This window comes from Salmo salar, chromosome 22 (genome assembly GCF_965601325.2).
Source record: "Salmo salar chromosome 22, fSalSal1, whole genome shotgun sequence".
Classification (NCBI taxonomy): Eukaryota; Metazoa; Chordata; class Actinopteri; order Salmoniformes; family Salmonidae; genus Salmo; species Salmo salar.
In genome coordinates, this window is record NC_138312.1 from 43,832,360 (window position 1) to 43,893,307 (window position 60,948).

Here is a 60,948-nt window from a genome sequence, read left to right on the forward strand (position 1 = left end):
TTTTTTGTGTCTCAATTTCAAACCATTTGTCATTGTTGTTATTTTCTTAGGTTGTCTGCTTGGCATCTTTAGATTTGATAAGGAAGCTGAGAGGTCAAATATACTGTTTACGCTTTCTACTGCCAAGCTTTTTACTGCCTTTGTTACACCCTGATCTGTTTCACCTGTCTTTGGGATTGTCTCCACCCACCTCCAGGTGTCACCTGTTTTCCCATTGGTCCCCGGTGTATTTATCCCTGTGTTTCTTGTCTCTCTGTGCTAGTTTGTCTTGTTTTGCCAAGTCAAACAGTGGTTTTTCTAGCTCCTATTTTTCCCAGTCGCTGGTTTTCTTTAGCCCCCCTGGTTTTTGACCCTTGCCTGTCCTGACGCCGAATCCGCCTGCCTGACCACTCTGCCTGTTCTGACCTCGAGCCTGCCTGTCCCCTTGTACTGTTTGGACTCGTACCTGTTCACTGAACCCCTGCCTGTCCTGACCTCGAGCCTGCCTATCGCCTGGTACTGTTTGGACTCGTACCTGTTCACTGAACCCCTGCCTGTCCTGACCTCGAGCCTGCCTATCGCCTGGTACTGTTTGGACTCGTACCTGTTCACTGAACCCCTGCCTGTCCTGACCTCGAGCCTGCCTATCGCCTGGTACTGTTTGGACTCTGACCTGGTTTATGAACTCTTGCCTGTCCCCGACCTTCTTTTTGCCTACCCCTTTTGTTATAATAAATATCAGAGCTCAACCATATGCCTCCTGTGTCTGTATTTGGCTCTCACCTTGTGCCCTTATAGCCTTCCCTATTACAGTTAAATGTTTTTTCCAATAAATTGTCTAAAAGAGATTGAATTTGTTGTTGCCTAATAGTTTTTTTGGTAGGTTTCTACACAACTTTCCTTCATCTATAGTATTTCTTAGTATTATGTAGTTCCTTTGGCTTTGATGCCTCATGATTGAGTATTGCTGTGATTTTTCTGTGATCTGATAGAGGTGTCAGTGGTCTGACTGTGAACACTGAGAGACTCTGGGTTGAGGCCAGTGATTTTTAAAGTAGTCTACAGTACTACTGCCAAGGGATTAGCTGTAGGTATACCTACCATAGGAATCCCCTCGAAGCCTACCATTGACTATGTATAGAACCAGCATGTGACAGAGCTGCAGGAGTTGTGACCTGTTTTTTTTTTTCCTTTTATTTCCCTCATAGTTGTGTCTAGTGGGCATATTTGGGAGGGAATGCTGTCACCTCCACGTAGGTGTTTGTGTTACGTGCCTCCTAGTAGGAGGGAGGTGCAGGAATCAGGAGCAGGAGAGCAAGGAAGTCCCAGTGGCACAACAGTTTATTAAAGGAGTCCCAACTCAACATGGGGGGAAACATGCTCAAACGAAGTCACCACACACAAGGGAAGTAATGCAACACACGGAGGAGAAACCTCTACTCCTAAACAAATATCAAAACGGTACAACTACCGAGTGAAAAGAAAACCCCGTGGTGCAGACACGCACCCCTAACAAAGTAACACACAAACAATCCTGCACAAAGACTAGCAGGCAGCGGAGGTAAATAAACCCACCGAAATCAACTAATGGAACACAGGTGTGACAAAATAGACAGACACAAACGAAAAGGAAAAATGGATCGGTGGCAGCTAGTAGGCCGGCGACGACGACCGCCGAGCACCGCCCGAACAGGGAGAGGAGCCACCTTCAGTGGAAGTCGTGACACCCCGGTGTGCTTAGAGTTTCAGGTTCTTGTCCAGTTCTGGCATTTAGGTCGCCACAGGCTAGTACATGTCCCTGGGCCTAGAAATGATTGATCTCCCCATCTAGGATGGAGAAGCTATCATTGTTAAAGTATGGGGATTATTTTGGGGGGGATATAGGTAGCACACATGACATTTTTCGGAGATAATTTTCGTATTAATTTCTAGCCAGATGTAAAATGTTCTTGTGATGCTGTGGTCTGGGTGTAGGTCCTCTTGGCGTGGGTTCCCTCGATGCAGGTCCTACGGGAGGGGGTCTCGCTGGTCTGGGCGAGGTGTCTGTTGCTCTGTTACTCCTGTGTTACTCCTGTGTTACTCCTGTAAGGTGCAGGGGCTGTGGTTGAGGGTAACGTAATTCAGGGTCCTGGCAAAAGTTGGGATTGCTGCCTTGTAGAGGCTGGTCGTAAAGGCTGTTCAAGTCCCAGGTGGAGTGGTGGGCCAGGTAGACTTTAGGTTTTGAGGCACAGTCCCGGGAAAAGCTATCATCCGCTGTATGGTGGCAGGGTGAAAGTCTTTTCATGGTAGCAGGGTGGAGATAACCACTTGTGTGTTAGGGAAAGTGGAAGAAGCTTTTTCAGTCACACCCTCGAGGGCCACCCATTCCTTCTGGGCTTTCAGTTCATTTGTGCATGTGTGAATTATGATGTGGCTGGAGGACCCTAGTCTGTCCTCTGACAACAGCTCCAGGGCGTGTCTAGTGTTTGGGCACCAGAGTTTAGCTACTTTGTGTTTGGGAAAACGTTTATTCTACTGAATGTATTTCCCGTTTGAGTCAATGAGGAGCAATGAGGAGCACAATCTCTAGCTATTGTGGGTCCTCAGTGGATGTGTGGGGGTTGTCAGGAGGGCTATCGAGGGAGCTGACGGGGGCTGCTAGGAGGAGGTGGGGTCTGTTGTGTTGGTGGGTCCTGTGTTGTCTGTCTCATTGTGGTATTGAGGTTGTGGTCCGGGTCTGAGGTGGGCTGTTCTGCTGGCTTCTCTGGGGGAGTGTCCTGCTCTCTGTCACACCTCAGCTTTCTCACCTCATCTACCCAGTGCTGTAGAAGGTGGGGGAGGGGTCAAGGTACGTGAGCGGTCCACTGGGTTGTAAAATCCCAACCAATCACAGCAGGCACAGCATCACTCCAGGAGCTTCTTGCAGTGCCTGCTACTGCCTAGTGCAGTATATTTTATTGTTTATTTTTTCGGAAGCTTCAAGTGCCCACATCACTAAGGATCTATCATGTTCCAAACACACTAACACAGTAGTGAAGAGGGTAGGACACGCCTCTTCCACCCTCAGGAGGCTGAAAAGATTTGGCATGATTCCTCAAATCCTCAAAAAGTTCTACAGCTGCACCATGGAGAGCATCTTGACTGGCTGCATCACCGCTTGGTATTGCAACTGCTTGACATCTGACCGCACGGCGCTAGAGAGGGTAGTGCGTATGGCCCAGTACATCACTGAGACCGAGTTCCCTGCCATCCAGGACCTCTATACCAGGCGGTTTCAGACTCCAGCCACCCAAGTCATAGACTGTTCTTTCTGTTACCACACGACAAGTGGTACTGTACCAGTTCACCAAGTCTGGAACCAACAGGACCCTGAACAGTTTTTCTCCTCAAGCCATAAGACTGATAAATAGTTAGTTAAATAGTTCACCAATAGCTACTCGGACTTTCTGCATTGACCCTTTTTGTGCTAACTTTTTTTTTCTTCTTCCACATACGCTGCTGCTACTGTTTACTATCTGTCACTGTATTCCTAGTTATATGTACGTATCTACCCCAATTACCTCATACCCCTGCACCCCTGCACAGACTCAGTACTGTTACCCCTTGTATATAGCCAAGTTATTGTTACTCATTGTGTATCTACAATAAAACTTCAATTAATAGCCTGGGCGTTTATTCACTTAAATCAACAGGTGCTTATTACAGTATTTGGGCCAGGTGTCTAGCTTTAGCTCATTTGCGTAGTTATTTGTTTAATTCCAGCATTCACTTCCAGCATTTTAATACAGTTCTTCACTGCCTGCACTGTGTTATCATTTGTACACAGAGTATATTTTGTATTAATATGCCTGTATTAAAATATATATATATATATATATATGGCTGAACAAAAATATTAATGCAACATCCAACAATTTCAACGGATATACTGAGTTACAGTTCATATAAGAAAATCAGTCAATTGAAATAAATAAATTAGGCCCTAATCTATGGATTTCACATGACTGGGCACGAGCGCAGCCATGGGTGGATTAGTTTTTCCCCACAAAAGGGCTTTATTACAGACAGAAATACTCCTCAGTTTCATCAGCTGTTCGGGTGGCTGGTCTCAGACAATCATGCAGGTGAAGAAGCCGGATGTGGAGGTCCTGGGCAGGCATGGTTAGAAGTGGTCTGCGGTTGTGAGGCCGGTAGGACATACTGCCAAATTCTCTAAAACAACGTTGGAAGCAGCTTATGGTAAAGAAATTAATATTCAATTCTCTGTCAGCATGCCAATTGCATGCTCCCTCTAAACTTGAGACATCTGTGCCATTGTGTTGTATGACAAAACTGCACATTTTAGAGTGAACCTTTATTGTCAGCACAAGGTGCACCTGTGTAACGATCATGCCGTTTAATCAGCTTCTTGATATGCTACACCCGTCAGGTGGATGGATTATCTTGGCAAATGAGAAATGCTCACTAACAGGGATGTAAACAAATTGGTGCACAAAATTTCAGAGAAATAAGCTTTTTGTGTGTATGAAACATTTCTGGGATCTTTTATTTCAGCTCATGAAACATGGGACGAACAATTTACTTATTGCCTTTATATTTTTGTTCAGTGTATATATATATTTCATCCCATATTTAAATATACTGTCACGCCTGCTCCCGCTCTCCCTCTCTGGCGCTCAAGGGCGCCAGACTGCCTATCTTTACGCTCCCCTGTCCCTTTCGTCATGCGCTCCTGCGCCTCATTGGACCCAGCTGAACGCCATCATTATTTGATTGCCTCCTCTTTATCTGTCTGTTTCCTCTGTGTGTTCCCCATGTCTGCATTAATAGTTGTTTGTCGTTTTGTTACCCGGTTCTGGCACTGTTCCTGTCCTGTCCATGCCTGTGCAAAATTAAATGCTCACTCTCCGTACCTGCTTCTCATCTTCAGCGTCGGTTCTTACATATAGAGTACCAGTCAAAAGTTTGGACACACCCCTCATTCCAGGGTTTTTCTTTACTTTTTATATTTACTAATTTGTAGAATAATAGTGAAGACATCAAAACTATGAAATAACACATATGGAATCATGTAGTAACCAAAAAAGTGTTAAACAAATCAAAATATATTTGAGAATCTTCAAAGTAGCCACTCTTTTTGCCTTGATGACAGCTTTGCACATTCTTGGCCTTCTCTCAACTAGCTTCCCCTGGAATGCTTTTCCAACAGTCTTGAAGGAGTTCCCTCATATGCTGAGCACTTGTTGGCTGCTTTTCCTTCATTGCGGTCCAACTCATCCCAAATCATCTTGATTGGGTTAAGGCCGGGTGATTGTGGAGGCCAGGTCATCTGATGCAGCACTCCATCACTCTCCTTGGTCAAATAGCCCTTACACAGCCTGGAGGTGTGTTGGGTCATTGTCCTGTTGAAAAACAAATGATAGTCCCACTAAGCGCAAAACAGATGGGATGGCGAGTGTGCCCTGAATTCTAAATAAATCACAGACAGTGTCACCAGCAAAGCACCCCCACATCATCACACCTCCTCCTCCATGCTTCACGGTGGGAACCACACATGTGGAGATCATCAGTTTACCTACTCTGCGTCTCACAAAGACATGGCAGTTGCAACCAAAAATCTCAAATTTGGACTCCAGACCAAAGGACAGATTTACACCGGTCTAATGTCCATTGCTCATGTTTCTTGGCCCAAGCAAGTCTCTTCTTCTTATTGGTGTCCTTTAGTAGTGGTTTCTTTGCAGCAATTCGACCATGAAGGCCTGATTCACGCAGTCTCCTCTGAACAGTTGATGTTGACGTGTCTGTTTCTTGAACTCTGTGAAGCATTTATTTTGGCTGCGATCTCTGAGGCTGGAAACTCCAATTAACTTATCCTCTGCAGCAAAGGTAACTCTGGGTCTTCCTTTCCTGTGGCGGTCCTCATGAGAGCCAGTTTCATCATAACGCTTGATGATTTTTGCGACTGCAGTTGAAGAAACTTTCAAAGTTCTTGAAATGTTCCGGATTGACTGACTTTCATGTCTTAAAGTAATGATGGACTGTCGTTTCTCTTTGCTTATTTGAGCGGTTCTTGCCATAATATGGACTTGGTCTTTTACTAAATAGGGCTCTCTTCTGTATACCACCCCTACCTTGTCACAGCACAACTGATTGGCTCAAACGCATTAAGAAGGAAAGAAATCCCACAAATGAACTTTTTACAAGGCTCACCTGTTAATTGAAATGCATTCCAGGTGACTACCTCATGAAGTTGGTTGAGAGACTGCCAAGAGTGTGCAAAGCTGTCATCAAGGCAAAGGGTGGCTACTTTGATGAATGTAAAATATATTTTGATTTGTTTAACACTTTTTTGGTTACTACATGATTCCATATGTGTTATTTCATAGTTTTGATGTCTTCACTATTATTCTACAATGTAGAAAATAGTCAAAATAAAGAAAAACCCTTGAATAAGTAGGTGTGTCCAAACTTTTGACTGGTACTGTATATACAGTGCATTTAGAAAGTATTCAGGCTCCTTGACTTTTTCCACATTTTGTTATGTTACAGCCTAATTCTAAAATGGATTAAATTGTTTTTTTCCTTCATAAATTTAGACACAATAGCCCATAATGACAAAGCAAAAACAGTTTTTTAGAAATGTTTGAAAATGTATTTTAAAAAATAACTGAAATATCACATTTACATAAGTATTCAGACCCTTTACTTAGTACTTTGTTAAAGCACCTTTGACAGCGATTACAGCCTCAAGTCTTCTTGGGTATGACGCTACAAGCTTGGCACACCTGTATTTGGGGAGTTTGTCCCATTCTTCTCTGCAGATCCTCTCAAGCTCTGTCAGGTTGTATGGGGAGCATTGCGGCACAGCTATTTTCAGGTCTCTCTAGAGATGTTAGATCGGGTTCAAGTCCGAGCTCTGGCTGGGCCACTCAAGGACATTCAGAGACTTGTCCCGAAGCCACTCCTGCGTTGTCTTGGCTGTGTGCTTAGAGTTGTTGTCCTATTAGAAGGTGAACTTTCGCTCCAGTCTGAGGTCCTGAGAGCTCTGGAGTAGGATTTCCTCAAGGATCTCTCTGTATATTGTTATGTTCATCTTTCCCTCGATCCTGACTAGTCTCCCAGTCCCTGACACTGAAAAACATCTCCGAGGCATGATGCTGCCACCACCATGCTTCACTGTAGGGATGGTGCCAGGTTTCCTCCAGAAGTGACGATTGGCATTCAGACCAAAGAGTTCAATCCTGGTTTCATCAGATCAGAAAATCTTGTTTCTCATGGTCTGATAGTCTTTTAGGTGTCTTTTGGCAAGCTCCAAGTGAGCTGTCATTTGCCTTTATCTGAGGAGTGGCTTCCGTCTGGCCACTCTACCATAAAGGCCTGATTGGTGGAGTGCTACAGAGATGGTTGTCCTTCTGGAAGTTTCTCCCATCTCCACAGAGGAACTCTGGAGCTCTGTCAGAGTGACCATCGGGTTCTTCGTCACCTCCCTGACCAAGGCCCTTCTCCCCCGATTGCTCAGTTTGGTCAGGCGGCCAGCTCTAGGAAGAATCTTGGTAGTTCAAAACTTCTTCCATTTAAGAATGATGGAGGCCACTGTGTTCTTGGACCTTCAATGCTGCAATTTTCTGTTACCCTTTCCCAGATCTCTGCCTCAACACAATCCTGTCTCAGCGCCCTACGGACAATTCCTTCGACCTCATGGCTTGGTTTTTGCTCTGATATGCACTGTCAACTGTGGGGCCTTATATAGATAGGTGTGTGCCTTTCCAAATCATGTCCAATCAATTGAATTTACCACAGGTGGACTCCAATCAAGTTGTAGAAACAACTCAAGGATGATCAATGGAAACAGGATTCACATTAGCTCAATATTTACAAAACTAAAAGCATTGTACTTGGGACAAATCATTCACAAAACCCTAAACCTCAACTAAATATTGTAATGAATAATATGGAAATTGAGCAAGTTGAGGTGACTAAACTGCTTGGAGTAACCCTGGATTGTAAACTGTCATGGGCAAAACACATTGATACAACAGTAGATAAGATGGGGAGAAGTCTGTCTATAATAAAGTCCTTCTCTGCCTTCTTAAAAACATTATCAACAAGGCATGTCTTACAGGCCCTAGTTTTGTAGCACCTAGACTACTGTCAGATACAAAAAGATGGACTTAGGAAAATTACAATTGGCTCAGAACAGGGCAGCATGGCTTGCCCTTAAAAGTACATGGAGAGCTAAGAATGATTTGCATGTCAATCTCTCATTCCTCAGAGTGGAAGAGATATTGACTTCATCACTACATGTTTTTGTAAGAAGTGTTGAAAAGCTGAATGCACCGAGGTGTCTGTTTAAACTACTAGCACACAGCTTGGACACCCATGCATACCCCACAAGACATGCCACCAGAGGTTTCTTCACAATCCCCAAGTCCAGAACAAACTATGGGAGGTGCGCAGTACTACATAGAGCCATGACTACATGGAACTCTGTTCCACATCAGGTAACTGATGCAAGCAGTAGAGTCTGATTTTTTTTAAACTGGTAAAAATACACCTTATGGAACAGAGACACGCATATGCACACAAGCGCTAGCACACGCACTTTACACACACGTACTTTGTAATATTGTTGTCTTGTGGTATTATACATTTTGTATTGTAGATTTTGTATTGTAGATATGTAGTGGTGTAATAATGTTACATGATGTACTATTTTACCTTTTCATTTTACAGGTAATCAAATCAAATCAAATGTTATTAGTCACATGCGCCGAATACAACGGGTGTAGATTTTACAATGAAATACTTACTTACGAGTCCCTAACCAACAATGCAGTTTCAAAAAATACATATAAGAATAAGAGCTAAAAGTAACAAGTAATTAAAGAGCAGCAATGAAATAACAACAGCGAGACTATATACAGTGGGGTACTAATACAGAGTCAATGTGCGGGGGCACCGGTTAGTTGAGGTAATGTGTACATGTAGGTAGAGTTATTAAGCACTATCAGATCCACAAGGTAAGAAACAGACAGCACTCCCCCATTCTCATCGATGGGGCTGCAGTGGAGCAGGTTGAGAGCTTCAAGTTCCTTGGTGTCCACATCACCAACAAACTAACATGGTCCAAGCACACCAAGACTGTTGTGAAGAGGGCACGACAAAACCTATTCCCCCTCAGGAGACTGAAAATATTTGGCATGGGTCCTCAGATCCATCAAGAGCATCCTGACAGGTTGCATAACTACCTGGTATGGCAACTGCTCGGCCTCCGACCACAAGGCACTACAGAGGGTAGTGCGAACGGCCCAGTACATCACTGGGGCCAAACTCCCTGCCATCCAGGACCTCTATACCAGATGGTGTCAGAGGAAGGCCCTAAAAATTGTCAAAGACTCCAGCCACCCTAGTCATAGACTGTTCTCTCTGCTACCGCATGGCAAGCAGTACCGGAGCGCCAAGTCTAGGTCCAAGAGACTTCTAAACAGCTTCTACCCCCAAGCCATAAGACTCCTGAACATCTAATCAAATAACTACCCAGACTATTTGCAGCGCCCCCCCACCCCCTCTTTACACCACTGCTACTCTCTGTTGTCATCTATGCATAGTCACCTTAAACTCTGTGCTGAATGTTCCTTCATTTCCTACATGTGATGTAAAAACGTGGCTACATTTGATTTTCTCAGCACAGCCAAATTGTTACATTTACATTACATTTAAGTAATTTAGCAGACGCTCTTATCCAGAGCGACTTACAAATTGGTGCATTCACCTTATGATATCTAGTGGAACAACCACTTTACAATAGTGCATCAAATCTTTTAAGGGGGGGGGGGGGGGTTAGAAGGATTACTTTATCCTATCCTAGGTATTCCTTAAAGAGGTGGGGTTTCAGGTGTCTCCGGAAGGTGGTGACTGACTCCGCTGTCCTGGCGTCGTGAGGGAGCTTGTTCCACCATTGGGGTGCCAGAGCAGCGAACAGTTTTGACTGGGCTGAGCGGGAACTGTGCTTCCTCAGAGGTAGGGGGGCCAGCAGGCCAGAGGTGGATGAACGCAGTGCCCTTGTTTGGGTGTAGGGCCTGATCAGAGCCTGAAGGTATGGAGGTGCCGTTCCCTTCACAGCTCCGTAGGCAATCACCATGGTCTTGTAGCGGATGCGAGCTTCAACTGGAAGCCAGTGGAGAAAGCGGAGGAGCGGGGTGACGTGAGAGAACTTGGGAAGGTTGAACACCAGACGGGCTGCGGCGTTCTGGATGAGTTGTAGGGGTTTAATGGCACAGGCAGGGAGCCCAGCCAACAGCGAGTTGCAGTAATCCAGACGGGAGATGACAAGTGCCTGGATTAGGACCTGCGCCGCTTCCTGTGTGAGGCAGGGTCGTACTCTGCGAATGTTGTAGAGCATGAACCTACAGGATCGGGTCACCGCCTTGATGTTAGTGGAGAATGACAGGGTGTTGTCCAGGATCACGCCAAGGTTCTTAGCACTCTGGGAGGAGGACACAAGGGAGTTGTCAACCGTGATGGCGAGATCATGGAACGGGCAGTCCTTCCCCGGGAGGAAGAGCAGCTCCGTCTTGCCGAGGTTTAGCTTGAGCTGGTGATCTGTCATCCACACTGATATGTCTGACAGACATGCAGAGATGCGATTCGCCGCCTGGTTATCAGAAGGGGGAAAGGAGAAGATTAATTGTGTGTCGTCTGCATAGCAATGATAGGAGAGACCATGTGAAGATATGACAGAGCCAAGTGACTTGGTGTATAGCGAGAATAGGAGAGGGCCTAGAACAGAGCCCTGGGGGACACCAGTGGTGAGAGCGCATGGTGCGGAGACAGATTCTCGCCACGCCACCTGGTAGGAGCGACCTGTCAGGTAGGACGCAATCCAAGCGTGGGCCGCGCCGGAGATGCCCAACTCGGAGAGGGTGGAGAGGAGGATCTGATGGTTCACAGTATCAAAGGCAGCAGATAGGTCTAGAAGGATGAGAGCAGAGGAGAGAGAGTAAGCTTTAGCAGTGTGGAGAGCCTCCGTGACACAGAGAAGAGCAGTCTCAGTTGAATGCCCAGTCTTGAAACCTGACTGATTAGGATCAAGAAGGTCATTCTGAGAGAGATAGCAGGAGAGCTGGCCAAGGACGGCACGTTCAAGAGTTTTGGAGAGAAAAGAAAGAAGGGATACTGGTCTGTAGTTGTTGACATCGGAGGGATCGAGTGTAGGTTTTTTCAGAAGGGGTGCAACTCTCGCTCTCTTGAAGATGGAAGGGACGTAGCCAGCGGTCAAGGATGAGTTGATGAGCGAGGTGAGGAAGGGGAGAAGGTCTCCGGAAATGGTCTGGAGAAGAGAGGAGGGGATAGGTTCAAGTGGGCAGGTTGTTGGGCGGCCGGCCGTCACAAGACGCGAGATTTCATCTGGAGAGAGAGGGGAGAAAGAGGTCAAAGCACAGGGTAGGGCAGTGTGAGCAGGACCAGCGGTGTCGTTTGACTTAGCAAACGAGGATCGGATATCGTCAACCTTCTTTTCAAAATGGTTGACGAAGTCATCCGCAGAGAGGGAGGAGGGGGGGGAGGGGGAGGAGGATTCAGGAGGGAGGAGAAGGTAGCAAAGAGCTTCCTAGGGTTAGAGGCAGATGCTTGGAATTTAGAGTGGTAGAAAGTGGCTTTAGCAGCAGAGACAGAAGAGGAGAATGTAGAGAGGAGGGAGTGAAAGGATGCCAGGTCCGCAGGGAGGCGAGTTTTCCTCCATTTCCGCTCGGCTGCCCGGAGTCCTGTTCTGTGAGCTCGTAGTGAGTCGTCGAGCCACGGAGCAGGAGGGGAGGACCGAGCCGGCCTGGAGGATAGGGGACAGAGAAAATCACAGGATGCAGAAAGGGAGGAGAGGAGGGTTGAGGAGGCAGAATCAGGAGATAGGTTGGAGAAGGTTTGAGCAGAGGGAAGAGATGATAGGATGGAAGAGGAGAGAGTAGCGGGAGAGAGAGAGCGAAGGTTGGGACGGCGCAATACCATCCGAGTAGGGGCAGAGTGAGAAGTGTTGGATGAGAGCAAGAGGGAAAAGGATACAAGGTAGTGGTCGGAGATTTGGAGGGGAGTTGCAATGAGATTAGTGGAAGAACAGCATCTAGTAAAGATGAGGTCAAGCGTATTGCCTGCCTTGTGAGTAGGGGGGGAAGGTGAGAGGGTGAGGTCAAAAGAGGAGAGGAGTGGAAAGAAGGAGGCAGAGAGGAATGAGTCAAAGGTAGACGTGGGGAGATTAAAGTCACCCAGAACTGTGAGAGGTGAGCCATCCTCAGGAAAGGAACTTATCAAGGCGTCAAGCTCATTGATGAACTCTCCAAGGGAACCTGGAGGGCGATAAATGATAAGGATGTTAAGCTTGAAAGGGCTGGTAACTGTGACAGCATGGAATTCAAATGAGGAGATAGACAGATGGGTCAGGGGAGAAAGAGAGAATGTCCACTTGGGAGAGATGAGGATTCCAGTGCCACCACCCCGCTGGCTCGATGCTCTAGGGGTATGCGAGAACACGTGGGCAGACGAAGAGAGAGCAGTAGGAGTAGCAGTGTTATCTGTGGTAATCCATGTTTCCGTCAGCGCCAGGAAGTCTAGGGACTGGAGGGTAGCATAGGCTGAGATGAACTCAGCCTTGTTGGCTGCAGACCGGCAGTTCCAGAGGCTGCCGGAGACCTGGAACTCCACGTGGGTCGTGCGCGCTGGGACCACCAGGTTAGAGTGGCAGCGGCCACGCGGTGTGAAGCGTTTGTATGGCCTGTGCAGAGAGGAGAGAACAGGGATAGACAGACACATAGTTGACAAGCTACAGAAGTGTTGTTTCTTGTATTATTGTCTCTTGTGTCTTTAGAGAACTGTTTCACTTTGATATCCTTTTTCTTCTGTCCTGATTTTCTCCTTCTTTTCTTCTGTTAACTAGATATTCTTTGTTGTTCTTCGTTAGCTAGCTAGCTTCTTCCAAAAGAGTCCCTAGCAACTGCTTAGCAACTGGTAAACAATTCAGCTAGCTAAGATAACTACAATTTTATGAAAAATAGTTATTTTTCAAAAGCCTATCTTCTTTGTTTGTTGCTTGTTTTTTCTCCTATTCAGTCTTGCAGTTTTCTTTAGCTTTTTTCCGATGTACTTCACTCTAAAAACCATGTAAATTTCAATATTTGTAGGAGCTCATTTTTTCAGCTGCTGCTGCTCAAATTGGAGTTCCGGAACTCCAATTGTGAAATGAAAATTAGTGCATGTAGCCTAATTGTGCCAACAACAAATTCAATTTACCTTTGAACACAAGAAATCATAATGAATATGAATCCAGTTTAAACATTTTGGCCTGTATGCTTATGCCAATTATCCAATAAAGCCAGTGATTATTATATATTGTAGGAACAGTCACTGAGTTGACTTTGTCATGGCGCCAATAATCCGAAAAACAAAAGTAATCTCATTAACTAAATAGAGTTTTCAGATTTTTTTCTAAATTTAAAATAATCCTAACTTATTTTGGTCATAACTATAAAATCTCCAACTGTCAGTTTCAACCTCCGAAAAAATAGAGGGTGAAGTCCAGCAGAGAAATCCGCTCATCAGACACTGTTCTTATTCTATTCTACGGAAAGACGGTGAGAAAAGGACTCTCTTGTAAATTCAGTGTTGCTTGTTGAAGGAAGTTCTATGAATCTAATTCCAAGAATGGTTTTGTATTGCAGGGGCCGCACCTGCCCAGTGCCCACCCTGTTCCGCGGAACTGCGCTGCGTTTCGACTTGCTCCGGCGCGTGCTCGAGTTTCCTTTTCAGCCTCGCGCCAGGGCTATGGAAGAGGCTCAGCCGGCATCACCAGTACGCCTAATGCACAGCGGATGACTTCTAAGTAGAGCACTTTCCAGGAAAGCTGACTGAAATTGACATTAGCTGACTGAGCCTCCCCCTTATAATGCTCTGCCTTCCCTCATAATGTTTCATAGGCTACTGTTGATTCTTTAACTTTGTGATTACCGTGTGTAAACCTATTAATTGTTTAAATGAGTGTTTACAAACAAATACGTCTCCAATTTTACTTCTTTAATTTATACTTTCTGTTTTACAGGACAAACAATCAACGATATGCAAGCATATCAGGTAGACAAGGTTATTTTCCAGGTAGAGGCCGTGTGCCATTCAAAAAAATATTTCTCAGACATAATTTGACTTTATTCAGATTATCACTGTGGTATGTACAAACACACATTCACACACATGATTTTATTTAACACTTGATCGTCCCTTGTTGTATCCTCTATTTCCCAAACATTTAGTAAAAACAGAAGACAAATGAAATATACATCATTTTTTATTTATTGGAAGATGATGTAAAATAATGAGCATCCTGACATGCTTCAACCTGTATCTGATTGAACCTTCATCTGACTGTGATCAGTCGTTTCGGGGAAGGGCAAGGTGATGTGTCTTTTAGTATGGGGACCAGGGCACTGATGGTGAACCGATGGACAGAGTGGAAAAAGGGAACATACAAGTAATGTTGCATAAGATAAAAAACAGACCTTGAGACGTTGCTTTATGTTAAAATAAGCACCATCAGATCCACAAGGTAAGAAACAGACAGTTGAGGAGAAAGAGGCCAGGTTATACGTGGAGGTTTGGGTGTGAGTCTGTTCCTGTCACTCTCTAGCTCTCTTCCCCGTTCTCTCCGGCCCCCTTGACGAGGCGCTTGTTGCCCCTCTTCCCCCCTGGCCCACGTGGCTTGGCGAACACCTGCTTCAGAGTGTGTTCAATGGGATGGACCTCCTCATACAGAAACTCCTCCGTCAGCCCATCCCCACTGTCAATCTCAATCTGTACACACACACACACACACACACACACACACACACACACACACACACACACACACACACACACACACACACACACACACACACACACACACACACACACACACGAGAGAAAAAGGGAAGAGGGAGAAAGAAGGAACATACTTGGAAAATATCAAGATCAGTATACATGCACACTGTGATATGACAGTCTGATATTATAATGTACATTAAAGATGGGTAACTTGGAGGTTGTGTAATTGTTGAACCTTTTTGGCGATATCTAGACGGTAGTCTCTCTCCACCTCATCCAGTAGCGGGTTCTTACAGCTAGAGTACAACATCCGCTCCTTAATGCTGCAGCTATACCCTGGCATGGAGTAGATGAACACTGAGAGAGAGAGAGAGAGAGAGAGAGAGAGAGAGAGAGAGAGAGAGAGAGAGAGAGAGAGAGAGAGAGAGAGAGAGAGAACGAGAGAGAACGAGAGAGAGAGAACGAGAGAGAGAGAACGAGAGAGAACGAGAGAGAACGAGAGAGAGAGAACAAGAGAGAGAGGGAGAACGAGAGAGAGAGAATGAGAGAGAGAACGAGAGAGAGAACGAGAGAGAGGGAGAACGAGAGAGAGAACGAGAGAGAGAATGAGAGAGAGTGCGAGACAGAGAGTGAGAGAAGGATTATGAGAGATCCTATAACCTTTAATTGCGTATAATGTGTGTGCACGTGCGTGGCTGTGCATGTGTGTATATGTGTGTGCGTGTGTGTGATACTGACCCAGAGCCTCCTGTTGCTGTCCTTGGTGGGAGTGTTTGAAGATGAAGAAGTGGTATCTGGGTGTATCTGTAGGGATTCTGTAGGGAAGCTCACGGGTCTCTGTGGGGTTGGTGTGGACCAGCTCCACTGTCTCTTTCTCTGTGTCCAACTTCTGAGACACACACCAAAAATCACAATACTGAGTGTGTGTATACTGAGTGTGTGTGTGTGTGTGTGTGTGTGTGCTTGTGCGTACCTGCATGTGTGCAAGAGATACAGAATGTTTGTTGCATGTTTTGTTTGACTTTGTTTTGTACGTTTGTAACGTGAGGCCTGCTCACCAGCTGTATGTAGTTGATACGTTTCTGATTGAGTTGCTGCAGAGCGCGTTTGGCCTCCTCCTGTAGAGGGAACACCAGGCCTGTAAGAGTCTGGTGCCTTTTGTCCAAACCAAACTCCATTGTCACCTGTAGGGGCCGACATATAGCCATAAAACCACAGTTTCTGCATAACACACATCAATAATGTATTCCTACATAAACTATAATGAACAAGGTACTGCAGAAGGAAAAGTTGTTATCAACTACACAAATCAATAAAGAGATGCAAGTGAAAACAGTAGAGGCCGACCAATTCAGTGCGTTCTGTGCAAGCAGAGTCAGGGTATATGCAGCAGTTTGGGACGCCTGGCTCGTTGTGAACTGTGTGAAGACCATTTCTTCCTAACAGAGACTGTAATTAATATGCCAGAATTGTACATGATTATGACATAACATTGAAGGTTGTGCAATGTAACAGCAATATTTAGACTTAGGGTTGCCACCCGCTCGATAAAATACAGAACGGTTCCATATTTCACTGAAAGAATAAACGTTTTGTTTTCGAAATGATCGTTTCCGGATTTGACCATATTAATGACCTAAGGCTCGTATTTCTGTGTGTTTATTATATTATAATTAAGTCTATGATTCGATATTTGATAGAGCAGTCTGACTGAGCGGTGGTAGGTAGCAGCAGGCTCATAAGCATTCATTCAAACAGCACTTTCCTGCGTTTGCCAGCAGCTCTTCGCAATGCTTGAAGCACTGCGCTGTTTATGACTTCAAGCCTATCAACTCCCGAGATTAGGCTGGCAATACTATAGTGCCTATAAGAACATCCAAGCAATAGAGAACAAAAGAGGAAAGCCCCCCCCCACATGTGCAATGTCATGACTTACCTGGACCACCTATTGAGATGTGCCTTTTGTTAAATGAGTTGAAAAGGAGACTGGAGTGCCACTTTTAAAGGTCTTTAGTACAGAGTTGAAGATGAGAGGGCGGGACAAACCTTTGCTCGTCCTCTAGGAGTGTTGCTTAACCTTCTACGCTCATCCTGTGGGCATATAATGGACAATGTTTAATCTCTTTCTCTCTTTTTTCTCTCACACACATTCACGCACAGTTTGCACACATACTTGCACTCATTGCCTACATACACCTGAACCAGATGCTCAGAAACACACACATACACACACAGATACAAAATACACACGTGAAAATACTGAGAGAAGAACCCTAGCTTACCCATACAACCTTGTCCTGGATGGCACATTACAGAGACACAAACACATAAGGATGACAATATGTACTACACATCATACAAAGGTATAACAAGATACATTATCTCACAGTAGTAGCCTTCATCATATATGTTTGTAATATACACTGAAAATAATATACTAATTGGTGGATATATAGCACAGTCACTCCCCTTTGCTTTACCTCTGTGATTTTTATTCGCTGCAGCTCCTGCTCCGCTACTGTGAGAGGTGCAGGGGAGGAGCAGGAGGACATGTGACGCAGGTACCCCTGGAAACACAGGTCTTCCTGTGGACACAGGAACCAGGAAGTGATTCCCTAAACAAGCCCAACATACTTTATTCATAAAAAGAGGGCACCGATCCAATTTATCACACATCATCTTAACTCTTCATTTGAGCCAGTTTCCTGCAGCATGAAAATAATCTTACAGCAACAGAAAATGTGAATTATTATGTGGATTATAATAATGGACATTTTTGTAGGGGTTGATACATGTTTCGTAGGGGAAATTTCAAAGTGGAAATGACAAACTTCAGAAGCCTTTTAAAATGCAAATACACAATAAGTTTGACATTTCCTGTATTGCCAGAACGTTGTCCTGCAACAGATTAAGATCCTACATATGTAAGGAGGTAGATGAGGCCACTGAGGAAGGGTTGTGATCAGCTGTTACCATGAGCTGTCAATCACATAGTGATTCGACTGATTGGAAACTGATATATAGACAGAAAAGGTAACTGGGTGACATCAGTCACTGACTGTAGTGTCTTCACATGATAATCTTCTGACCTAATGAGGTCAAGACCTCATTTAACCCCTCCTTCATCAACTGCCCTCTTGTGTCTAGTCTACCCAAATGGAATGTGGAACTTTGCTCTACTTTGTGGACTCTGGAGTGGGTGTTGTCTAGTAAGCATCTTAACCCCTGGCCCTGGACCTCCTGAACAGAGTAGAAACATTTGTATGCTGTGGAGTGAGTCAAATGTTCCAATATGCAGAAAATAAAGGGAAGGGAGGTTATTTCAAAGGCCGGGGATTGATAGGGTTAACCAACAAGTTAGTTAAACCAAAGTGAAATAAAAGTGTTTTGGATTTGATGATTCCAGACCACAGACCTCAACTGTGCCAAACATCTCATCCTTGATGTGGCCTCCGCCAAACTCCTTCTTTAATGTGGCACGGGTGGCAGCGTAGACCATCTTCTCCCTCACCTACAGGGGGCATAGCGGATGAGGAAAAAAAACACTGAACACTGGATAGTGCATTGCATGTGCATGTTTTACAGAAAATGTGTATAAACTGTACGCATGATCGAGGCAGGTAGCGTAGTGGTTAGAGCATGGCAGGTAGCCTAGCGGTTAGAGCATTGCAGGTAGCCTAGCGGTTAGAGCATGGCAGGTAGCCTAGGGGTTAGAGCGTTGCAGGTAGCCTAGCGGTTAGAGCGTTGTAGGTAGCCTAGCGGTTAGAGCGTTGCAGGTAGCCTAGCGGTTAGAGCGTTGCAGGTAGCCTAGCGGTTAGAGCATGGCAGGTAGCCTAGCGGTTAGAGCGTTGCAGGTAGCCTAGCGGTTAGAGCATGGCAGGTAGCCTAGCGGTTAGAGCGTTGCAGGTAGCCTAGCGGTTAGAGCGTTGCAGGTAGCCTAGCGGTTAGAGCGTTGCAGGTAGCCTAGCGGTTAGAGCGTTGCAGGTAGCCTAGCGGTTAGAGCGTTGCAGGTAGCCTAACGGTTAGAGCATTGGGCCAGTAAACGAAAGGTTGCTGTCGAATACTTGAGCAGACGAGGTGAAAAATCTGTCGATTTTGAGCAAGGCACTTAACACTAATTTGCTCCAGGGGAGCTGTAAGACGAGCTGTAATACAACCTTGTAAAACAACACATTTCACTGCACCTCTCCGGTGTATGTGACAATAAAACACAACCGTAATTTTTTTCTTGGATTTGTATAGTATTGCAAGCTTGCATAATGTTATTCAATGTTGACTGCAAATAGAGATGTGTGGTCTTAGTATTTACGTACTGGTGATTGATCAGGTGACCAAGCGATGAAGATCCATTCATAGCCCTGTGCATTCTGGGAGTCGAGGCGGTACAGGATGTAGCAGGGCTCCTGAGCCACCAGCAGAGGAAGAAGGAAGTGATCATAGTCCTTGTCCCAGCTCTTTGCAGGTTCTCTGTATGAGCCTAACACCAGTTCCTCTGGAAGATGGACAGATAAATACTCATATCAAACTCTCATCTTTGAGCACAGTCCTCACATTTAAATAGTTTCCACGTCCCAGTGGATCAGGTTAAGAAGATCAGCCAATTGGTAGATAAACAGGTACTCTTTACTCAGTCTTTGTTCTAGACTTCACATACTGTGTACATACAACACCCATACTTACCATCTCTGATGACAATCTTTGCTATTCTGATGGTCCCTCCCCTCACCCTGGCCAGGAAGTCCTTCAGTTCATCCGATGCTACAATGGTATGGTAGACAAGAGAGAGACAATGGGGGGGGGACAGAGAGAGAGGGAGACAGAGAGAGGTATAGGGAGACAAAGAGAAAGAGATAGGGAGGTGGAGAGAGATATAGAGAAAGGGAGAAAGAGAGAGAGTGGGGTCAGGGGTGGAGAGGGAGAGAGAAAGAGAGGTATAGAAACAGAGATAGAGAGAGATCAAGAGAAAGGGAGAAAGGAAGCGAGAGAGAGAGAGAGGGAGACGGGGAGAGAGAGAAGGAGAGGAAGATGGAGAGAGAGAAAGAAAGAGAGCGAGAGAGAGAGATGGGGCAGTAAGAACTTGAGACACCGGGGAGAAAATCTGATCCCCTGCCAGGCACTCACGGTATCGCCTTGAGTGACATAGACAGGGGTCACAGAGATACTGTACAGCTGACACGGAGTGAATAGAGTCTATACACAACAAGCTGATCCCAGAACAGTCAATACTGGTTGCGGAAAGTCGGTCTCTTTCGAATGGACTGAGCCCATAATTTGGGTTATTACTCGAAGTGAGTTTCCCTCTCTTTAAGAAGATTTACTGTACGCCTCCCCTCTCTCACCATGGAAACCAAACACAGCAGCAGTCTCATAAATGATGTAGGATCAGGTGAGATAAGTGAGAGAGAGGAGATGTATGCTTCCGCCCCAAGCTCCAGTTACTCACATGCTGAAACATATGCACATAGCCATAAACTAAACACACATTCCCATAGATACAGTACATCTCATAAAAGTATAGGGTTTGAAATATCCCAACTGTTCAATACTTTTAGGAAAGTGACAAATAATGTTTCACATTATATCCCTCATATGGGAGAAAAATGTATGGTTCTATATGGGACTAAATGTTTAGAAGTGTGGTATTATGTAGACTCCAACGAAGATGATTATGTGAGTAAGGTTAGAGGCTCCATATGTGTATTCACACAGACTGCGCCCCGAGGTGTCACTCACTATCTGAATACCATGAGCTGGCATAACTTTCCCGTTAAAGTAAGAATGAATTACCATCACATTACATAACATCAAATTACAGTGTTGTGTCGTAGAATGTCCCGAATTCTGTTGCAACACCAAATTCTTAAAACAGAACGGATCGGTAGGCCTACACGATTGGAGAGCTTTTACGCACAATGGCACAGCGCAAAGAGAGAGCACTGGTAATTGATAATAATCACTTTTCCCCTCTATACAATACAACACTAGCTATCATTCGTTCAAATGATATCATGCGCGTCTAGGCCTACCCAAGAGGACATTTACCATGTATTCCAGTCTGGTGCGACATCCTTTGGCAGTAAGATTTCTGCTTCAAAATCCTCTCCTCCAAGGTAGCCTTCTAGAGTGAGTCTCTACGTGTCCTCTGTCTCTCTGTTGCTGCTCAGTTGGATCCTCCGTACTTGCACAAGACAGTTCGGCCTAAACCAACTTCAGCGTAAGTGACATAAAATCCCCAAGGCTGACTTGGGGGATTCCTAACGCGTGAAACCTGACCTGTGGAACTGTGGCAGGTGAGTAATAACGCGGCTGTCAGTGGATATGCCACCTTAACCACTGCTCTAAAATGATTCGTGTATCAATGACAACCACTTTATAGCGCTTGGCGGGAGTGGGACCTCTCCAACGACGCGCTTCTATACACCGTGACAAGTGGCAACGCAGGCGCAGTAGACACGTTATCTTTCAGAACTCCGCAGCTGAAATATATTGTCCTTGGGTCTCTATCTTTTGTTGGATGTCTGTCCCTGTGTCATCAGCAATGACATATTATCTATCACTCATGCACATCGTGAACCGGATCGGTTCAACACACACGGACGCAGCAGAGATCTCAAATTCCAGCCACCTGGTCACAGAAATGCGACACCCGCATGAAGCTAATCCCAAAGTTTCGACACTGCACTTTTGGTAGGCTAGACCCCGTTTAATATGTGAGAGATAAGCATTGTTCCCCTTGACTGATAAATCTCAGATACCTTTTGATGTAAAAGCTATCTATTTCCATATCCCAGTCTAATTGTTAACTAAACATTAAATGGTAAAGTAGGCTATAGGTAGACTATAGGCTTATGATATTACACACAGGTTTAGGTCTACAAAGCATTATGTCATAGGGGCAGGAATGGTGGGTTTTTCAATGGTCAGTACTTAAGGACCGAAACAATGGCCAGGTACAAAAACGACGAACAAAGCTCTTTCATTAGCAATACGTCTGATTGTGAGTGTGTGTATGAGAGAAAGATAGAGACAGAAAGAGACACACACACACACACACACACACACACACACACACACACACATAGGTGGTGAGAGAAAGATGAGTGTGTACCTGTGAGGTTACCTGTGATGGGATCATCCATAATTCAGTAAGCTCCAAGGTTCTATACATTATTCAACAGAGGCCCCCACTCTACTATACACACAGATACACTTTTGTGCACGCACACACGCACGAATGCACACACCAATGAAAAACACCAGAGTTTAAGGACATAAAAAGTAGACATTAAAACATTTGAATACTTTCAGAATAAACAGTACAAAAAACACTAACATTGAATTCCCAATAAAACATGTATCAGCAGTTCAAATTAATACTTGATTGAAGTTTGTCATTGTATCAAAAAGTTACAAGTTCATAACTCTCTACTTATTAACGTTATGTGGCAGTTTGCTCAGAATCACAGTAAAAAAAAACAAGATATCTAAACAGGTTTTTGCCAGTAGTACACTTCACGTCTTCTCTACTCTTATAAAAATGTATCTCAACTTATCTGCAGGCCACAAGCACCTGTCACAGTGGACAATAACTACTGTAATAACTACCCACAGCTCTAGTCCTCCCCTTATGTAACCTTCCCCATTTGGCAAATCAATCAGTGTATAGAGTGACAGCTCTCCTCAGGGATAATCGACATTGGAATCCCTTTCACCAATGCCTTAGTGTGCATACAATTTTATCTGGAGCCATTAAGAGTCCACAGTGTTATGCATTTGCATACTCAGAGCAACATGAAAGGAGAAAGGCATGCTGGGTAATGATGATGACAGTTTCTCTGTGGCCCCACTCCTTTATCAGTCTCCTACACTGGGAAGCCAAAACGCCTGCAAAGAGAGAAACAGAGAGCGTGGGGGTAGAGGTTGGCAGGGGCCAGTGAAAGACAATGTACGCGTGTCTGAGTGAGTGAGTGTTTGGCTGATGAAAGTGCTTGTGTGTGTGTCTCACCATATTGCAGCAGGTGCTGGCAAACATGTATTTGGGGTTAAACTGCAGTGTGTTGATTGGTAAAGAATGCTTCCCATCCAGAACAGCTATTTTCATCGCACTCTCTGAGGGTTAGTTAGGTGGTTATTGATGATGGATTGGGGGAAAATAGTTATACAAACCTCTGGACTTACTGGAGTTCAGATAGTAATAATATCAGCAAATGGCAAATAGATTTTGGTGACCCTAGAATTGTCTTGAGTGTGTCAGACTTTAAATTGTGTTGAGTTGTTCTGATATTAGATTTCTGTGGATCAGGGAGGGCTGGGTAAGTCAGCCTAGTTTACCAAGTTCTAATGTTGGGACTTGGAGGTGTTGGGCTCACCAATCATGACAAACTTTGAGTCTGGGGTGAAGCAGCAGGCCTCGAGTGAAATGTTGTTGTAGCCCTACATAACACACAGGAGAGACACATGTCAAGATGCAGCCAGTCAGAAAATAACTATGTATTTACTAGAGATAATACATGGTGTGAGCTATTTGCATATTAGTAGATCTGTGTGTGAATATGTACATTAGGTCCATCAGTGCAGTGTGACAACAGTTCTCTCACTGAGAAAGTGTGCAGCACAGCTCCATTGAATGCATCTAGGATGTGAATAGCGCCCCCATTGATAGAGATGAGAATCTGCTTCCCGTCTCTCCATTTCACTCACACACACAGCTGAACTGAGTTTGACAAGGAGACAAAGGTGCCATGAAGACAAGAAAACAATGCAAACTGTCTCAATGACCTCACCTTACAGTAAATTAAAAACAGTTAACAAAAGCACATTTTACAGACATTTTCACAGTGTTACCTTGTCAAAGGAACATAGGAAACAGTTGAATATCAAATCAAATCAAAATCAAATTTATTTATATAGCCCTTCGTACATCAGCTGATATCTCAAAGTGCTGTACAGAAACCCAGCCTAAAACCCCAAACAGCAAGCAATGCATGTGAAAGAAGCACGGTGGCTAGGAAAAACTCCCTAGGAAAAACTCCCTAGAAAGGCCAAAAACCTAGGAAGAAACCTAGAGAGGAACCAGGCTATGAGGGGTGGCCAGTCCTCTTCTGGCTGTGCAGGGTGGATATTATAATAGAACATGGTCAAGATGTTAAAATGTTCATAAATGACCAGCATGGTCAAATAATAATAATCATAGTAGTTGTCAAGGGTGCAACAAGCACGTCCGGTGAACAGGTCAGGGTTCCATAGCCGCAGGCAGAACAGTTGAAACTGGAGCAGCAGCACGGCCAGGTGGACTGGGGACAGCAAGGAGTCATCATACCAGGTAATCCTGAGGCATGGTCCTAGGGCTCAGGTCCTCCGAGAGAAAGACAGAAAGAGAGAAAGAGAGAATTAGAGAGAGCATATTTAAATTCACACAGGACACCGGATAAGACAAGAGAAATACTCCAGATGTAACAGACTGACCCTAGCCCCCCGACACATAAACTACTGCAGCATAAATACTGGAGGCTGAGACAGGAGGGATCAGAAGACACTGTGGCCCCATCCGATGATACCCCCGGACAGGGCCAAACAGGCAGGATATAACCCCACCCACTTTGCCAAAGCACAGCCCCCACACCACTAGAGGGATGTCTCCAACCACCAACTTACCGTCCTAAGACAAGGCCGAGTATAGCCCATAACGATCTCCGCCATGGCACAACCCAAGGGGGGGCGCCAACCCAGACAGGAAGACCAGTCAGTGACTCAACCCACTCAAGTGACGCACCCCTCCCATGGACGGCATGGAAGAACACCAGTAAGCCAGTGACTCAGCCCCTGTAAAAGGGTTAGAGGCAGAGAATCCCAGTGGAAAGAGGGGAACCGGCAAGGCAGAGACAGCAAGGGCAGTTCGTTGCTCCAGCCTTTCCGTTCACCTTCACACTCCTGGGCCAGACTATACTTAATCATAGGACCTACTGAAGAGATAAGTCTTCAGTAAAGACTTAAAGGTTGAGACTGAGTCTGCGTCTCTCACATTGGTAGGCAGACCATTCCATAAAAATGGAGCTCTATAGGAGAAAGCCCTACCTCCAGCCGTTTGCTTAGAAATTCTAGGGACAATTAGGAGGCCTGCGTCTTGTGACCGTAGCGTACGTGTAGGTATGTACGGCAGGACCAAATCGGAAAGATAGGTAGGAGCAAGCCCATGTAATGCTTTGTAGGTTAGCAGTAAAACCTTGAAATCAGCCCTTGCCTTAACAGGAAGCCAGTGTAGGGAGGCTAGCACTGGAGTAATATGATCAAATTTTTTGGTTCTAGTCAGGATTCTAGCAGCCGTATTTAGCACTAACTGAAGTTTGTTTAGTGCTTTATCCGGGTAGCCGGAAAGTAGAGCATTGCAGTAGTCCAGCCTAGAAGTAACAAAAGCATGGATTACTTTTTCTGCGTCATTTTTGGACAGAAAGTTTCTGATTTTTGCAATGTTACGTAGATGGAAAAAAGCTGTCCTTGAAACAGTCTTGATATGTTCTTCAAAAGAGAGATCAGGGTCCAGAGTAACGCCGAGGTCCTTCACAGTTTTATTTGAGACGACTGTACAACCATCCAGATTTATTGTCAGATTCAACAGAAGATCTCTTTGTTTCTTGGGACCTAGAACAAGCATCTCTGTTTTGTCCGAGTTTAAAAGTAGAAAGTTTGCAGCCATCCACTTCTTTATGTCTGAAACACAGGCTTCTAGCGAGGGCAATTTTGGGGCTTCACCATGTTATAGCCTCAGAGTCGACCCGAGCAGCGAATATCAGGCCCTCAGGATCAAAGGATCACCTAATCCAAGATGGCATAGCAGTCAGACGTCCTTTGTCCTCGTCTTGTCGTGTCCCGTGTATATATATATATTTCCATCTTTTCTTCGCATATCTTCTTATATATTTTTTTCTAAAAACTCAACTTCAAAACACTCTCCTGCAGCCTGCCTCACCAATTTAAAAAAAAGTATTATTTACCTCAAATTTGAAATCCACAACAGAAGCTAGCCAGAAGTTAGCCAGAAGTTAGCCAGTTCAATAGCTAACGTTAGAATTCAGCTAACCACGGTTGGCGGTCATCAGCTATCCCTTAGCTCGAAAAGCTATCGCCAGTTTTGTACAACGTGATTCAGACCAGAGCATACCGGACCTATTTTCTCTCCATATCCCCGGATTTCTACCGCAAGCTCTGGACATTTACACCTGGATCTTGCAGCTAGCTAGCTGCTATCCGAGTGACTGTTGGCTAACGTCGGTCCCGGAGCTAACATCAATTATTCCGGAGCTAGCCAGCTAAAGAGTTCCATCAGCCACTCCTGGGCTACAATCACCTATCCGGACCTGTTTGACTGCCGATGCGGAGCCCCATCGGGCCTTCACGACTGGACTACCGACGTTATCTGCCGAGGGAGTTATCCAACTGGCCCCTCCGTCGCGACGTAACCTGAACGCCCATCTGCGGCCAGCTAATCGTTAGCTGTCTTATCGGCTGCTATCTGAATAGGTCTATCTGCCAATTTTCTTGGGCCACTATAACTATTTTTGCCAATTGGATTGGTCTCCTCTACCACACGGAACCCCACTAATCTACCAACGGAAACGCACGAGGTGGCTAAAAACAGACCATCTTCTGCCAACTTGCTACCCATGGCCCGGCTAGCTGTCTGAATCGCCGTGACCGCAACCGACCTCACTACTCACTGGACCCTTTTGATCACTTGGCTAAGCATGCCTCTCCTTAATGTCAATATGCCTTGTCCATTGCTGTTCTGGTTAGTGTTTATTGGCTTATTTCACTGTAGAGCCTCTAGTCCTGCTCATTATACCTTATCCGACCTCTCAGTTCCACCACCCACACATGCGATGACATCACCTGGTTTCAATTATGTTTCTAGAGACAATATCTCTCTCATCATCACTCAATGCCTAGGTTTATCTCCACTGTATTCACATCCTACCATACCTTTGTCTGTACATTATACCTTGAAGCTATTTTATCGCACCCAGAAACCTGCTCCTTTTACTCTCTGTTCCGGACGTCCTAGACGACCAATTCTCATAGCTTTTAGCCGTACCCTTATCCTACTCCTCTGTTCCTCTGGCGATGTAGAGGTGAATCCAGGCCCTGCAGTGCCTAGCTCCACTCCTATTCCCCAGGCGCTCTCTTTCGATTACTTCTGTAAGCGTAATAGCCTTGGTTTCATGCATGTTAACATTAGAAGCCTCCTCCCTAAGTTTGTTTTATTCACTGCTATAGCACACTCTGCCAACCCGGATGTCCTAGCCGTGTCTGAATCCTGGCTTAGGAAGGCCACCAAAAACTCTGAAATCTCCACCCCTAACTACAACATTTTCAGACAAGATAGAACGGCCAAAGGGGGCGGTGTTGCAATCTACTGCAGAGATAGCCTGCAGAGTTCTGTCCTACTATCCAGGTCTGTACCCAAACAATTTGAACTTCTACTTTTAAAAATCCACCTCTCTAAAAACAAGTCTCTCACCGTTGCCGCCTGCTATTGACCACCCTCTGTCCCCAGCTGTACTCTGGACACCATATGTGAACTGATTGCCCCCCATCTATCTTCAGAGCTCGTGCTGCTAGGTGACCTAAACTGGGACATGCTTAACACCCCAGCCACCCTACAATCTAAGCTTGATGCCCTCAATCTCACACAAATTATCAATGAACCTACCAGGTACCACTCCAAAGCTGTAAACACGGGCACCCTCATAGATATCATCCTAACCAATTTGCTCTCTAAATACACCTCTGCTGTTTTCAACCAAGATCTCATTGATCACTGCTTCATTGCCTGCATCCGTAATGGGTCAGTGGTCAAACGACCTCCACTCATCACTGTCAAACACTCCCTGAAACACTTCAGCGAGCAGGCCTTTCTAATCGACCTGGCCCGGGTATCCTGGAAGGATATTGACCTCATCCCTTCAGTAGAGGATGCCTGATTATTTTTTTTAAATGCCTTCCTCACCATCTTAACCTCACTAGGGTATGTGGGATGCTAGCGTCCCACCCGCGGGACACTCGCCAACAGCCAGTGAAATAGCAGGGCACCAAATTCAAAACAACAACAATCTCATAATTCAAATTTCTCAAACATACAACTGTTATACACCATTTTAAAGATAAACTTCTCATTAATCTAACCACAGTGTCCGATTTCAAAAAGGCTTTACGGTGAAAGCATACCATTAGATTATGTTAGGACAGCGCCTAAACAAGAAAAACCACACAGCCATTTTCCAAGCAAGGAGAGGCGTCACAAAAACCAGAAATACAGCTAAAATTAAGCACTAACCTTTGATGATCTTCATCAGATGGCACTCATAGGACTTCATGTTACACAATACATGTATGTTTTGCTCAATAAAGTTCATATTTATATCCAAAGAAAACCATTTTACATTGGCGTGTAATGTTCAGAAATGTTTTGCCTCCAAAAACTTCCGGTGAATGGGCACATCAATTTACAGGAATACTCATAATAAACGTTGATCAAATAAAAAACTGTTATTCAAAGAATTAAAGATAAACTTCTCCTTAATGCAACCGCTGTGTCAGATTTCAAAAAAGTTTTACGGCGAAAGCACACTTTGCAATAATCTGAGTACAGAGCTCAGCCATCAAAGCAAGCTATACAGTTACCCGCCAAGTTCTGGAGTCAACAAAACTCAGAAATAGTATTATAAATCTTCACTTACCTTTGCTGATCTTCGTCAGAATGCACTCCCAGGACTCCTACTTCCACAAGAAATGTTTGTTTTGTTCGATAAACTCCATATTTATGTCAAAATACCTCCGTTTTGTTCGCGTGTTCAGATCACTATGCCAAAGTCATAATGCGCGAGCGCAAAACCCTAGATGAAAAGTCAAAAAGTTACATTACCGTTCATAGAAACATGTCATACGATGTTTACAATCAATCCTTAGGGTATTTTTATCATAAATCTTCGATAATATTCCAACCGGACAATAGCGTATTCATTACAGAGGAAAAAGAAGGAACGGCGCGCCTGCGTGACTGCGCAGTAAACAACTAATTTGCCTCAGGCAGTCCACTTGTTGAGTCAGCTCTTATTCTCTCCCCATTCACAGTAGAAGCATGAAACAATATTCTAAAGACTGTTGACATCTAGTGGAAGCCTTAGGAAGTGCAAAATGAACCATAAGTCACTGTATACTGTATAGGAAATCACTTGAAAAACTACAAACCTCAGATTTACACAGTTCCTGGTTGGATTTTTCTCAGGTTTTTGCCTGCCATATGAGTTCTGTTATACTCACAGACACCATTTAAACAGTTTTAGAAACTTCAGAGTGTTTTCTATCCTACTAATAATATGCATATCCTACCTTCTGGGCCCGAGTAGCAGGCAGTTTAATTTGGGCATCCAAAATTCCGAATGCTGCCCCCTACCCTAGTGAAGTTAAATAAGCATGCCCCATTCAAGAAATTTAGAACCAGGAACAGATATAGCCCTTGGTTCTCTCCAGACCTGACTGCCCTTAACCAACACAAAAACATTCTGTGGCGTTCTGCATTAGCATCGAACAGCCCCCGTGATATGCAACTTTCAGGGAAGTTAGAAACCAAAGGCTAGCTTTTTCAAGCAGAAATGTACTTCCTACAACACAAACTCAAAAAGGTTCTGGGACACTGTAAAGTCCTTGGAGAATAAGAGCACCTCCTCCCAGCTGCCCACTGCACTGAGGATAGGAAACTCTGTCACCACCGATAAATCCACTACAATTGAGAATTTCAAAAAGCATTTTTCTACGGCTGGCCATGCTTTCCACCTGGCTACCCCTACCCCGGTCAACAGCATGGCACCCCCCACAGCAACTCGCCCAAGCCTTCCCCATTTCTCCTTCTCCCAAATCCAGTCAGCTGATGTTCTGAAAGAGCTGCAAAATCTGGGCCCCTACAAATCAGCCGGGCTAGACAATCTGGACCCTTTCTTTCTAAAATAATCTGCCGAAATTGTTGCAACCCCTATTACTAGCCTGTTCAACCTCTCTTTCGTGTCGTCTGAGATTCCTAAAGATTGGAAAGCAGCTGCGGTCATCCCCCTCTTCAAAGGGGGGGACACTCTTGACCCAAACTGCTACAGACCTATATCTATCCTACCCTGCGTTTCTAAAGTCTTCGAAAGCCAAGTCAACAAACAGATTACCGAACATTTCGAATCCCACCGCACCTTCTCCGCTATGCAATCTGGTTTCAGAGCTGGTCATGGGTGCACCTCAGCGACGCTCAAGGTCCTAAACGATATCTTAACCGCCATCGATAAGAAACAATACTGTGCAGCCGTATTCATTGACCTGGCCAAGGCTTTCGACTCTGTCAATCACCACATCCTCATCGGCAGACTCAATAGCCTTGGTTTCTCAAATGATTGCCTCGCCTGGTTCACCAACTACTTCTCTGATAGAGTTCAGTGTGTCAAATCGGAGGGTCTATTGTCCGGGCCTCTGGCAGTCTCTATGGGGGTGCCACAGGGTTCAATTCTTGGGCCGACTCTTTTCTCTGTATACATCAATGATGTCGCTCTTGCTGCTGGTGAGTCTCTGATCCACCTCTACGCAGATGACACCATTCTGTATAATTCTGGCCCTTCTTTGGACACTGTGTTAACTACCCTCCAGACGAGCTTCAATGCCATACAACTCTCCTTCCGTGGCCTGCATCTGCTCTTAAATACAAGTAAAACTAAATGCATAATCTTCAACCGATCGCTGCCTGCACCTGCCCGCCTGTCCAGCATCACTACTCTGGACGGTTCTGACTTAGAATATGTGGACAACTACAAATACCTAGGTGTCTGGTTAGACTGTAAACTTTCCTTCCAGACTCACATCTCCAATCCAAAGTTAAATCTAGAATTGGCTTCCTATTTCGTAAGAATGTATCTTTCACTCATGCTGCCAAACATACCCTCGTAAAACTGACCATCCTACCGATCCTCGACTTCGGCGACGTCATTTACAAAATAGCCTCCAATACCCTACTCAATAAATTGGATGCAGTCTATCACAGTGCCATCCGTTTTGTCACCAAAGCCCCATATACTACCCACCACTGCAAGCTGTACGCTCTCATTGGCTGGCCCTCGCTTCATACTCGTCGCCAAACCCACTGGCTCCAGGTCATCTACACGACCCTGCTAGGTAAAGTTACTCCTTATCTCAGCTCGCTGATCACCATAGCAGCACCCACCTGTAGCACGTGCTCCAGCAGGTATATCTCTCTGGTCACCCCCAAAGCCAATTCCTCATTCGGCCGCCTCTCCTTCCAGTTCTCTGCTGCCAATGACTGGAACGAACTACAAAAATCTCTAAAACTGGAAACACTTATCTCCCACACTAGCTTTAAGCACCAGCTGTCAGAGCAGCTCACAGATTACTGCACCTGTACATAGCCCATCTATAATTTAGCCCAAACAACTACCTCTTCCCCTACTGTATTTATTTATTTTGCTCCTTTGCACCCCATTATTTATATTTCTACTTTGCACTTTCTTCCACTGAAAATCTACCATTCCAGTGTTTTACTTGCTATATTGTATTTACTTCGCCACCATGGCCTTTTTTGCCTTTACCGCCCTTATCTCACCTCATTTGCTCACTTTGTATATAGACTTATTTTTCTACTATATTATTGACTGTAGGTTTGTTTTACTCCATGTGTAACTCTGTGTTGTTGTATGTGTCAAACTGCTTTGCTTTATCTTGGCCAGGTCGCAATTGTAAATGAGAACTTGTTCTCAACTTGCCTACCTGGTTAAATAAAGGTGAAATAAAAACAAAAATAAAAAAAGGAGCAGACAGGCTTCCCCGAAGGATTAGTAAGACCCTGAGACAAACAAACACATATTTCGAAACCTGTTACAATATATAACATATCTCTCTGTAATATATACTGTATATATATTATAATGGTGCCGGAGGAGATGGCTGCCGTTTTACGGGCTCCTAACCAACTGTGCTATTTTGTGTTTTTTTCACATTGTTTGTAACTTATTTTGTACATAATGTTGCTGCTACCGTCTCTTATGACCGAAAAGAGCTTCTGGATATCAGAACAGCGATTACCGACCTAAAACTTCTTTAATGAGTCCGACGCAAAAGATATACTGCTTCTCCGAGACCAGGCCAAAATCCCTGTCATTCACGTGAAGAAAAGACGGAAATACAGGGGGTGGTGATCGGGTGTCTTTTGAGAATTCATCAGCCGAGTGGGTAACCCGCCTCTACCATCCGTTCTATTGGCCAACGTGCAATCACTGGAGAATAAACTGGATGATCTCCGTTCGAGACTATCCTACCAATAGGACATTAAAAACTGTAATATCTTATGTTTCACAGAGTCGTGCCTGAATGACGACACGGATAATATACAGTTGGCTGGGTTTTCTGTGCATCGGCAGGACAGAACAGCTACGTCTGGTAAGACAAGGGGTGGGTGTGTGTGTCTATTTGTCAATAACAGCTGGTGCGCAATGTCAAATATTAAGGAAGTCTCGAGGTATTGCTCGTCTGATGTAGCTCATGATAAGCTGTAGACCACACTATCCACCAAGAGAGCTTTCATCTATATTTTTCATAGCCGTCTATTTACCACCACAAACCGATGCTGGCACTAAGACTGCACTCAACGAGCTGTATAAGGCCATAAGCAAACAAGAAAATGCTCATCCAGAAGTGGTGCTCCTAGTGGCCGGGCACTTTAATGCAGGCAAACTTAAATCAGTTTTACCACATTTTTACCAGCATGTCACATGTGCAACCAGAGGAAAAAAAAACTCTAGACCACCTTTACCCCACACACAGAGACGCATAAAATTCACCCTCCATTTGGCAAATCTGACCTGCTTACAAGCAAAAACTAAAGCAGGAAGTACCAGTGACTAAAGCAGGAAGTACCAGCTACACAGACAGGAATATGTTCCGAGATTCATCCAAAGGCATTGAGAAGTTCAGATAGTAATTGGAGTTCAGATAGTAATAATATCAGCTAATTGGGTCGAATGGCAAATTCATTCGGGTGACCCTAGAATTGTATTGAAATTGAAATTATGTAATTGTGTGAGTTGTTCAGGGGCAAAACGACAGATTTTTACCTTGTCAGCTCGGGGATTTGATCTTGCAACCTTTTGGTTACTAGTCCAACGCTCTAACCACTAGGCTACGCTGCCACACATTCAATTATGTTATTATTGTTGACTATAACGTAATCATTGAATGAAATAGCGTACCCATCTACATTTACAATTTAATTGATACATTAGATAAATAATACTAGCACATCCATTTACATTGTTGTAGAATAGGCTACTACTGTATCCACACTATATTAGGATACCGTTATGATTTAATTGGTTAACACAACAGGCCTAAATATTTCATCCCAAGGATTCCGAATAGCACGCACCCTCTGGGAAATCTTATGAACTCGTCTATACGACTGAAAGTCAGGGACACAACTCGCATTGATTGTCCGGTGTACTGGGAACTGGAAACAACACAGTCTGTGATTGGCTAACGTTTAGATCTGCATACAGATCTGCATAAAAGTGATACAAATGTGACATGTTGCAATTGTGGTGGGAATGCCCAACAAGGGTGTTTGAGAATGAGGTGGCCAAAGTCAGGGCTGTCCAGAGAATTTAATATGCAGCGACTGTTAATAGGGTTGAGGGTTCGAATGGTGCTTCTGAAGAGTCCATGGTGGTGGATAGGCCTTCACTGAAGGCTGCAGGGTTTGCTATTCAACAGCAGGACACAGATACGTGGGGGCGGCAGGTCGCCTAGTGTTTAGAGCATTAGACTAGTAACCGTAAGGTTACAAGATTGAATCCCTGAGCTGACAAGGTGAAAATCTGTCGATCTGCCCCTGAACAAGGCTGGTAACCCACTGTTCCTAGGCAGTTAACCCGCTGTCATTGAAAATAAGAATTTGTTCTTAACTGACTTATTGCTTCTTCACAAGCATTCCCGGAAGTCTTGAGATGTTGCGTCTCTGGGTTAGAAACTCTGTGGTACAGGCTTTAGAAACTCTGTGGTAGCGAATCTGAAAAAAGGGAAGTCAATTTACATCATTTCCGGTGACGATAACCCTAATGGTGCACTCCAGTGTTTTCAGCTGCAGAACGACATGAGATTTAACAATCTTCAAAGTAGCTAGTTATCATGAACAGCTATAGGACGGTTACATTGGCTTGTAATAATGATGTTATAAGGACATGTAAAGGGGTAATTCGCTCAGGGAAAACGGGCAGTATTTGTCACATATCGAGGGGAGTAGCATCCTTGCTCACGCGAGCACATGCTTCTGCCCCGAGACGAGAGGAACCACCACCAGTGTCTGACTCTGACAAGAGACCGAATCTGAGAGCCATCGACCTTGCACGCAAAATTCGCCAGGAGAAACAGAAAGGAAATGCGACTGGTGGTGGGTCAGACGCGGCTGTCCTTAATCCGTCGGTGCCAGTGTCCCAACTTCAAAAGAGGGTCATCGAGCTGCGACAGTTCACTCAGCAGCTACAGAATGTTCACCCCAACGTTCTTGCAAAGCACCTTCACAGAGGTCTGATCCTCCCGCATCCAGAGCTCGCCGTCGTTAATAAACCATATGGAGTTTCTGTTCAAGGTAAGGTGTATGAAGTGCTGTATTCAGTCAAACACACAATCAAAGATAACGTGATGATTAAGTCTGTTCTTTTTAATGTCTCTTTAAGAACACATCTGTGCCAGAGCAGTGGTCAAATCCACAGTGATTTAAATACCATATTCTTCCTCTTAGATGGGTCAAGCAACAAAAACAACATCTCAGACGTGCTTCCAATCCTTGCCAAGATGATGGATGGAATAAGGGCTGGGTCTCAGCTGCACGTCTGCCTTGGATTAGACAAGGAGGCGACAGGGACCCTCCTGCTGGCAAGGACTGAGGAAGCACTGGACCATGTACAAAATCTTCACAAAAACCACCAAGTGGAGAGGAAATATTGGTGTGGATGTGGATTTTGTTTCAAATAAGGATCCAGGCAGCACATCATTCACATTTCAAAACCATCAATTGAGGGCAGCAAATTAACATAGAATATGCCATAAAGCTATTGCAATGACCCTGGCATTAATAAGACATTACTGCTCCCCCAATGGAACTTTCCCATGGAGCAGCGGTAATGTCTTAATCTGGACGCAAGGGTTATTGAGCACGATTCACACCTCGCAACATGTTACGTCCTTGTTTCGTTACTTTAAATCATCTTCCATTCTCCCTATTCCCCATGCAGGGTTGTTGCTGTGGGCGTGCCTGTTCCTTCTGAGGGAGTGATTGACATTCCTGTCATAGAGAGAGAGGTCACAGGGGCTCAGCCTCACTTCAAGGTAACGTCATTTTGTAATAATATCTCACACTTCTTAACCAGTGCTGCCAATAGTTCTGTTAAAATCTAGTCATTATGACCAGTATTGTCATCCAGTCAGTCTTTCCTCTCATTTGTATTGGTGGCTTTCAGTATACTGCGCTGTCCTTGAAGTTTTGAGCTTGACAGTCTTATATACACCGAACCTAACTACCCATAACCCTTCTCAGATGGGCCTGAGTCCTGTGTACAGGGTGAGTGACGGGGGCGAGGGAGTGACCAAAGTGCGGGCCAATCGGCAAGCCCAGGGTGCAGTGACTCAGTACCGTGTCCTGGACAGCAGCAACGGCTGCAGCCTGGTAGAGCTCCAGCCTATCACAGGTAGAGACACAACTGAAGCTGACTCTGGGGTCGTTCCAAGTTGTTGGTTTTTGCAGTCACCCTGCACATCCCAAAAGATTGCTATATAACATGACTGCAAAATGTTATGCTGTTTTCAAATGAAACACTACCTTGCTCTTGTTAAAGCTTTTAGAATTGATTTCAGTCATGTTGAGGGGTCTACCACATGCTAATAACAGATTAACCTAGGTCCTAGAGGATACTATGCACCATGTTATAGTAGCACTAATAACTTTGAACCTTCATAGAAAGCTGTTCCCTCTCTTGCCCCGTCCACCCTCTTGTGCTTCTAGGGGTGAAGCACCAGTTGAGGGTCCATATGGCATACGCTCTGGGATCTCCTATCCTCGGAGACCACAAATACTCCCACTGGACCAAACTGGCACCTCAGGTAAGGCAAACGAACATCACCAGACTTCACAATGTAGAAGCTTTACAACAAGGTAGCCTAGCATTTAGACCTCTTTGGTGCCAGTGATTGATGGGCAGTTTTTTAAAATCATTTTTTTTTACTTTAGAAACTGCCAGATGGTGTATTGCGGAGGCTGGGACTGGAACAGAGCAAAGCGCGTTATCTGCCTCTCCACCTGCATGCCCGTCAGCTGACACTGCCAGAGTTCAAAGGTCAGAGTGACATTACAGTGTCTTGCCCCCTGCCAAAGTATTTCACCAGCACTTTGCGACGACTGCAGATCCCGATTCCAGATGAATGATGCTTCAGCAGCTCCCGCGCAGTGCAGACAGGATACAGAAGACTCTTGCTTCAGAAATATGGAGCAGCATCACTTCAAGTGACCCTTGGCCTAGCGGTTTAAGTTTGTACCTGGACTGGGAATTAACTGTGTGTGGAAAATAAAATAAATGAAACCAGTATTTTCCTATGCTAGGACCCTATCACATTGGGTCTATTTTAAGAACAGGACCATCTATGCAGATATGTTTGAAAAGTAAATTAATTTGCAACTTTTATACAGACCTGTAAAATGGTGAACTGATAGTGGTATTCATTGAGATCGTGCAAACTCTACCCACCTGAGACAAATTGCAACTTGCTAATTCTGATAAATAGTTATGGCAAGTTAAGTGACATCACTTCACGGTGTACATTGACATAAAACCAGATCCTACATTTGTCCCTTGTATGGACTTTTTTTTTTTCTACCAGAGGATCTCAAGATGAGAGAAAATAGGGGGTTCAGAGATCTCACTAATTAGTAGCCTGGTTTATTACCATTACATCCGTCGTGTGAAAACTGCAACATAACCTACTGTATTGTGAACTGTTCAACATCAGAGCCAAGGCTTGACATACTTAATGCATCTCAAATCACTCACAGTACAAAAGGCATATTTGAAAACACGGGCTTTCTTTAGCCTCCAACACCACCATAATATCAATACATACAGGAGATCATAAATTCCAATATATATAAAAGAAATGTAAAAAGTGAGCAGAGGTCCTATTCAATGTCTGTAGGTTATCCTGCCATGTCTGGGACCTGAGAGCTTGGAGGAAAGAGGTCCGTGTGGTAAAAGAGGTACATGTCCATATATATATTTAGAACTGAATTAGTCCTGATATTTCACCATCTATTTCTGCCTACTTCAGTTTTATTGGGGGGCTGCAGTGGCCTACAAGAGTAGATGAGGAGCTCTGATTTGCTGAGTTGGTCAAAATCCATCGGTCTCAGTCCAGGGAAAAAAATGATGAAGTGAGGGGTTTTGGTGAAGTGGTGGGTGACACAATTGCCATTGGATGAATAAACACATGGTTCTGAACTTAAAAAAGGCCCATAAATCCACTCTGTAAACACTGTCACTCCCCCACTCCTGTGGTTGAAAGGTGTGATGGGTAGAGACCGAGGCCACTGGAGGTCCTTAGAATTAGACACTGAGTGAAGGAGGTACCACAAAGAGGAACGCTAGAGAAGGGCTGATTTCGGAGTGAAGAGTGTGCCCACTTCAGTTCCTCCTCCCGGCTCAGTGCATGTTGACCGACGACATGGCGATGGTTTCCTGGATCTCTCGCACCATGATGATGCGTGTGAGCATGTGCTCCACCTGCTCACTTGTGATTGGCTGAGTGGAGTACCATATGGGACTGTTTGGCGCCACGACAGGCTCTGGCGTCAGGTAGTACGCGTCGTTACGCCCCTTAGCACTCTGGGGACTGAGAGAGACAGGTGATTAGTTGTTGCAGGGCTCTATGCTGATATTTATTTCAAGTAGTAGATGTGCTCCTAAGTTGAAAAATGTAGGAGCACAAAAATAAACAGTTGATTTGATAATTAGAAATAACAGGGCTTCCAGTAGAAGATATTTGTGCCGTTGTGTATTTTTTTATTTAACCTTTTAACACCAAGAAAACATCACCCTGTGCAATTACATCCTCTTAGCTACTAGAAATGTACTGAGAATGGGGGGCATTACTCACCATTTGAAGAGGTAAAAGTCATACAGTTTAATGGGGCATCGCAGCGGGTTTTCAGGATCCTCAGCCTGCTCCTCATACATGTCATCAGTCACTGCATATCAAGTAACAAAGAGGTCAGAACCAGCCAGTAGTGATGGGGCTTATGGAATTCATAATGTTACCAAACTCAGCATATCATAGAGGCCCAATGAATTAGCCACAAAGGGAAAGTTTTAAATGTATGAAACACAGCTGACTAATACAAGTCACTCAGTGACTGGGTATATGGAAATCAGGTCTGACTACAATATAAGAAGATGAACTTTCCTTGACATGAAGTCAGAGAAGATCTCACCTTTCTGCCCAGCATGGTGTGTCCCCAAAGAACCATGGCCCTTCAGATAGCGGATACTGGTGCTCTTGTCCTTGGGGTTGGACGGGTTCTTCTTGGTGTGTCTCAGCACCTTGGAGAAGGCCACCTTCAAGTGCTGCTCTACTGTCGTCAGATGGAAATACCTATCGCAGATAGGTTTGTTTAATACCAAAACAAACACACACTAGGCTTGAGCAATATATCTTATATACCAAGGTTTTTTCAAATTTCGAATGGTATGACATTCAAACCCTCCCCCCAAAAAAGGTTGGGGACCCCCCTGAAGCTATGTCCCCAACACATCCTTGTGTGGATGTGTGCTACGCCACTGCTATTAACTATAAATAAATACATTCTCTCCAGCTCAGGGCTCCAGCTATGCATTTTGCTAACTTGCTAGCTGTGGCTAGATGGCGAGATCAAGCTTCTTGGTCACAGCAGAGAATCAATCCATCACGGATCAAGATCCCTGCTGTCTAATGTTTGTGTTGTGTGTGCAGCAAACTGTTAGTAGCCTTTTGAGATCATTGTATAATTATTGTATATGAGCTGGGTTGTTTGTCCTTGCAATTAGTTTATGTTCACTTGCACTTGTTAGCATTTCGCTAGAGTCCACTATGGGATTTCGCTAGTAATTATTAGCATTTGTTGGGCCCCCAACATTTGGAAAGAAATAGCACCCCGTGTGTACACCGATGGTAATACAATACACCCCGTATGGTACAGGAACGGTATGAACATCTGGATCCCTTTTCAATCCCCCCCCCTCTTTCTCACACACAATCACCTCAACTAACCTGCAGAAATAAAAACAGACACTAACCTATATAATTTCAATTACCTTGTGGCTAAGAATGTACAATTGAATGACAGCACTAGAGAGAAAAAGTATGTGAGCATGTTGGTGTAGTGAGCAACCAGGAATATTGGTTTCAGAATCATGTGCCCAGATGATTGTGTGTGTGTGCTTCATTTGGTTGTTGTTTAGTACTGGTCTTTTTGCTAGCTAGGGCCATATACTTTAACCTGTTGGGGCTAGGGGGCAGTATTTGCACGGCTGGATAAAAAAATGTACCCGATTTCATCTGGTTACTAATCCTACCCAGTAACTAGAATATGCATATACTTATTATATATGGATAGAAAACACCCTACATTTTCTAAAACTGTTTGAATGGTGTCTGTGAGTATAACAGAACTCATTTGGCAGGCAAAACCCTGAGACATTTTCTGACAGGAAGTGGATACCTGATGTGTTGTATTACCTTTAAACCTATGCCATTGAAAAACACAGGGACTGAGGAATATTTTGGCACTTCCTTTTGCTTCCACTAGATGTCACCAGCCTTTACAAAGTGTTTTGAGTCTTCTGGAGGGAGATCTGACCGAACAAGAGCCATGGAACGATGATGGCCCATTAGACACCTGGCGCGCGAGTTCATGTTGGGTACCCTCGTTCCAATACGTTATAAAAGAGTATGCATTCGTCCACCTTGAATATTATTCATGTTCTGGTTAAAAAAGGCCCTAATGATTTATGCTATACAACGTTTGACATGTTTGAACGAACGTAAATATATTTTTTCCCCTCGTTCATGAAGTGAAGTCCGGCGGGCTTAGATCATGTGCTAACAAGACGGAGATTTTTGGACATAAATGATGAGCTTTTTTGAACAAAACTACATTCGTTATGGACCTGTGATACCTGGAAGTGACATCTGATGAAGAGAATCAAAGGTAATGGATTATTTACATAGTATTTTCGATTTTAGATCTCCCCAACATGACGGCTGGTCTGTATCGCAACGCGTATTTTTCTGGGCGCAGTGCTCAGATTATTGCAAAGTGTGATTTCCCAGTAAGGTTATTTTTAAATCTGGCAAGTTGATTGCGTTCAAGAGATGTAAATCTATAATTCTTTAAATGACAATATAATATTTTACCAATGTTTTCTAATTTTAATTATTTAATTTGTGGTGCTGACTTGACTGCCGGTTATTGGAGGGAAACGATTTCCTCAACATCAATGCCATAGTAAAACGCTGTTTTTGGATATAAATATGAACTTGATAGAACTAAAAATGCATGCATTGTCTAACATAATGTCCTAGGAGTGTCATCTGATGGATATTGTAAAAGGTTAGTGCATCATTTTAGCTGGTTTTATGGTTTTGGTGACCCTGTCTTTGAATTGACAAAACATTACACACAACTCTTGTAAATGTACTGTCCTAACATACTCTAAATTTATGCTTTCGCCGTAAAACCTTTTTGAAATCGTAAAACGTGGTTAGATTAAGGAGATGTTTAACTTTCAAAGGGTGTAAAATAGTTGTATGTTTGAAAAATTTGAATTTTGACATTTATTTGGATTCAAATTTGCCGCTCTTGAAATGCACCTGCTGTTGATGGAGTGCACCACGGGTGGGACGCTTGCGTCCCACCTAGCCCATAGAGGTTAAGTGCTGCCTGTCTTCCCAGTAGCCTACTTGGCGTGTTAACGGCTGACCGATCATAACTTGCAGATGATTGTTGACACATCAACCAGGATTAAGGGGCAGGGCAATTCGTGACTGTTGTCATTTTTGTAATCAGTGGCTGTATTGGAGGGGGGAGTGCTTTCTCCTCTCCTAGGCAATCAGAAATTAGTACCGGGAGTTGTGCTCTTCACCTTTGCAAGGCAATTAGCACCTCAGTCTCCCTTGTTTTCTCAGCGGTGGTATCGTCACTAAACTAAGATCGTTGCCAAAACGGCATCCCTAGCCGCGTCCTCAGAGCATGCGCAGACCAGCTGGCTGGAGTGTTTACACACATATTCAATCTCTCCCTATCCCAGTCTGCTGTCCCCATTCGCTTCAAGATGGCAACCATTGTTCCTGTACTCAAGACAAGCAAAGGTAACTGAACTAAATGACTATCGCCCCGTAGCAATGACTTCTGTCATCATGAAGTGCTTTGAGAGACTAGTCAAGGATCATATCACCTCCACCTTACCTGACACCCTAGACCCACTCCGATTTGCGTACTGCCCCAATAGGTCCACAGACGATGCAATCGCCATCACAATGCACACTGCCCTAGCCCATCTGGACAAGAATACTGTATATTGACTACAACTCAGCATTCAACACCATAGTCCCCTTCAGGCCCTGGGTCTCAACCCCACCCTGTGCAACTGGGTCCTGGACTTCCTGACGGGCCGCCCCCAGGTGGTGAAGGTAGGAAACAACATCTCCACTTCGATGATCCTCAACACTGGGGCCCCACAAGGGTGCGTGCTCAGCCCCCTCCTGTACTCCCTGTTCACCCATGACCGCCTGACCATGCATGCCTCCAACTCAATCATCAAGTTTGCAGACGACACAACAGCAGTAGGCGTGATCACCAACAATGACGAAACAGCCTACAGGGAGGTGGTGAGGGGCCTGGGAGTGTGGTGTCAGGGAAAACAACCTCTCACTCAACATCAACAAAACAAAAGGAGATGATCGTGGACTTAAGGAAACAGCAGAGGGCGTACCCCCCTATCCACATCGCGGGGACAGCAGTGGAGAAGGGGGAAAGTTAAGTTCCTCGGGGTACATATCACAGACAAACTGAAATGGTCCACCCACACAGACAGTGTGGTGAAGAAGGCACAACAATGCCTCTTCAACCTCAGGAGGCTGAAGAAATTTCTTTAGACTAGTTGAGTATCTGGAGCATCAGCATTTGTGGGTTCGATTACAGGCTCAAAATGGCCAGAAACAAAGACCTTTCTTCTGAAACTCGTCAGTCTATTCTTGTTCTGAGAAATGAAGGCTATTCCATGCAAGAAATTGCCAAGAAACTCAAGATATCGTACAATGCTGTGTACTACTCCCTTCACAGAACGGCGCAAACTGTCTCTAACCAGAATAGAAAGAGTGGGAGGCCCCAGTGCACAACTGAGCAAGAGGACAAGTACTTTAGAGAGTCTAGTTTGAGAAACAGACGCCTCACAAGTCCTCAACTGGCAGCTTCATTAAATAGTACCTGCAAAACACCAGTCTCAACGTCAACAGTGAAGAGGTGACTCCAGGATGCTGGCCTTCTAGGCAGAGTTGCAAAGAAAAAGCCATATCTCAGACTGACCAATAAAAATATAAGTTTAAGACGGCCAAAAGAACACAGACACTGGACAGACGAACTGCCTAGAAGGCCAGCATCCTGGAGTCACCTCTTCACTGTTGACGTTGAGACTGGTGTTTTGCAGGTACTATTTAATGAAGCTGCCAGTTGAGGACTGGTGAGGCATCTGCAATCCAATATTATTTGTTGCCTAGACTTTACTGCAAATGACACTCAAGTCTTGAGAAAAAAAAACAATACACTAATATTGCAGTTAGCCATGACAGCCTTTATAATAGAACACTTGTGACCACACACACACATCTAAATATTGCACTTGGGAAAAAAACATCAAAGTAGAAACAGAATGAAACACACAGGCATTCTATTTTTGCTCTATTATGGTGGCCACTATAGTAGACATCGATCAAGTGCACAAGGCTACACGTGTGCAAAAATAACGTTCACCAAGTAAAATATTTAATTATCCCCCCTCACTCTCACACAAATTGTACTGTCAAGTTCAACACAAAAGCAATATCTTTGGGCTACAGTGCAGGTTATTACATTGTACACTTCCTGTCTGATGACATCTGTTCTACAATGTGCCAGCAGCAGAGCATGTTGGCATAATTTATCTCTTTCAGGCAGAGTACACCTGGCATACCCCTTTTATCCACTGTATTGAACAACAGAGTACACCTGGCATACCCCTTTTATCCACTGTATTGAACAAGTGAGAAAGAGGGGAAGTGTGTGGTGTTCCTTTCCCCTCTATACTGTCATCAAGCTACACTTTACTTTTTTAAACCTTTATTTAACTAGGCAAGTCAGTTAAGAACAAATTCTTATTTACAATGACGCTTACACCGGCCAAACCCGGACGACATTGGGCCAATTGTTCACCATCCTATGGGACTCCCAATCACAGCCGGGTGTGAAACAGCCTGGATTCGAACCAGGGTGTCTGTAGTGATGCCTCTAGCACCGAGATGCAGTGCCTTAGACCGCTGCACCACTCGGGAGCCACAATCCACTTGTTTAACAAGCAATGCCTCATTTTCACCTAATTCTCTCATTCTGAAAATTAACCACATATTGTAGAGGGAAAACATTAGTTCATTAGCTAAGTTAACTAGTCAACATTTCACACAGAATGCCAGGGTCCAGTAAGCAACTAATGCGTTATACGGCAAGGAGTCGTAACGTTGTACCAGTTAAGTTAATACTATAGTGAATTGGTTAGGGTAATAATGTTAGCTCATCTGATGTTGTAACTAGGGATGCACTATATATCTGTCAACATATCGGAATGTCTACTATTGTAGGGTGGTTGTTCCACTGGATATCATAAGGTGAATGCACCAATTTGTAAGTCGCTCTGGATAAGAGCGTCTGCTAAATGACGTAAATGTAAATGTAAAATGTAGTTTAACGCCAATGTGCAAAACCGATGTCAAAGCTAACGTGCATACCTATATAACGTACAGTTGAAGTCGGAAGTTTACATAGACTTAGGTTAGAGTCATTTAAATTCATTGTTCAACCACTCCACAAATTTCTTGTTAAACTATAGTTTTGGCAAGTCAGTAAGGACATCTACTTTGTGCATGACACAAGTAATTTTTCCAACAATTGTTTACAGACAGATTATTTCACTTATAATTCACTGTATCACAATTCCAGTGGGTCTGAAGTTTACATACACTAAGTTGACTGTGCCTTTAAACAGCTTGGAAAATTCCAGAAAATTATGTAATGGCTTTAGAAGTTCTGATAGGCTAATTGACATCATTTGAGTCAATTGGAGGTGTACCTGTGAATATATTTCAAGACCTACCTTCAAACTCAGGGCCTCTTTGCTTGACATCATGGGAAAATCAAAAGAAAATCAGCCAAATCCTCAGAAAAAAAGTCGTAGACCTCCACAAGTCTGGTTCATCCTTGGGAGCAATTTCTAAATGCCTGAAGGTACCACATTAATCTGTACAAACAATAGTACGCAAGTATAAACACCTTGGGACCACGCAGCCGTCATATGCCTCAGGAAGGAGACGCGTTCTGTCTCCTAGAGATGAACGTACTTTGGTGCGAAAAGTGCAAATTAATCCCATAACAGCAAAGGACCTCGTGAAGATGCTGGAGGAAACAGGTACAAAAGTATCTATATCCACAGTAAAACGAGTCCTATATTGACATAACCTGAAAGGCCGCTCAGCAAGGAAGAAGCCACTGCTCCAAAACCGCCATAAAAAAGCCAGACTACTGTTTACAACTGCACATGGGGACAAAGATCGTACTTTTTGGAGAAAAGTCCTCTGGTCAGATGAAACAATAATAGAACTGTTTGGCCATAATGACCATCATTATGTTTGGAGGAAAAAGGGGGAGGCTTGCAAGCCGAAGAATACCATCCCAACCGTGAAGCACGGGGGTGGCAGCATCATGTTGTGGGGGTGCTTTGCTGCAAGCGGGACTGGTGCACTTCACAAAATAGATGGCATCATGAGGTAGGAAAATTATGTGGATATATTGAAGCAACATCTCAAGACATCAGTCAGGAAGTTAAAGCTTGGTCGCAAATGGGTCTTCCAAATGGACGATGACCCCAACCATACTTCCAAAGTTGTGGCAAAATGGCTTAAGGACAACAAAGTCAAGGTATTGGAGTGGCCATCACAAAGCCCTGACCTCAATCCTATAGAACATTTGTGGGCAGAACTGAAAAAGCGTGTGCGAGCAAGGAGGCCTACAAACCTGACTCAGTCACACCAGCTCTGTCAGGAAGAATGGGCCAAAATTCACCCAACTTATTGTCGGAAGCTTGTGGAAGGCTACCCGAAAGGTTTGACCCAAGTTAAACAATTTAAAGGCAATGCAAACAAATACTAATTGAGTTTATGTAAACTTCTGACCCACTGGGAATGTGATGAAAGAAATGGAAGCTGAAATAAATCATTCTCTGTACTATTTATTCTGACATTTCACATTCTTAAAATAAAAGTGGTGATCCTAACTGACCTAAGACATGGAATTTTTACTAGGATTAAATGTCAGGAATTGTGAAAAACTGAGTTTAAATGTATTCGGCCTAGGTGTATGTAAACTTCTGACTTCAACTGTAGGTACATGCCGTAATGACGGCACGTAAAATTTGCGCTACACAGCATTCATAACCTAGCCCACAATGTCTGCTGTGTGGATTAAGCAGTCAAGTCGAACAGTTATTTGAAAGAGTAAAACATTTTCAGCGAGACAACTCAATAGGCTAAATCCATTAAAGCCTAGATAATGGAATTCATCGCCCTTGACAATCAACCGTTCTGTCGTGGGCGATGTTGGCTTTCGCCGACTGGTCGAGCACCGGTACACATTACCAAGTGCGGTATTTTTCAGATGCTGCCCTACCGGAGTTACACAGTAATAGCGTCACTGCTATTAGCTTCAAGACATACATACTGTAACGACCCTGGGTTTATAAGCGCGGAAATCGACTCTGCTGCACAAGCATGCTTTTGCGGCACAGTCGATAGCGCGCTGGACTTCGGGCTAGAAGGTCGAGGGTTTGAGATCTGCTCCCTGCTGTTACATTACACTGGTGTCAGAAGTGATCGGACCTTGCATCCACGACAGTGCATGTGCTTGGCCGGTGAGCGCGTTCCTGTAAGACGTAGAGTCGCAAGCTAGCGCGAGGACGCGCTCTTTGAAAGGAGGGAGTAGTGTAACGACCCTGGGTTTATAAGCGCGGAAATCGACTCTGCAGCACGAGCATGCTTTTGCGGCACAGCACGCTGGAACTTCCTGTTTGTTTCATTACAATACTATGTAACGCCGTTTGGGTCTTTGCGTGTCAAAAAAGATACAGTAGCACCGTCAGAGCTGTACAAAAAAAGTCTGCAAACAAGTAAACACGGGCCACAAACGATGTGTTTACAATACCACGTTGATAATAAACCACAATTTGTTCGACCACAACTTCTGGGGTACCTAGCTAGCACCAATACAACCAGCATGAAAACAATGACCAGTAGAAACTGCAGTCTTTTTCATTATTCTTAGCAATGATTTAGGAATCCTTGTAAGTATTAGCTAGGTTGCCACTTGTTGTTTGCCTATTGAAATTGAACTTTAGTTCATGAAAATAAATAGCTAGCCAGCTACTTAAGTAACCTTATCTTGCAAGCTGGATCTAATTCTCCATTAGCTAGCCAGAGAAATGTTGAGCAACATTAGCCAACTGATCAAGTAATTGAGTTTATTGTGTGACAATTAGCTGGCTAATAAAGTCAGACAGCTAACGATAGCTAGCTAACGTTACAGCTAGTGTTGCACCGATATGACATTTTTGGTCGATACCGATATTTCCCTTGAAAAAAAACGATACCGATAACCAACATTTAAAATATTTGCGGCCTTTTAGCATTCTAGTACATTTAAATAGGTAACACATACACATGGACGCAGCGGTCTAAGGCACGGCATCTTAGTGCAAGAGGCGTCACTACAGTCCCTGGTTTGAATCCAGGCTGTATCACAACCGGCCGTGATTGGGAGTCCCATAGGGAGGCGCACAATTGGCCCAGCGTCGTCCGGGTTTGACTGGGGTAGGCCGTCATTGTAAATAAGAATTTGTTCTTAACTGACTTGCCTAGTTAAATAAAGGTTACACACACCACACTAACCAAAAAGTTATTTTGTTGGCATTTACATACGTCTCTATTACCAGTAAAACATAATCAACACCTATTTCTTTCACTTACTTGCTGTGCTGTTTCATTGTTAATTTGTTCAGTCTCATTCTCAACCAGGATTTCTATGGAACGCCGTTTGGGTCTTTGCAATGGAAAGCCGCTTGGGTCTTTGCGTGTCAAAAAGAAAATAATGACCAGTAGATAACACTATTTGACGTGTCAAATAAGCTTGTTGACCAATCAGGACCTGAATACGGCTACACGTCACATCATTTAACGCTTTCATAAATGTAGTTATTACACATTGATTACACTATCACTTGTATTTCATGTCACAACGATTCATCAATACGTATGCTATGATGCTGGTAAAGTTGTCTCGCGCACCTACAGTGCTGGTCATAAAAAATAAAAGCTAGCTAGCTCAGGGATGCAAACAATGTTCTTCCCCAAAAACATAGCAAAACGACATCTGTTTCAGTAGCTATAGTTAGCTAGCTACCTATATAGCTAGGTGTCATCATCTAAAATAACCCTAATTTATAAGAGTTTGTATTTGATTAATGGTGGTCGGACACATCTATGTGAAGCTAGCCACAATAAGGATTAGCCACAATAGTGGACTTTGCGCTTAGCCTTCAAAACAAAAGTACGGAATAATTCTACTATTTGTATTCATTTGCATCACTGTTAATGACATACTTTTATTTTGAAGGCAAATCGCAAATTCCACTATTGTGCCTAATCCTTATTGTGGCTAGCTTCACAACACATAACCCTGTCCGGTCGAGCCTCACTAGCCAAATGAAGCTAGCTGACTGCTTATAACGTTAGCTTTGGGCAACAGGGTTAACAATGCTAACAATACTAGTACTTGTTCCACCACACTTTGTCCCTTACCTCAAACTTTCCAAATGTCAGTTGTTTTTTGGTTACAGCTCATGAAGTACGCTTCATCACCTTCTCACCCGTCTCCGTGGTCATGCTTTTCATTTTGGTTTCAAAATGGCAAAATTCGCCTTAAGGTGACTAGTTTGCATCCCTGCGGCATCCCTTCTTTCTTTCCAAAACACATGAGCGTGTTGCCTCTGACCAACTCTCTCAGAATGATCTTATTGACCCTAACCAGTCAGGCTTCAAGACATGTCTATTAACCGAGATTGCTCTTCTGTGTCACAGAGTCTTTCTGCCCTGCCAAAGCTGACTCTCTCTCCTCTGTCAGCATCCTCCTAGATCTTTTCCGCTGCCTTTGACACGGTGAACCATCAGATCCTCCTCTCCATCCTCTCAGGGCTGGGTGTCTCAGGCTCTGCACACTCTTGGATTGCATCCTACCTGGCACGCCGCTCCTACCAGGTGACATGGAGAGGAACTGTGTCTGCACCACGTACTCTCACTACTGGTGTCCCCCAGGGCTCGGTTCTAGGCCCTCTCCTCTCTATACACCAAGTCACTCGGCTCTGTCATATCCTCAAATGGTCTCTCCCATCATTGCTATGCGGATGACACTACTTTTCTCCTTCCCCCCCTTCTGACACCCAGGTGGCGACACGCATTTCTGTGTGCCTGACAGATATCTCAGCTTGGATGTCGGCCCACGACAAGGTCAACCTCGACAAGACAGATGCTCTTTCCCACAGGGAAGGCCAAGACCTCTCCATCACAGTTGACAACGCCACGGTGTCCTCCTCTCAGAGTTCAAAGAACCTTGGCGTGACCCTAAACACGCCATTCTCTACAAACATCAAAGCAGTGACCCACTCCTGCATATTCTACAACATCTATAGAGTAAAACCCTACCTCACACAGGAAGTGGCGCAGGTCCTAATCCAGGCACTTGTCATCTCCCATTCGTATTGTGCCGCTAGAGGTGAAATTCTTGGACCGGCGCAAGACGGACGAAAGCGAAAGCATTTGCCAAGAATGTTTTCATTAATCAACTTGTTGATGGCTGGCCTCCACGCTTGTGCCATCAAACCCATGCAACTTATCCAGAATGCTGCAGCCCGCCTGGTGTTCAACCTTCCCAAGTTCTCCCATGTTACCCCGCTCCTCCGCACACTCCACTGGCTTCCAGTCGAAGCTCACATCCACTACAAGACCATGGTACTTGCCTATAGAGCAGCAAGAGGAACTGCCCCTCCCTACAATCCCAACCCAAGCACTCCATTCTGCCACCTCTGGTCTCTAGGCCCTCCAAGCTCATCTCTGTTCTGACACTCCAATCGTGGAACCAACCCTCGCACCCCCTCCTGACCTTTCTTGAACTAACACTTGCACTTTACTTTCTTTCCCCCTACTAGCTCTGACTTTGCTGATAGTAAGTATATTTGACCTCAGAAGCTATGACTGTGATATGTAGTTGTCCGACCTAGCAATCTTAAGATGAATGCACTAACTGTAAATCGCTGTGGATAAGAGCTTCTGGTTGATGACTAAAATGTAAGTGTGTGAGACTCACTTAGTGTTGAAGAACATGAGTGTGGTAAGCAGCGTGGCTGGTGAATGGGCTCCTAGTTGTTTACACTCCCACAGCATCTCCTCTGTCACGTGACTGGGAATGATGTACCCTGGGAGGAGAGAGCAGCCAATCGGAATACACTCTCCTCTAATGAGACCACTGCCCAAAGCACATGAACTGTATTCTGCACAGAAATGAACTCAGGTATGGAAGTCACGAAAATACACAACAGAATTGTGAGTTTCTCTTGCACTTAACAAAAAGATATCAGACTGTTCACAGAACAATCAATGTTCCAAAGTGCTTTGACAGTTCCACTCTAAGGCCTTCAGCAGGCTTTTACCTGTACTCTCTCTTGCACTTACACACAGAAACACAAAAGTCAAACGCTGTGGCTCTTACCTAGTGGATGGATGCTGGGCCTCCACTCATCCAGGGCTTTATGTAACCACTGGGAGAAGCGTGTGTAGTACTGGTCAGAGAAGATATCATCCACCCGTCCGTTTTCAAAGAGGTACTGCCAGCAGAAATACAACCTCTATCAACTGTAATACATTTCAGTCAGTATCTTGTACCATGTGTGTTTGTGGTATGATGATATGTCAGTGACAGGGCAGGTGGGGCAACGCACCACTGTTATTTTGGCATTAATACATGTCACATATCAGTTTGCAAACAATGTAAAAAATTATAATAATCAGTTAATAAAGCCGCATACAAACATTCTCTTTTTTGCGGAAGGCAGCTCCAAAATGCAGGCGTTTCAGCCGAGCTCAGTGCTTTCTCTGGTGGTGGGGCAGCCAGTGGAAAATATGGAGTGTTGAGCCATGATTGGCTAAGTTTTCTGTCACTCATGGGGACACTACGTCACCGCAAAATCTACGGGAGAGCTCAAACATGCAAACCCCTTGGGTGCTGCCATTGAGTTACATTAGAAGTGCCCATCCAAGAAGGCTCAAGGTCATTGGCTACAGATAAAATGACGTAAAATCACGTTATATGTACCATAGCTTTAATCGGACTGATCACGTCAACATCATACTTTCAAAATCTTAGCTACAAAGCATTATCATTAATCAAGTCGACAATCTACTGGCAAATCCTGTTTAAGCTTTGTCACGTGAAGAGAAATTGACAAAACATATCGGTGCTCATCAGCCATTAGATAAACATTATAGGTCACAAATTCAACAATGAATGGTTTGGAAGGAATCAATGGCCTACTGCAAGCATTGCAAAGCAATCACTAGCCTGTTATTCAGTGGAGTGGGTGTGTGGTCCAAGTCTGAGTTTAAGGGTCTGTTCTCCAAGCTTAAAAAGGATAAACATTAAACATTGGCCATGCTGTCAATCCAGCATGACTTCTACCGCGTTCGAAGCAACTGGAAACTCGGAAATCTCAGACTTCAGGGAGTTCAAGACAACTGGGGACTCTGAAAGAAACAAGCTCTGACTGGGAAAATAAGTTTTGAACGCTTGTCAAACTTGGGAACTCAAGCCTCTTTCTAAAACTCAGACCTGAAGATCACGGACGTCATGATACGACCTTGTTCCCCCCCCAAGAGTTCCCAGTTGTCTTGAAAGCACCACAAATCCAGAGAATGCCAGACTTTGATGACAAAATTTGCCACCAAGAACCACTGCGCCACCTTCCTGTTCAAGTGAGCACAGTACAACAAGGTGAGTCCAAACATGTATTGTATGCTATGCATAAATTATGTAATATGCCAGGGAGATATGTATACTGTAGCTAAGAAAGTAATACTAAATGTATGTTGTGCAGTAAGCTGTTAATAGCCTATGTGACTAATAATTTGGTCTCTTTCCCCCTCATTACTTAGCCTACTATTCTGACTTGGTAGTGCACATTTAGCCTATAATCTGTTTTAGAGAAATGTCATCATTGGATATTGTAAGAGCTTTTATTGTCTGCTTATATGCCCCCTTTATTTATCCTACGGTTCTGACTTGGTGTACAGGGAGAATACTGTAAGAACGGCCCATGTTCTGAATTCTGTCGCAATACATTTTAAAAGTGCTGAACAAATGGTTATATTTGTTAACTCGAAATGACACAACGACAAGGTTCCAGTTTAACAAAGTTTACTATACTGTATGAACACACTACAAGGTAGCCATTACACTCACGGCTAGGTCCATCCACGAACTAACTTCCTGCGCAGCCGCACTCTTGACTGAGTGATAGCCCCGTAATAACAGAAATATAGGGATACTTAAAACATGAACTTAACAATATTGACTACGTCCATCCTAGCTCGCTCATTAATGTCTTAATCAAAATTACGGATTGCTTCGTATCAGCTCGTTATCCCCTTATGCCATAGTTTGTACATTTCAATTGTCAGTAGAAACCACATTTGTTTAAGCAAGTCAGCCATGTTTTTTTAAGGCAGTAAATGAGGCTGAATCAACTGTTTTGTTGCCAGACAAGGCTTCGCTGATAGCCAGGTGTAGCAGTGGTAAGGTGTTGGGACTGCTGTTGGGACTCTGCTGTTGGGACAGCTTTATGTAGTCCCTAACAGTTTGTGCACACCGTTTGTCACTGTTATAGTGCAATTAATGTATTGTCTAGTGTTGTGTAGTGGCTTTGTTGGCATTCATCAACAACAAAAAATGTTATGTTTGCCCCACCAAGATTTACATGACACTGGTCATGTGGTATCTCTTTTGGAAGAAGCTAGCTAGCTAACGAAGAACAACAAAGAATATCTAGTTAACAGAAGAAAAGAAAGAGAAAATCAGGACAGAAGAAAAAGGATATCAAAGTGAAACAGTTCTCTAAAGACACGAGACAATAATACAAGAAACAACACTTCTGTAGCTTGTCAACTATGTGTCTGTCTATCCCTGTTCTCTCCTCTCTGCACAGGCCATACAAACGCTTCACACCGCGTGGCCGCTGCCACTCCAACCTGGTGGTCCCAGCGCGCACGACCCACGTGGAGTTCCAGGTCTCCGGCAGCCTCTGGAACTGCCGGTCTGCAGCCAACAAGGCTGAGTTCATCTCAGCCTATGCTACCCTCCAGTCCCTAGACTTCCTGGCGCTGACGGAAACATGGATTACCACAGATAACACTGCTACTCCTACTGCTCTCTCTTCGTCTGCCCACGTGTTCTCGCATACCCCTAGAGCATCGAGCCAGCGGGGTGGTGGCACTGGAATCCTCATCTCTCCCAAGTGGACATTCTCTCTTTCTCCCCTGACCCATCTGTCTATCTCCTCATTTGAATTCCATGCTGTCACAGTTACCAGCCCTTTCAAGCTTAACATCCTTATCATTTATCGCCCTCCAGGTTCCCTTGGAGAGTTCATCAATGAGCTTGACGCCTTGATAAGTTCCTTTCCTGAGGATGGCTCACCTCACAGTTCTGGGTGACTTTAACCTCCCCACGTCTACCTTTGACTCATTCCTCTCTGCCTCCTTCTTTCCACTCCTCTCCCTGACCTCACCCTCTCACCTTCCCCCCCTACTCACAAGGCAGGCAATACGCTTGACTTCATCTTTACTAGATGCTGTTCTTCCACTAATCTCATTGCAACTCCCCTCCAAATCTCCGACCACTACCTTGTATCCTTTTCCCTCTTGCTCTCATCCAACACTTCTCACTCTGCCCCTACTCGGATGGTATTGCGCCGTCCCAACCTTCGCTCTCTCTCTCCCGCTACTCTCTCCTCTTCCATCCTATCATCTCTTCCCTCTGCTCAAACCTTCTCCAACCTATCTCCTGATTCTGCCTCCTCAACCCTCCTCTCCTCCCTTTCTGCATCCTTTGATTTTCTCTGTCCCCTATCCTCCAGGCCGGCTTGGTCCTCCCCTCCTGCTCCGTGGCTCGACGACTCACTACGAGCTCACAGAACAGGGCTCCGGGCAGCCGAGCGGAAATGGAGGAAAACTCGCCTCCCTGCGGACCTGGCATCCTTTCACTCACTCCTCTCTACATTCTCCTCTTCTGTCTCTGCTGCTAAAGCCACTTTCTACCACTCTAAATTCCAAGCATCTGCCTCTAACCCTAGGAAGCTCTTTGCTACCTTCTCCTCCCTCCTGAATCCTCCTCCCCCTCCCCCCCCCCCCTCCTCCCTCTCTGCGGATGACTTCGTCAACCATTTTGAAAAGAAGGTTGACGATATCCGATCCTCGTTTGCTAAGTCAAACGACACCGCTGGTCCTGCTCACACTGCCCTACCCTGTGCTTTGACCTCTTTCTCCCCTCTCTCTCCAGATGAAATCGCGCGTCTTGTGACGGCCCGGCCGCCCAACAACCTGCCCACTTGACCCTATCCCCTCCTCTCTTCTCCAGACCATTTCCGGAGACCTTCTCCCCTTCCTCACCTCGCTCATCAACTCATCCTTGACCGCTGGCTACGTCCCTTCCATCTTCAAGAGAGCGAGAGTTGCACCCCTTCTGAAAAAACCTACACTCGATCCCTCCGATGTCAACAACTACAGACCAGTATCCCTTCTTTCTTTTCTCTCCAAAACTCTTGAACGTGCCGTCCTTGGCCAGCTCTCCTGCTATCTCTCTCAGAATGACCTTCTTGATCCTAATCAGTCAGGTTTCAAGACTGGGCATTCAACTGAGACTCCTCTTCTCTGTGTCACGGAGGCTCTCCGCACTGCTAAAGCTAACTCTCTCTCCTCTGCTCTCATCCTTCTAGACCTATCTGCTGCCTTTGATACTGTGAACCATCAGATCCTCCTCTCCACCCTCTCCGAGTTGGGCATCTCCGGCGCGGCCCACGCGTCCTACCTGACAGGTCGCTCCTACCAGGTGGCGTGGCGAGAATCTGTCTCCGCACCATGCGCTCTCACCACTGGTGTCCCCCAGGGCTCTGTTCTAGGCCCTCTTCTATTCTCGCTATACACCAAGTCACTTGGCTCTGTCATATCCTCACATGGTCTCTCCTATCATTGCTATGCAGACGACACACAATTAATCTTCTCCTTTCCCCTTTCTGATAACCAGGCGGCGAATCGCATCTCTGCATGTCTGTCAGACATATCAGTGTGGATGACGGATGACCAGCTCAAGCTGAACCTCGGCAAGACGGAGCTGCTCTTCCTCCCGGGGAAGGACTGCCCGTTTCATGATCTCGCCATCACGGTTGACAACTCCCTTGTGTCCTCCTCCCAGAGTGCTAAGAACCTTGGCGTGATCCTGGACAACACCCTGTCGTTCTCCACTAACATCAAGGCGGTGACCCGATCATGTAGGTTCATGCTCTACAACATTCGCAGAGTACGACCCTGCCTCACACAGGAAGCGGCGCAGGTCCTAATCCAGGCACTTGTCATCTCCCGTCTGGATTACTGCAACTCGCTGTTGGCTGGGCTCCCTGCCTGTGCCATTAAACCCCTACAACTCATCCAGAACGCCGCAGCCCGTCTGGTGTTCAACCTTCCCAAGTTCTCTCACGTCACCCTGCTCCTCCGCTCTCTCCACTGGCTTCCAGTTGAAGCTCGCATCCGCTACAAGACCATGGTGATTGCCTACGGAGCTGTGAAGGGAACGGCACCTCCATACCTTCAGGCTCTGATCAGGCCCTACACCCAAACAAGGGCACTGCGTTCATCCACCACTGGCCTGCTGGCCCCCCTACCTCTGAGGAAGCACAGTTCCCGCTCAGCCCAGTCAAAACTGTTCGCTGCTCTGGCACCCCAATGGTGGAACAAGCTCCCTCACGACGCCAGGACAGCGGAGTCAATCACCACCTTCCGGAGACACCTGAAACCCCACCTCTTTAAGGAATACCTAGGATAGAATAAAGTAATCCTTCTAACCCCCCCCCCCCTTAAAATATTTAGATGCACTATTGTAAAGTGGTTGTTCCACTGGATATCATAAGGTGAACACACCATTTTGTAAGTCGCTCTGGATAAGAGCATCTGCTAAATGACTTAAATGTAAATGTAAATGTATGCATACCTTCTGTATACACAGGAAGATGTAGTAGAGGGCATCAGGCTCAAAACGTTCTCCCTCCAGCCCCTGGGCCTCCTGAGTCATGAGAGCCAGAGCCACGTTGAGCTCAGCCACCGCACTCGACACCAGGTCCTCCTGGAAGCGCAGGGCCTGCCGACCTGCACAAAGAGAGAGAAAATAAATATGGTAATTTAGAGAACACTTTTATCCAAACTCTGACTAATAGAACATTCAGTGACATATTCAGAATTAAGAACCTACAAACCTACAAGAGAAAGACAGAGAGATGCAGGAGAAAGAGAGAGACGGGAAGGGAGGAGAGAGTGTAAGAAAAGTTCACATACTTGGCGAGGGCAATTTAATGAGTGGGAGTGTGTTAAAACTCACGTCCAATGGGCGCCAGCTTGTTCTGCTCGTCCTTGTCCAGCTCTGCGTTCTTGCGCTGGACCCAGAGGCGCCACACATCCAGGCCCTCCTCAGGCTTCAGGGAGATGGGCATCAGTAGCTCCTGGGGGGCCTCCACCTGGGACTCTGACTCCACGTGACCCTGCAGGGGGACACATTAGAAGTGAAATGTTAAAAAAGAAACATGCACACTACATGCTTTGCTCATTTGTGGTGCAGGGAATTACATATTTCCTAAAATGCTTTCAAGGGGAAAAAGACAGCACAGGGGACATAAAACTGGAGACAGGGGACAGGTGTTCATTAATTGAAACAATCATATCCTGCTTACCTGGGGGAGAGTACTGACTTAATCCACAACATAATCTAACAGTCCAACATGTTAACTATTGATTAATCCAGCATATGTCATAAAGCAAAAATCTACATTAATGTTGTGGAAAACCTTGAAATCGAAGGCAAGGACAAAGTCAGGGTCTAACCCAAGGGGTGAAGGTCCTGTTCTGACCTGTAGGTGGAGCTCCTGGTGTTCCTGCTGCTGCTGGGGGTCCCAGATGTGAAGCTGCTGTGTACTATTGTAAGCCCCGCCCACCGTCTGCACCACCACAGGGCAGTGAATGTTCCCGTTCATGAACTGCGTTGGGAACAGCGTCTGCACCACTTCTTCATTCGTCGTCCCGGACACCGACACCGTGCCACCCGACTGGACGGACAAGGCACCCGACGACGAGGAGTGGGCCACTCCATTGTCCTTGTTGTCGTGGTGACTGGAGGACACCTGCATTGTGCTGTAGGCCTCCTGGGGAATAGCAATATGATGCACGCCCCCTTGCTGTCCCCCAGAGTATACAGGGATGGTCCAGGTCTCCCCGGCAGGGCCTGTGATGGTACCTGTGGTGCTGTACAGGTGGGTGCTGTCCACAGTGAGCAGGTCTGGCCGGATGGACAAGTACTGCTGCTGCTGCCCCTGCCCTTGGGGGAGGGCCAGAACCACCTGCTGGCCCTGCTGGCTCTGAGGGAGGGCATAGGACACCTGGATGGGGACATCCATCTTGCGCTTCTTGGCAGGTTGGAGGACGCCAGCTCTCCTCTCTGCCTCTCGGGGAGAGCCCTGCTGCTGCTGAGGAGACATGGCCTCCACCGTCTGGATCTGGATCTGCTGGCCTCCCTGTAGTTGAATTTGTTGACCGCCTGGTAGCTGGATGTGCTGGATTTGTTGCCCACCTTGTAGTTGGATTTGTTGACCGCCCGGCAGCTGGATTTGTTGACCGCCCGGCAGCTGGATTTGTTGACCCCCTTGAAGTTGGATATGTTGACCACCCTGTAAGTCCCCTTGAAGCTGGATGTGTTGACCTCCTTGGAGCTGAATTTGCTGACCCCCTTGTAGTTGAATATGTTGGATTTGTTGACCGCCTGACACTGCTGCCACCAACTGGGCCTGGATCTGAACGAGACAGAACAAACACCTGAGCATGGTGTATACACTTACTGGGTGAGGAGAGGACATGGATGGGGTGGGTGTGTATTTAATAATGCAGCGTGGTGTGTGTGTGCACCTGTTGGTGCTGCTCCTCTGTGAGTTCTCCTTGCTGGACCAGCTGCGCTGCTGTGGGGATGCCCTGGAGGTCCACCGTCTGGTCCTGCTGCCCCTGGATCTGCACCTGATCACAGAGAACGAGAATGCACAGTGCACCACCATCCATCACATGCCACATGTCTGAGGGTGGTGGGGTTCTGTGTTTCCCTGACCACTGTATTTTCATTTGAACATTTTGGTTACAGGCCCTGGATGTCAATAAGGAGGCCTATCGGTACAGTCTGGAGAATAATTGAGTGGAAACACTGCTTATGGTGTAATAGGTAGGGTGATTGAGGGAAGGTCTCACCTGTACTTGTATCAGCTGTTCAGATCCCTGGTGCACACCAGCAGCCATCTGGGGTGAGATCTGTGCAGAGGTCACCTGCACCTGTTAATCCACAGGAGAATGAATCAATCGCAGAGCAAAAGTAGCAATGATAGTGACAATAAGATAGGTGCTGCCAGTGTTGAAGGATGAGTTGGGCTTTACTCTCAATTTGGTCAATTGATCTGTTCTTTAATGTATATAGACTAGATAAGGGCAAAGGGCACTCGGCAGCCTGAGGTGTATTCAAAAGAACTGAACTACTGAAGGAACCACGTAAGGAGGTCTCTCCTCTTACCGGACAGGCCAGCTCCAGCAGTGAGCCAGCTACCTCTGTGCTGTCTGTGTAGACACAGTTGCCCCCCTGCTGGTAAACCATGGTGGTGGTAGTGGCGGTGTCGCCCTGCTGTCTGAAGTCCTGCAGCGTCTCAGGGCCCTTGTTGGCCAGGGACTCCAGGAACTCCTTCATACGGTGCTGGGGCACGCTGCGGGCCTTCTGACGCACATATTCGTCAAATGAGACCACACCGCTCTCTACGGGTTCATTCATGACAATTCACTCTGCCCTCCACGGCACCTGGTGGAGAAAGAAAGGACATAGTTAACACACCTGTCCAGCATCACAGGTCAAGAACTGGGCAGCAATATCACATCCTTAAACTCTGGTTTCAATAGACTGCAGCCACAGTCACCAATACAACCTCACACACTTCAGTGCCACGTTCAGTAGCCTCGAACATGAACAGGTTCCAAAATGTTCTGTCCGGCTGAACGAGCCCCAGTATCTATTAGACATTTAAAGGCCCAGGTAAACAACTGTTTGCATAGAGAGAAGTGGTAATGGTATCTTTTTGAAGGCACTAACTTCACCATGGAGATAAATGCTGAAAATAAGGTCTGGTAAATAGATGCGTTTTATTCTATGAGATCATCTTAAATCAGCTAACGCCACTTTGTGGATTCTGATGCATTTATGTAATACTTGTTTGTTTTTTTAAAGCTCATAAATGCCATGTTAACTGACTGATTATCTCATAGAACAAAATGTATAAGAACAAAATGTATAAGCCTGCGTTAACCTCAGACCTTATTGTGGGGGTTTATTCCAAAACCCTATTAATTCCCAATTCATTTTCCCCATAGGGATTGCTAAACGAACCAAAGGTGACTAATTTCCGGGTTTTAGGACTACAAACCGGCGAGCACTATTAGAGGGGGAAGTGAGGCCAATTGGGGCAAAGTGCACTGGCAAACCCCTTTCTATGATTAACTTTGAACCAATTATTCCGCCATCTGAACAACTGGCACTATGTTATGTATACTGCATTAGGCCGTTGTGGTATACATTATATGTCTTTGAAAAAATATGATAGTATTAATATTATTATGATGCTAAGATTTGCTTGCTAGCTACATTTACTACAAGGGCAGTGTAAAGCGCCACCAGCCTCTGTGCATCCTTAGCCATCTATCACATGATTGCTTTTGCTTATGTTAATTATATTCATGTTGCCTAGTTTAACTACTCAAATCCCACAATCTGAATGAAGTTAACATTTGAAAAAGAATAGTGTATTTGAGTGATGAATATACGTGCAACTTCTGCAAAGCATTCTACAACAATACCTAGCTAACTAGTTGCTAACGTTTTCTGGCTAGCTAACTAGCTAGCAGTACATCTTCCCATGCTACCTTAAATAAAAACCAAAACCCCTCGGTTCGGCCAAGGCACGGCGTTCAAAAGTAACTCGATAAACCCCAAGTCATTTGCTTTCCACATGCCATTTGTTAGTATTCATTGTATAGCAGGCAATGAATTGCAAGAATTGAAATTTAACAGCTAGCTAGCCAACTAAACAATATCACAATTAGCTAACTAGCTTGCTAGCCAGCTACGTGACGTGTGCTTATTTCTGAGATATTTACCCTCGTTTCGAATAGAACAATGTGGGAAAATCCACACGAAGAATTTGGCTCGCGTACAAGTTTATCCAATACAATTCCGAGCGTTTGTGGAGAATGTGTGTCTAACTGTAAAATGTTACTGTTAAGAGAACATTATTTAATCGATGCATAGAAAACTACGGAAGTAGGCCCGGTGGAACAACGTGAATCCCGGACTGCTGACAAGCAACGGCCGCATCAGACATGGCGAGGAGTCGGAGGTCCTTTACCGCAAATTCCACTTGTAAAGGCGAGGCAACAACCATATACCGTCATTGACAACAACACATTTCATTTTTACGGGAACGAGCATGGCGTGCACCCGAGAGACCAGGGGACCCCAGATTGGTGCCAGGCCAGCCAACTATGTTCTTATTTCACGAAATACATATGACGGTAAAGGTTCGTATTTCAATTAAATAAATATGTCAGACACTGATAAGATTAAACTATTTGTGTCTATACAGTCAATGAGTGTGTTGTGATAATGCATTGTAAATATAGTTGGACATGCCTTGTAAATATTCAAACTATTAATTCTCTGCATTTTCTGTAGATTTGGACGGCGGATACCCCCGCAGCACCTGATTTCGAGTCCAGCTCGCCCCCGCGTCCACATGTATCGTGCGCATGTACGCGATCAGGACTCCAAGGTGCATTGCACGGGCGCTAGTGTTGTGGCACAGACGCTGAGTTATAATAAGAACTTCCACCCATATCCCCTGTATTCTGATCTAACGGTCTTATCTGTTACAATTTAAATTGTGATGTGTCTTGAAGGGTCCTCATAGGCCCAGCTTTTGTATATTTTATTAATAACTAGCACTTTTCTTTCAATACTTTACAATTTCCTACACAGTAGTTGGAAGGCGCCATTTTACATTCAGTTCGAATGGGCATGTATTCTCGCGAGTACTCGCTTGGAAAGGGTCACGATTAAGGCATGCATGCTAGTAGCAGAAAGGATGCTTGTCTTTGAGGTTCAATACATTATTAAATTATAGGACTATTATATTTTATTCTATTCAAAGAATCAGGAAGTTGTGGAATGTCAATGGGATATTTGATATGAATCACATTTATCTTTGTTTTTTCACTGTACATTCTGAAACTTACCAAATACCTTTC

The 60,948-nt window shown here is 44.9% G+C and overlaps 3 protein-coding genes and 1 long non-coding RNA gene across 5 annotated transcripts; 1 reads left to right on the forward strand and 3 right to left on the reverse strand.

Annotated features, from left to right (window-relative positions):
- Positions 1–14,120: 14,120 nt before the first annotated feature.
- Positions 14,121–21,337, reverse strand: LOC106583460 (twinfilin-2). The gene is made up of 10 exons (XM_014167661.3): positions 20,839–21,337; positions 19,477–19,554; positions 19,110–19,288; positions 18,212–18,307; positions 17,277–17,381; positions 16,843–16,887; positions 15,855–15,980; positions 15,535–15,685; positions 15,032–15,153; positions 14,121–14,784 (listed from the first exon to the last, which is right to left on the reverse strand). Exons 1-10 carry the CDS (start codon positions 20,861–20,863, stop codon positions 14,617–14,619), a joined length of 1,095 nt encoding a protein of 364 aa, XP_014023136.1. The 5' UTR covers positions 20,864–21,337; the 3' UTR covers positions 14,121–14,616.
- A 2,328-nt stretch (positions 21,338–23,665) lies between these two features.
- On the reverse strand, positions 23,666–33,898 carry LOC145862663 (uncharacterized). The gene is made up of 2 exons (XR_014382245.1): positions 33,800–33,898; positions 23,666–24,151 (listed from the first exon to the last, which is right to left on the reverse strand). It is a non-coding gene; the product is annotated as an uncharacterized LOC145862663 (long non-coding RNA).
- Positions 33,899–33,904: 6 nt separating this feature from the next.
- On the forward strand, positions 33,905–36,729 carry rpusd4 (RNA pseudouridine synthase D4). The gene is made up of 6 exons (XM_014167657.3): positions 33,905–34,477; positions 34,631–34,835; positions 35,124–35,217; positions 35,426–35,576; positions 35,891–35,988; positions 36,116–36,729. The coding sequence occupies exons 1-6, from the start codon at positions 34,018–34,020 to the stop codon at positions 36,308–36,310; spliced, it is 1,203 nt and encodes a 400-aa protein (XP_014023132.1). The 5' UTR covers positions 33,905–34,017; the 3' UTR covers positions 36,311–36,729.
- Positions 36,730–36,805: 76 nt separating this feature from the next.
- qrich1 (glutamine-rich 1) lies at positions 36,806–60,456 on the reverse strand. 2 transcript variants are annotated; one of them, XM_014167656.2, is made up of 12 exons: positions 60,335–60,456; positions 58,175–58,453; positions 57,859–57,939; positions 57,529–57,633; positions 56,481–57,416; positions 55,955–56,114; positions 55,571–55,725; positions 50,027–50,141; positions 49,625–49,733; positions 38,366–38,526; positions 38,032–38,122; positions 36,806–37,767 (listed from the first exon to the last, which is right to left on the reverse strand). In XM_014167656.2, exons 2-12 carry the CDS (start codon positions 58,424–58,426, stop codon positions 37,578–37,580), a joined length of 2,355 nt encoding a protein of 784 aa, XP_014023131.2. In that variant the 5' UTR covers positions 58,427–58,453; positions 60,335–60,456; the 3' UTR covers positions 36,806–37,577. The 2 variants fall into 2 exon arrangements, with proteins under 2 accessions (XP_014023131.2, XP_014023130.2); XM_014167655.3 differs by lacking the exon at positions 60,335–60,456 and adding an exon at positions 59,803–60,119.
- Positions 60,457–60,948: the final 492 nt, after the last annotated feature.

Bases quoted from the DNA above. Each gene is read 5' to 3' on its own strand.
- LOC106583460 (XM_014167661.3), bottom strand. From the start codon at position 20,863: ATGTCGCACCAGACTGGAATACATG. The intron at 16,888-17,276 runs GTAAAGCAAAGG...ATATGCCCACAG, and splicing joins AGCGAATAAAAATCACAGAG to GATGAGCGTAGAAGGTTAAG. The intron at 15,981-16,842 runs GTTTGTCCCGCC...CGGCCCCTACAG, and splicing joins CTCCTAGAGGACGAGCAAAG to GTGACAATGGAGTTTGGTTT.
- rpusd4 (XM_014167657.3), top strand. From the start codon at position 34,018: ATGAACAGCTATAGGACGGTTACATTGGCTTGTAATAATGATGTTATA. The intron at 35,218-35,425 runs GTAACGTCATTT...AACCCTTCTCAG, and splicing joins GGGCTCAGCCTCACTTCAAG to ATGGGCCTGAGTCCTGTGTA. The intron at 35,577-35,890 runs GTAGAGACACAA...TTGTGCTTCTAG, and splicing joins AGAGCTCCAGCCTATCACAG to GGGTGAAGCACCAGTTGAGG.
- qrich1 (XM_014167656.2), bottom strand. From the start codon at position 58,426: ATGAATGAACCCGTAGAGAGCGGTGTGGTCTCATTTGACGAATATGTG. The intron at 55,726-55,954 runs GTGAGTTTTAAC...CTCTTTGTGCAG, and splicing joins CAAGCTGGCGCCCATTGGAC to GTCGGCAGGCCCTGCGCTTC. The intron at 49,734-50,026 runs GTAAGAGCCACA...CTCTCCTCCCAG, and splicing joins GCCCAGCATCCATCCACTAG to GGTACATCATTCCCAGTCAC.